The 72,089-nt window shown below is 34.7% G+C and overlaps 6 protein-coding genes across 7 annotated transcripts in view; 4 read left to right on the top strand and 2 right to left on the bottom strand.

Moving 5' to 3' along the window:
- The first annotated feature begins 20,753 nt into the window (after positions 1-20,753).
- LOC109164977 (protein MOTHER of FT and TFL1) lies at positions 20,754-22,423 on the top strand. Its single transcript, XM_019313549.1, has 4 exons — positions 20,754-21,057; positions 21,139-21,200; positions 21,311-21,354; positions 22,004-22,423. The coding sequence occupies exons 1-4, from the start codon at positions 20,857-20,859 to the stop codon at positions 22,231-22,233; spliced, it is 537 nt and encodes a 178-aa protein (XP_019169094.1). The 5' UTR covers positions 20,754-20,856; the 3' UTR covers positions 22,234-22,423.
- Positions 22,424-25,908: 3,485 nt separating this feature from the next.
- On the bottom strand, positions 25,909-32,305 carry LOC109164600 (flap endonuclease 1). 2 transcript variants are annotated; one of them, XM_019313117.1, is made up of 18 exons: positions 32,106-32,305; positions 31,907-32,023; positions 31,757-31,815; positions 31,420-31,479; positions 31,251-31,304; positions 31,115-31,163; positions 30,895-30,942; positions 29,901-29,966; positions 29,693-29,743; positions 29,299-29,418; positions 29,128-29,212; positions 28,521-28,602; positions 28,016-28,130; positions 27,860-27,916; positions 27,707-27,753; positions 27,575-27,629; positions 26,736-26,916; positions 25,909-26,233 (listed from the first exon to the last, which is right to left on the bottom strand). In XM_019313117.1, exons 1-17 carry the CDS (start codon positions 32,115-32,117, stop codon positions 26,740-26,742), a joined length of 1,254 nt encoding a protein of 417 aa, XP_019168662.1. In that variant the 5' UTR covers positions 32,118-32,305; the 3' UTR covers positions 25,909-26,233; positions 26,736-26,739. The 2 variants fall into 2 exon arrangements, with proteins under 2 accessions (XP_019168662.1, XP_019168663.1); XM_019313118.1 differs by lacking the exon at positions 26,736-26,916 and having other exon boundaries at positions 32,106-32,303.
- Positions 32,306-36,258: 3,953 nt separating this feature from the next.
- LOC109164729 lies at positions 36,259-36,996 on the top strand. The gene has a single exon (XM_019313276.1). It carries the CDS (start codon positions 36,259-36,261, stop codon positions 36,994-36,996), a length of 738 nt encoding a protein of 245 aa, XP_019168821.1.
- Positions 36,997-47,417: 10,421 nt separating this feature from the next.
- Positions 47,418-49,642, bottom strand: LOC109164610 (probable L-cysteine desulfhydrase, chloroplastic). Its single transcript, XM_019313128.1, has 2 exons — positions 48,185-49,642; positions 47,418-47,950 (listed from the first exon to the last, which is right to left on the bottom strand). Exon 1 carries the CDS (start codon positions 49,529-49,531, stop codon positions 48,188-48,190), a length of 1,344 nt encoding a protein of 447 aa, XP_019168673.1. The 5' UTR covers positions 49,532-49,642; the 3' UTR covers positions 47,418-47,950; positions 48,185-48,187.
- Positions 49,643-52,553: 2,911 nt separating this feature from the next.
- Positions 52,554-54,633, top strand: LOC109164575 (probable L-cysteine desulfhydrase, chloroplastic). Its single transcript, XM_019313078.1, has one exon. It carries the CDS (start codon positions 52,732-52,734, stop codon positions 54,073-54,075), a length of 1,344 nt encoding a protein of 447 aa, XP_019168623.1. The 5' UTR covers positions 52,554-52,731; the 3' UTR covers positions 54,076-54,633.
- A 13,923-nt stretch (positions 54,634-68,556) lies between these two features.
- The window catches only part of LOC109165703 (aspartic proteinase oryzasin-1-like), a 5,512-nt gene continuing 1,979 nt past the window's right edge, over positions 68,557-72,089 (top strand). The window contains exons 1-10 of the mRNA XM_019314585.1: positions 68,557-68,663; positions 69,907-70,261; positions 70,340-70,400; positions 70,537-70,631; positions 70,720-70,832; positions 70,935-71,103; positions 71,196-71,235; positions 71,615-71,679; positions 71,791-71,904; positions 71,997-72,055. Coding sequence (XP_019170130.1) covers positions 69,920-70,261; positions 70,340-70,400; positions 70,537-70,631; positions 70,720-70,832; positions 70,935-71,103; positions 71,196-71,235; positions 71,615-71,679; positions 71,791-71,904; positions 71,997-72,055 — 1,058 coding nt within the window. The 5' untranslated portion in view covers positions 68,557-68,663; positions 69,907-69,919. The remainder of the gene's footprint in view (positions 68,664-69,906; positions 70,262-70,339; positions 70,401-70,536; positions 70,632-70,719; positions 70,833-70,934; positions 71,104-71,195; positions 71,236-71,614; positions 71,680-71,790; positions 71,905-71,996; positions 72,056-72,089) is intronic.

Genomic DNA, 72,089 nt, shown 5'->3' with positions numbered 1-72,089 from the left:
CAAATGTGGTCGGAAACTAAATGCAAATTAAATGCAAGCTACCGACATTTTTTGCAAATTAAATGCAAGCTGCCAATATTTTCCGACCACCTTTGTAGATGGTCGGAAAATAATTGCAAAATAAATGCAAGCTGTTGAAATTTCCGACCACTCATGAGTATGGTCGGTATTTCCGACCACCTTGCGTTGGTGGTCGGAAGTTCCGACCGCTTTCCGACCATCTTTTGCGGTTACCGGAAAAATGATAATAAGTCGGTTTTTCCGACCAGTTTTTATGGTGGTCAAGTCGTCGGAAATTCATGTATTTCCAGCAGTGAGTAAATTGCATATAGTACTCCGTCTACGTTATTGTATATCATGACAGGTCCGTGATGATTCGAAATTGTACATTCCTTGTTGAAGAGAAAACAAAGAAAGGAAAACAGAAAGGAAAAGTGGTGATCAAGGATAATGATATATATAAATATATATATATATATATATATATATATATATATATATATATATATATATATATATATATATATATATGGAAGGGTTCAGGTGCGGGAGGGGACTTTTCGGTTGTGCGGTTGGACGCACATTAAACATTAATTGACCCACTTTAAGTACACAACACACGTACATTAAGCACCTAAACAAACAAAACACCTTCAAAACACAAACTCACGCACGTTAAGCACAAGCGTCACGTATGTTAAGCACAAGCCACACGCATGTTAAGCACAAGTTGCATGCATGTTAGGCACAGAACTCAGGCACCTTTTAAGTTCAACTACTCACGTTAAGCACAAAACTCACGCACGTTAAGCACAAGGTCACGCACGTTAAGCACAAGCCTCACGTATGTTAAGCACAAGCCACACGCATGTTAAGCACAAGTCGGACGCATGTTAAGCACAAGTTGCACGCATGTTAGGCACAGAACTCAGGCACCTTTTAAGTTCAACAACTACTCACATTAAGCACAAAACTCACGCACCGTAAGCACAAAAACTCACACACTTAAGCCAAAAACTCACGCATGTTAAGCACAAAACTCACGTACTGTAAGCACAAAACTCACGTTTTTATGGCCACAATTTCATATAAAGTTTTAATATGTTTTAGGAACATATAGTTCAGTAATTATGAACATAGAATCGTGTCTACCTTGCAAGGTGGACACTGTTCCACAACATAACGATTGTCAACGGTGGGGTCTTTCTATGCGATTTATTTCTTTTATAGTTTGGCAATATACTAAAAGTAGAATTTTAATTATATAATGGTAGTATGTGTTATTTTTGTAAATGTATAAAGATAAAAATGAAAATAAAACTTTGTTTTAAGCTTATAATTCTAATAAAATAATCTCAAACAAAGCCTTAGTTAGTCAAATTATATTGATTTAATTAATGATTAATTTGGTTCAAATTTCAGTATTAACCATATTAATAATAAATATAAATATAAAATATATTATATAACAAAATTTCAGTTAACCAAATTATTCGAAATATAATTAGATTTAGTTTTTTTTTTGAAAGTTACTGGTCCTATTACATTGTAGTATCTGTTCATATACTTTCTCAACCTGCTGAAACACAAAGAACCAATAACGCCTCCACTGAAGCTCGAACTCATAATCTTCCAAATGGAAGTCCAACCCAGGTACCATTAGACCACATAGTCCTGGTAGATTTAGTTAATTTATTGTGTGTTTTGAAATATGAAAAATGATAAGTTTCTAATGTTTGGTAAAGAGTGAAAAATGTAAGTCAAATTGAAAATGACTTCCCTTCTTTTTTAGAGAAATCATTTTCAACTTCCACACCAATATCACTACCACCAGTCTATCACTACACCAAGTCACCCACATCACCACCATCACACCACAATCACCACCGGCACCGGCGCCACGTACCACCACCACCACCACATATATATTATTTTGAAAGAAAAATAAAATAAAATAAATATATACCAAGACAGTTTTTTTGAATGCAATCAAGTACTGAAAATGAAAATGTTTAAATAACTCATTTTTCACAAATATTTTTCAGAAGTCATTTTTCTGGTTTTCAAACACATCCTTAGTGAATTGTACTGTATTTCAGTTTGGTGAAACAAATATACTAAAATGAAAATTATGTCAATGCATACAATATATTGGAAATTTAATTTAAACATAATGTTTTATTGGTTGTGTGATTTGTATTATAGTTTTTTTTTTTTTTTTTTTTTTTAGTTGGTTCGTTTTTTAATGGTGTTTAGATAACTGTTTTATATTTGTTGTAGGTTTGAGAGTTGATTTGTTTTTTTTTTTTTTTTTGTTTTTTTTTTTTTTTAAATCTTGATTGGATAGGTTTAGATAAGGGATAAGGGTCAAATAGGTCTTTTAACTATAGGCTAAAATACAATAAAATAATCCTTAAACTAATAAAAACTTTAATTAAACACTTTAATTCAAAATTTTAATGCAATTTAACCAATAACTTCTTAAACTTTTATTTTTGGCCCAGTCTGAAATCTAATCGGACCGGCCCAAGCCCGCCACTTTGACACCTCTAATAAAAAGTGATGACTAATTTGATCCATCTATGTAAATCACAATCGTTATGCTGTGAGCACGTGCTCACCTTGCATGGTGCGCACAAATCTATATCCATAATTTCTATACTGTAGATCCATAATTTCTATATTGTATATCCATAATTTTGAGACTCTCGGTAAGCTAAAATTTATACTTTAGATTCACAATTTCTAACCACGAATCTATATACATAATTTCTATACTGTAGATCCATAATTTGAGACTCTCGATGAGCTAAAATTTATACTTTAGATTCATAATTTAGCTCACCGAAAGTCTAGAAATTTATGGATATACAGTATAAAAATTATAGATATAGATTTGTGTGCACTATGTGCATGGTGAGCACGTACTCACAGCATAATTTGCCTGTAAATCAACATCTAAGAGTAGTTGAAAAATAAAGAAAAATGAGACTATCATTTTTATAAATATTACAAAATTGAAAATTTACAATATATAATTATAAAATTAACCTTATGGTATTTTTTACTAAAAATTAACGCTTATGGACGACTTAGACCAATCCTTACTTTTTAAAGGAGGAGATTTAATCACACATATTTTTTACTATATTTTTCCCATGCTTTTACTTATTTTGTGCAAAAAAATGATGTGCTGAATAGGGAAATTGGACTAATTAATGTGTTTTTGTGTATAATTACTCTTAAATACTCAATAATAGGAAGATGAAGGAATTTGGAGCAAAAGCAATCAAATCGGAGCTAAAATTGCATGAAAAAGGAGCATGCCGAAGGTCAATTGGAGGCCGGTCACAGCAACAAATTAATTAGTATGATTTTTGAAATACAATCTGTGTGTTAATACTTATAATTCTTTCCCATCTAATCATAGTAGATGTCAGCAGCGGTGGAAGCTAGAAATTTCATTAAGTGGGGCGAAAAATTAAAATAAATAAGAGATTTTAGAAAAAAATAATTAATCAAGTAAAAAGATTCAACCTCTTGACCTCTACTACAACACATACACATATATTTAATCATCTAAACACTTCATCTTTAATTTGAGTAATATATATCTATTTTATTTAGTTATATCTAAATATTTGCTATATATATATACAAGGGACTCCTATATATAATGGGTGAGTTGGGGTGGGGGAGGGGGCAACTGCCCCCATTACTAGCAGACATTAACCTAAGTGTTCAAATTTGATATTTTTCATCTCATCAATCAGACCTAGTTAGTAAATTGCATATACTACTTAGTCTACATTATTGTATCATGACAGGTCCGTACGTGATGATTCGGAATTGTACATTCCTTAAGAGAAAACAAAGCAAGGAAAAGGAAAAGTGGTGATCGAGGATGAATGGATGAGGATATATATAAAGATATTGCACAAGATCCCAATTTTTATTGGAACTATCCTGTCATCCTGACGATGAGAATATATATATATAGAGAGAGAGAGAGAGAGTGTGTCATATATAATTACATATACATACATGCACATATATATACGTATGACAGATCTACCCACTTATCGTATAATCCAAACTCAGTCACTTTGAAAAAAGTCTTGCAAAAAAGTTAAACACTAGTTTATTTTGTGTGAAGTCAAAAACTAATTTATTTTTTGTGTGGTTGAAAAGTAATGTAAATGTTAAAAGGTCGTACATTGATTGGTTGACGTAAAAATTTCCCATAAATATAGAATTCTATTATAACTCAAGTACAAATTAATTGAAAAACCTAATGGTACGTACTAGGTTTCTAGAGCCATGATACTATGTTTGTGTGTAATATAAGATTAATTAATTAGCAAAATCAAATTAGTATAATGTTGGCATTCAAAAAAAAAATTAGTATAATGTTGGGAGTTATTTGTTAATTGTATAATTAAGGCAATAATAGGCTAAGTGAAAATACTATACACGTGGTATCTTGCTTTTTCCATTGCCCTCTGCATGTTCACTAGTTTTGTTTTTTTTTTTTTTTTTTTTTTTTTTTTTTGAGAATAGTTCACTAGGTTGTATACGGAACTCCATTTCATAATTTAATTATTTTAATTGAATTAATTTCACTTTTGGTCCCACGACTTTGGATGTTCTATCACTTTTGGTGCACAATTTTAAAATTTTTTAATTTTGGTGCCTAACTTTGTTATTTTTATCAGTTTTGGTCCTTTTGGCCAAATTGACAGCGAAATGTTGCTGGATTTTATATTTTTAGGGGTAAAATTGTCATCCCAAGGAAACATCTTCAATATCTAATCAAAATCACTGTAAAATCATATCTATAGCTGTTTGATCGATGAGAATAATGGGGAAGACGGGCAGGAACCAGACAGATCTATGGGATTTATAGTTTCGACCATTGGCAAACTCTTCTTTTCCTCTTAATATGATTTTTTTTTTTTGTTTAAATATTGAAGATCTTTTCATAGTATGACGATTTTGCCCCTAAAATATAAAATTCGGAAATATTTTACCTTCAATTTGGCTGGAAGGACCAAAACTGATAAAAATAACGAAGTTAGGCACCAAAATTAAAAAAATTTAAAGTTGTGTACCAAAAGTGATACGAACTCAAAAGTCGTGGGACCAAAAGTGAAATTAATTCTATTTTAATTAATTTCCAGCTAGCTAATCCCTTTCCTTTCCTCTATATAAACCTCGTTTTCCTCGAACAACAATTATATTACTCTGATCTTCAAACATCATCATAAGCTAAAGCTACTTTGGTTCCTCGTTGCTCATATTCTACTAACACCATATAGAGTTCTACTACATACTCCAAAATTCTACTCCCTCATTTATACTCCCTAAGATGACAAATCAGACAGGATTGGTTATTTTTATCATGTAGATCCGATCCACAGAAAAATGTCTACATCAAAAGTATATGAAAAGGAGTACAAGTTAAGAGTTTAAAATGAAAGTACACCAAGTATTTTATCTACATATATACACTACAACACTATATATATAAAATGAGAGTTTAATTGTTTAGTTATTATTTCTTAATCAATTACCATTGCATGCAATAATAATTCTCCATCTAACTAGCTAAGTCCAAATCTTGTGGTGGATCTGGATTGTGACTGACATTTCGGGAAACATTCATGATATTATTCATGACGGATTGTGACCGACATTTCGGAAATTGTTTTGCTACTGGTATATGTTGATGATCTCATTATTACAAGATTAACTCTCAATTAATTTCTCAGCTTCAACAGTGCCTTCAAAACTCTTTTCATCTAAACCTTGAAGTGCACTGTACTCTACAACGAGTATCTTTTCTTAAATTAGTATAAATACATTCATGAGATAATTACATTGGCTAATCTTCACGATGGTCATTTCAGGAGAAGAAGCAAGATAAGCTGGATCAGTGACACTTGTCACCATCTCAAGCCTTCATGACAGTTAGCAGTTGATGAATTCTGTTTCTTTTAGCCAACTGCCTTTCCCTCTCTTTCTGGTTCATATAAAAGTCTTGTATTGAACTCTCTGGTTTTTTAATCAATGAAATCAGTTCTTTTTCTTCTTCTTGTTCTCTGCTATTCCTCCACTTAGCTCCATGAAATGGTATCAGAGCAGAACGATTAGGAGCTTCATTCAGAAGAACAATGACGACTTGGCCTTCTCTCAACAATCGCTCAGTCCCTGCTGATAATGCGACGGGAGGGACATTTGCTCCGGTGATCGGCAACACCAACACAGCGAACATAAATCTTCCTCCTACCATTCCTGCTACTGGATCGAACAACAACGAGGTAACCTTCGATCCACAATCGCAATCCAACCCCTATTTTCTTCATATCAGTGAGAATCCTGCCCTAGAATTGGTTTCCACCCCCCCTTGATGGTGCGAACTACCATTCCTGGGCTAGGGCAATGACTATGGCCTTGTCTTGTAAGAACAAGGTTCCATTCATTAATGGAAGCATTCAGAAACCTTCCACAGAGAATCTGGACAGATATCTCACCTGGGAAAGATGCAATAATATAGTGTCTACCTGGATTGTTGGCACTCTTTCACCAACAATAGCACGCAGTGTGCTATGGATTGATACTGCATATGGTATCTGGAATGACTTGAGAAGAAGGTTTAGTCAACAAGATTTATTTCGGATTGCTGAAATCAAATGTGAGATTTATCAAACCAAGCAGAATGATGACTCTTTAAATGAGTATTTTACTAGACAGAAGTTGCTGTGGGATGAGCTGGGAATCCTTAGACCTCAGCTAAGCTGTCTTTGCAGCACAAAATGTGAATGTGGGAGAAGAATTGATGAGCTAAATGAACAAGCAGAGAAAGACAAGTTTTCAATCTTTCTAATCGGATTGCATGAGAAGTATACAGGGGCCAGGAATCAGATTATGTTGATGAGACCTTTACCTGATGTTAATGAAGCATATTCTATGATTGCTCAACAAGAAAGACAATTTCATATGGCCAGCAGTGGTTTTGGAAGCCAACTGTACCAGGCAGGAGAAAACAGTGCTGCTGGAAGTGCCCTCTTGGCCAGATCAGAAGGGAATTATCAACAAGGATTCAAGAAAGTTAACCACAAGAAGCCTGTGTGTACATATTGCGGCTACACAGGCCATACTCATGATAAGTGCTACAAAAAACATGGGTATCCACCAGGGTGGAAAGCAAGGCCTAGAAACCAGTCTGTTAATCAAACTCAAGGACCTAGCTCAGCACAACAGCACAACTCTGAAGATAATAAGTCTTTTACCCAAGATGATTTCAAGAGATTCATGGAATTCATGCATGCTAAGAAATCAGATGTGGATGGCATGAATTCACCCCTTGATTATCAGCAGCCTCCTCAGGCCCTGGCCAACACTATGGCAGTGGACTTCCAAAAGGAAGGTATGTCTCCTATAATCAATGTTGTTAATCAAATAGGACAGATTGGATCATTGATAGTGGTGCCACACACCACATTGTGTGTGATTTAGAGATGTTGAAAAATCAGAAAAGGGCTTATAACATGTTTGTTAACTTGCCAAATGGCCAACAGGCTGCCATTCATTTCACAGGGACAGTATACTTGTCTGAGGATCTGGTGTTGCATAATGTTCTCTACATTCCTGAGTTTCATTATAACCTCATTTCAGTAGGGTCATTCATTAAAGATTCCAACTACATTGTGAAGATGTATTCTGACCAGTGTGTTATACAGGATGTTTCTCATGGGAAAATGATTGGAAGGGCTAAGCTGATGAATGGACTCTATTACTTAGTTTTTCCCTATTTTACACATTCTGTATGTAGTTCCATTTTTCTTGGAAATAAATGTATTCTTTGGCATGCCAGGTTGGGGCATGCCTCACATTCAAAATTACAGTTCTTGAAAGAACTAGAACCAATGATTCATCTTAATAAGAACTTGATTTGTGATAGTTGTCATCTTGCCAAGCAAAAGAGAATTCCCTTCCAGATTAGTGCATCTTTATCATCTAATTGCTTTGATTTATTACACTTGGATGTATGGGGCCCTTACAAAGTCAACACAGTTCATGGCCACAAGTATTTCTTAACAGTCTTGGATGATCATAGCAGAGCTGTGTGGGTGTTCTTGATGAAAGCTAAGTCAGAAGTCAGAAATCTCATTATTGAGTTCTGCAATCTTGTTGAGAATCAATTTGGAACAAGTATAAAGTGTATAAGAACTGACAATGGCCCTGAATTCAATATGGTAGATCTATTCAGACAGAAAGGGATTATACACCAAACCTCTTGCACATATACACCTCAACAAAATGGGAGAGTGGAAAGGAAACATGGGCACTTGTTAGCCACTGCTAGGGCTTTGAAGTTCCAAGCCAATCTACCTAACAGGTTCTGGGGTGAATGTGTGTTACATGCTGCATATTTGATCAACAGGCTTCCATCAGCTGCTATCAATAATCAAATTCCCTATCAAGTTCTACTCAAAAAGACTCCTCTATATCAACATCTAAGAGTTTTTGGTTGTCTAGCATATGCTACTACTGTTGGACCTAAGTCAAAACTGGATGCTAGGGCCAAGAAGTGTATATTCTTAGGGTATGCAAGTGCCACCAAAGGATATAAAGTTTTTGATCTTACCTCTGAGGAGCTGTTCATATCTAGGGATGTGGTGTTCCATGAGCTAGTGTTTCCCTTTCAATCCAAGTTACCCAAGGTTAGTCATGAGATCATATTGCCATCCATGACTCCCACACTCACTGAGGACCTTGGTGATCCTCAAACTCAGCAGCAAGTCCATTACCATCAAGATGATAATGAAGAAAATGAGTATGTTTTCTCTCAACAGATTGGGATATCTGAACAGCCACAAAATGGTTCAGATTACTCAGCTGGTAATAGTAGTGAGCAGTCCTGGCAACCTGGCAGAATGGAGCACTCCCAAGGAGCAACTCCTGACCAGTAACCTAATGTTGTCCCTGGTGCTGTCCAACAAGATGCCAGAAGATCCACCAGGACTAGACAGGTCCCTAGCTACCTACATGACTATGTATGCCAAAACTCTAAGCTGCAGACTTCCCCTCATCCAATGTGTAAAGTAGTGGACTACAATGGATTGACTCCATCCTTCCAGTCTTTTGTCATGAACATCTCATGCCAATCTGAGCCCAAAAACTACCATGAAGCTGCTCAGTATGATAGTTGGAGGTCTGCAATGAAAGAAGAGATAACAGCCCTAGAAAACAACAATACCTGGCAAATGGTGGACCTACCACCCTCCAAGAAGGCTATTGGTTGTAAATGGGTGTATAAAATTAAATACAAAGCTGATGGGAACATAGAAAGGTACAAAGCTAGACTAGTTGCAAAAGGGTACAATCAAACTCTTGGCATTGATTACCTAGACACTTTCAGCCCTGTTGTTAAGATGACTACTATCAGAACCCTCCTAGCAGTAGCAGCAGCAAAGAATTGGCATTTACATCAGATGGATGTAAATAATGCCTTCTTAAATGGAGATTTGGAGGAGGAAGTTTACATGCAGCCACCCCTTGGTTTCTCTGGAGGTAGGAAAGGGCAAGTATGCAAGTTGATCAAGTCCCTATATGGCTTGAAGCAAGCTAGTAGGAAGTGGAATACAAAGTTAACCATTGCATTGCAACACATGGGGTTCAAACAGGCAGTCCCTGACAGCTCTCTATTCATCAGAGGGAAGAATAGGTCCTTGGTGGCCTTATTAATCTATGTGGATGATATTGTCATTGCATGTGAAAGTCTGGAAATCATACAAGATGTCAAGAAGCAGCTAAGCTCAGTGTTTCTACTCAAAGACCTAGGTCCTTTGAGATACTTTCTTGGGCTTGAAGTGGCTAGACACAAAAAGGGTATTGCAGTATGCCAAAGGAAATATGTAGTTGAACTGCTTAAAGACACAGGTTTCACAAATGCAAAGCCTGTATTCAGTCCCACAGTTCCTTCTCATAAACTGAGCAAGAATGAAGGAGTGTCTCTTCAAGATAACAGTCAATACAGGAGGATTGTTGGTAAACTTCTCTACTTAACAATAACTAGACCTGATATTAGTTTTGCTACTCAGCAGTTGTCCCAGTTTCTTGACAAGCCCACAGACTTACACTTACAAGCAGCTCACAGAGTCCTAAGGTATATCAAAGCTGCTCCTGGACAAGGCTTATTCTTTCCATCCACATCTGATCTACAACTTAAAGCCTACTCAGACTCAGACTGGGGAGCCTGTATAGATACAAGGAGGTCTGTGACTGGCTTCTGCATTTTCCTTGGGGATGCTCTAATCTCTTGGAAGTCCAAGAAGCAACCTACTGTCTCTAAATCTTCCTCAGAAGCAGAATATAGGGCACTAGCAGCTACAAGTTGTGAAGTACAATGGTTGACATACTTGCTGGCAGAATTTGGAGTGAATCACAGTGAAGCAGTAGCTATATATTGTGATAGCAAATCTGCTGTGGCAATTGCGGAGAATCCTGTGTTCCATGAGAGAACCAAACATATAGAGCTGGATTGTCATTTTGTTAGAGAAAAGCTACACAAAAGGCTCATCAAGTTGTTCCACATATCCTCTGAAAAACAGCTAGCAGACTCCTTCACTAAAACACACTGCCCTACATCTTTTCAGCATTATATCTCCAAGCTTGGATTAGTAAATCTATATAATCCAGCTTGCGGGGGGATTTCAGGAGAAGAAGCAAGATAAGCTGGATCAGTGACACTTGTCACCATCTCAAGCCTTCATGACAGTTAGCAGTTGATGAATTCTGTTTCTTTTAGCCAACTGCCTTTCCCTCTCTTTCTGGTTCATATAAAAGTCTTGTATTGAACTCTCTGGTTTTTTAATCAATGAAATCAGTTCTTTTTCTTCTTCTTGTTCTCTGCTATTCCTCCACTTAGCTCCATGAAAGGTCAATCTGTTGCGTTACTACTCCCCTACAAGTGAATGTTAAATATCGTTGTGATGAGGTTGATTTATTATTATTATTATTATTTTTTGCTTAATCCCTCCTTATATAGACGTTTAGTGGGGAGCTTGAATTATCTAACTATTACTTAGCCTGACATTTCTTTTGCTATCCAACAAGTTAGCCAATTTATGCACACTCCTTGCCACTTTCACTTGGTTGTTGTCCGTCACATACATTGTTAGCTATTTGCAAGGCATTTCTACTCGGGGTCTTTTTTTTCCTGTGAATTCTCCTATTCGCTTGGTTGCACATAGTACAGTGATGCTGATTGGGCGGGTTGTTATGATACTCGACATTCCATTACTAGTTGGTGCATATTCATTGGTAACTATTTTATCTCTTGGTAAAGCAAGAAGCAATATTGAAAGTAAACGATTAAATAAACACCACGGCATACACAAATCAGGGAAAGTAAACGATTCAAAGAAGTATTGAAAAAAGAACACAACAAAAAGAAAACATTATCTATATATTAACAAGCCGTAAGAAAAAGTTGTCCAAAATAAACAGATTAAATAAACAACCAAGCAACCAACAACATAAGACAAGAAACTACGAGTTCAGTAAATTACGACTATCGTGACGAGCAAGCTGGTTACAAGCTTTACACTAATGTTTGGGCCCCACAATTTTTGGTCTCAATATAGCAGTGAACACCAAATTGTACATTGATGCACACGTCCGAAAAGCATGCATCAGCACCATCCCTGTGCAAGTTTTTGTTCCCGTGGCTTACTCACATAATTAATGTAACATAGAATAACGATACCACATCCATTTGAACAAGAATAAGTTTAATTATGGTAAATAATTTCCCCAATTTAATCAACACTTCCTTTTTAACCAGAATAACACTACCACACTCAATTTTTTCCTTTTTAAACAGAAGTTGTGTGCACATGGATGGATTAAATTGCCCTTTAATTGAGAATTTCCCCTGACTTGTTGTAGGAAGCTCAGGCATACATAGTGGTGGAAGCATTCAATAGAAAAGGGAAGAGAGTGTTTATTGATGTTGATGGAAGGAGGAGATACATTCTATGTTACAACTTGCAAAAGAAGAAGAAGAAGTCTTTATATAAGAACTGCCAGTGGCAGTTATAACAGAAAAGAGAAGGGGAAAAGACAAGTGTGCCCCTTGCTGCTTCCTTCATCATTCATCCAAGTCTGTTTGCTTCATCACCCTCCCGTAAGCTGGAGCATGAATGTCATGAAGGCCCAGGTTAGAATGGAAAGCATCAAACATCAACCTTGGGAGTGCTTTAGTGAAGCCATCAGCAAGCTGCTTGTGTGAAGGTACTGATACTAGCTTAATGACTCCTTCAGAGACTTTTTGTTTAACAATATGGCAGTCTATTTCAATGTGTTTAGTCCTCTCATGAAACACATGATTCTCTCCTATTGCAATAGCAGATTTGTTATCACAAAATAGAGCAGTAGGAGTCTTAGGCTTCAACTTCAAGTCTGTTAGCAAGTATAGTAGCCATTGAATTTCACAAACTGTAGATGCTAGGGCCCTATACTCAGCTTCAGAAGATGACCTAGAGACAGTTGCTTGTTTCTTTGTCTTCCATGAGATTAAGGATTCTCCAAGATATATGCAATAGCCAGTAACAGATTTTCTAGACTCTGCACAAGTAGCCCAATCAGAATCAGAGAATCCTTGGAGTCTAATTTGAGATCTTGCTGGATAAAAAATCCCTTTTCCAGGGGAGCCTTTTAGATATCTCAACACCCTATGAGCTGCTATAAGGTGTGTGTCTCTAGGTTTGTCAACATACTGACTTAGCTGCTGCACTGCATAGGTGATTTCTGGCCTGGTGTTGGTTAGGTATAACAATTTCCCAACCAATCTTCTATAGACCTCTGGATTATCCAAAATTGTTCCTTCAAGGGAACCAAGTTTCTGTCCAACAGTGATAGGTGTCTGTGTAGGTTTTGCATCCAAGAAGCCATATTCTTTTAGGATTTCTAGGGTGTATTTTCTTTGGCATATGTTGAGACCATCAGGTGTTCTGCATGCTTCAATCCCTAGGAAATAATTAAGGTTCCCCAGGTCTTTTATTTTAAAGGACTCATTCAAGAACTGCTTCAAGCTATCAATCTGTCTAGTGTTTGTCCCTGCAATTAATATGTCATCAACATAAATGAGTAGAACCAAGAAGCAAGAATCTGAGGCTTTAATGAAAAGGGATGGATCAGCTGAGGACTGTTGAAAACCATTTTCTTGCAGGGCTTTTGTAAGCTTAGCATTCCATTGTCTGCTTGCATGCTTAAGGCCATATAAGGATCTCAGTAATCTGCAAATTTGCTTCTTATCATTCTGAAAACCAGGGGGGGAAACCATATATACTTCTTCATCTAAATCTCCATGTAAGAAGGCATTATTGATGTCTAGTTGTTGGATTGCCCATCCCTTTGCAATTGCCACAGCTAGGAATGTCCTAATTGTAGTCATTCTAGCCACAGGAGAAAAAGTTTCCACATAGTCCACACCTGACTGCTGAGTGTAACCCTTAGCAACCAGCCTAGCCTTGTGTCTTTCTATGGAACCATCAGCCTTATGCTTCACTTTGTATACCCATTTGCAGCCAATGGGTGTTTTTCCTTGTGGTAGGTCTGTCATTATCCATGTCTTATTCTCAGCCAAAGCATCAATCTCAGACTGCATGGCTTTCCTCCATACTTCTTCTTTAACAGCTTCATTGTATGATTGAGGTTCCTTTGATGCCAAAATAGAGGCTGCACAGACTCTATGAGTGGGAGGTAAGCAATCATAAGATATGACTTTATCTAATGTGTGTGGTGATGACCTTCCTGCCTTCATGGAATGACAATAATAGTCATGTAGTCTAGCAGGTATGCTTCTTACTCTTTCTGATCTCCTTGGTTCTATCTGAACATCTGCCTGATATGTTTCTGTTTCCATGGTGTCTCCAGTGTTTCTGTCATTATGTGTCTCATTGGACAATTCATTATCTTCATTAAGATCTGTGTCCATACTGTCAGTATGATAGGGCTGAGAACTGAGTCTAGGATCTCTTTCTGTTGCTTCTGTATTCTGAGATAAAGGACTAGGAGTGCTGATTTCAGGAGTGGTCATTTCTAACACCTGAGGTTGAGTGGCAGTATCTTCCAGGGGTGTGGTGTTGATGTCAGTGGATATAGGTATTAAGGGTAGCACAGGATTAAACATCATCTCTTCATCTTGTGCTCCTGATTTGTGTTCCTTAAGAGGGTAAACATGCTCATAGAACTGAACATCCCTGGATATGAAAACATGTTTGTTAGCAATGTCATATAACACATAGCCCTTCACATTTGCAGGGATCCCCAAGAATATACATCTCTTGGCTCTTGCCTCCATCTTATTTCTGCCATGAGAAATGGTGGAACCAAAACATAAACAACCAAAGGCTTTAAGATGATGGTAATCCACACTTCTACCAAACAGCAACTCAAAAGGGGATTTCTCACCAATCTTGGCAGGAGGTAATCTATTAATCAAGTAAGTGGCATGCATGACACAGTGACCCCAAAATTCCATAGACATTCCAGATTGAAATCTAAGAGCTCTGGCTACATTCAAAACATGTTGATGCTTTCTTTCTGCCACTCCATTTTGCTGAGGTGTGTACACACAAGACTTTTGGAGCACAATGCCCTTTTTGTTGCAGAAATCATTCATTATGAACTCAGTGCCATTATCTGTCCTTATGGCTTTAATCTTGGTGGAAAACTGAGTATGGACATAGGCATAGAAATTCTGGAATAGGCTTCTTACTTCTGACTTGTTTCTCATAAGGTGTAGCCAAGTGAACCTGCTGTGGTCATCCACAATAGTCAAAAAATAGTGTTCTTTGTTTATGGAAGCCACAGGGAATGGACCCCAGACATCCATATGCAGGAGATCAAAACAATTCTCAGATCTAGAGTTACTGATAGGAAAGACAGACCTTCTTTGTTTTGCAAAATGACATGCTTCACAGACAAAATCAAGAGATTTACTCAATTGATCATCTTTTATTCCATTCAAAAGGGGTATCTTATTAACAGGATAATGTCCTAATCTACAATGCCAAAGCTGTAAAGACAAACTATTACATTTCACCATATCATCAGTAATAGAATTCTTCCTTTTTGGAGGATCAGTGAGCAGATACAAGCCATTCCTTTGTTCAGCAAAACCATTCATCATTCCACAAAGACCCTGAATATCACATGAATCAGTTTTCACAATAATCTGACACTCCCCTTGTTTGGTTAACTTGCTAGCAGAAATAATGTTGAATGTGAAAGAGGGAATGAATAACACATTGCTTAGCAACAAGTTTAATTGCAGCCTGATTTCACCTATATGTGTTACACTGACTGTCTCCCCATTAGGCAATTTAACAAAAATTCCATAAACTTTGTGATAGCTTTCAAAATAGTCTAATGAGCATGTGATATGGTCAGTAGCACCAGAATCTAGAATCCATATAGCAGAAGATGATATAACATTATTGATATGAGGATTAGGAATAGACCTGCCTTCATTAGATTCTGATTTCTTTCCAGAGTTGCTCATAGTTATGGCAGCACTTGAGGTGGCTGATTTCTCTTGATTCTGACCATGTAATAAGCTCAAAAGTCTTTGAAATTGCTCAGCAGATAGTCCAATGTCTCCAACCTGATTAACAGCACCTTGCATGTCCTGATTCTGTCTACTTCTAGATTTATATCCCGGTATCCAACCAGGGGGATAGCCATGCTTTTTAAAGCATTTCTCAGCAGTATGGACACTCATGTTACAATGTGTGCACTTAGGAACATTCCTTCCACCATTGTTGTTGAATTTTTTCTTATTTCCAGAGCTAGAAAATGCCACAGTTCCCAGCTCTTCTGTAGACTGGCCTTGGTTATTTTGAACAGCACTGGATTGGATCACTTCAATGTTCTTTTGACTGTAAGAACCATTGATCTTTCTTTCTACTTTCAGAGCCATGTTGAGGACCTTCTCCATGGTTGGAATTGGATCCATAACAAGGACTCCTGATTTTATAGATTCAAATTCATCATTTAGTCCTTCTAAGAATCTAATGACTTGATCATCCTCTTTCTCCTTCTGTATCTTGCTTAAGAGTTTGCATGAGCATCTAGGGTTACATTCACACACTGGTAAAGGCCTCATAGCATTCATCTGTTCCCACAAGGCATTACACTTTGTGAAATACTCATTTATGGATTTGTTGCCTTGAGTATTCATGTATATTTCGTTCTGCAGCTCTGCTATTCTATGTGGATCAGCTTGTGAGTATCTGTCTCTGAGCTTGATCCATATATCTTCTGCCTTCTCATAGTAGAGAACAGTTTCAGCAATAGTAGAATTGACGGATCTAAGGATCCATGAACACACAATCTTATTGCATCTTGTCCAGGTAGCAAATCTGGAGTCGGATTGCTCTGGACATGGCACTGAACCATCAACTAGACCGAACTTGTTCTTCACTTGCAAGGCTATCTTCATGGATCTACTCCATGAAGCATAGTTGAGCTCCGATAATGGAGGAGAAACGAGAATCATATTTGGATTCTCGGTTACGTGAAGATAAAGTGGATCATCAAGTTCATCATTCCGCAAATTCGGTCCTTGACCTGCAGTGTTCTGATTCGGAGGTGTGTTCATAGTTCCGGCTGAATTAGCTCCGGTATTCATTGTCACGGCGGCGGCGTAGCTTCGGCGGAGCTCTGATACCATGTAGGAAGCTCAGGCATACATAGTGGTGGAAGCATTCAATAGAAAAGGGAAGAGAGTGTTTATTGATGTTGATGGAAGGAGGAGATACATTCTGTGTTACAACTTGCAAAAGAAGAAGAAGAAGTCTTTATATAAGAACTGCCAGTGGCAGTTATAACAGAAAAGAGAAGGGGAAAAGACAAGTGTGCCCCTTGCTGCTTCCTTCATCATTCATCCAAGTCTGTTTGCTTCATCACTTGTGCTGCTAATTATGTGGCAATGAATTGGATGGCTTGGTTAAATCAAGGGTGTTGATCTTTTCATTTCTATGGCTCCTATTTGTCCGCAGTTCTCATATGAGAGGGGTTCGATCTCATAGGAGAATGACCATATATATATATATATATATATATGGTAGAGTTCCAGTGAGAATATATGCTTAGGTGAGAACGTTAGAACACATCATGTGCATTAATATACTATTTTTTAATGGTCTAGATTAGATTAAGTGTGTGTGAACGCGCATTAAATGTGTGCAAACGCGATTTAGTGTTTTTAAATGTGTACACCGAGGTACGTAGTGATTTTATATGCAATGAATTGAAATAAGATTTGCACAATTTAATTAATATACTTGCTCACAAAAGACGAAATTCTCTTGCTTCTAGACTACTAAATTCGGACTAAGCTAGTGTCTAGTATCCACAAGAACTCCCACACTGCGACTGCCATGGCTCAATCTCGTGTCGTTGCCCATAATTTATCACTTAGGAACAAACTGAGTAGATATGGTGATACGCCACAAATATGTATATTATGAAATGAACCTATAGTAGAATTAAAAAGATATGTATATTGTCAATTAAATGAACATGTTTTGGAATTAAAATTCTAATATAATGTTACTAAAAAACCTATTGCTTGTACAAAATGAAACTGGATAGCAAATACATGAAGTATAATTAAAATGATATTTTAACATTATTATTATAATAAAACTAGTGTTAAAAAAAAAAAAAAAAAAAAAAAAAAAAAAAAAAAAAACTGAGCTCGGTTCATGCTACCCACAGTAAAATTTGCCTTGTGTTATTTGCTAAATGTGGTCACAGCAACAAATTTGTATGATTTCTGAAATACAATTTGTGTGTTAATACTTATAATTCTTTCCCATTTAATCATAGTAGCAGACATTAACCTAAGTGTTCGAATTTGGTATTTTCAATCTTATCATCAACTCATTTTGGTAAAATACTTTTTGAACCATCGAAGCTAGACCTTTACTTATTGCGCACAAGAGCTCCCCTCACTTTAAGAGGTTGCTCCTACATTGCCGCGGATGAGACTCGATCCCTGGTCATACTTTCCAAACTTCACCTCTATGACCAGTTGAGCTGCCCATGCGGGCCTCATTTTGGTAAAATATATAGTTAGCCTATCAGTTAATTTTGACTTATTTAACCACACATAGTTATGCTGTGCATCCGTATGCACCATGCATGGTGCATACGGATGCCAAAACGACGTCGTTTTATTAAAAAACGCGCGTCTCCCCTTTAAAAAAAATTCAGGTTCAATTCCCAGCAACAACATTATATTGTTCATTCATTCTAGAATTTTAGTTCATAGATTATGGAATTATAGTTCAATGATTATGGAATTATAGTTCATCGATTATGGAATTGTAGTTCATCGATTCTGAAATTTTAGTTTATAGATTATGGAATTTTAGTTCATTCATTCTGGAATTTTTAGTTCATAGATTAGATTATGGAATTATAGTTCATCGATTATGGAATTATAGTTCATCGATTATGAAATTATAGTTCATCGATTATGGAATCTTAGTTCATATGTTGTTGCTGGGAATCGACCTGATTTTTTTTTTTAAGGGGAGACGCGCGTTTTATTAAAACGACGTCATTTTTGCATCCGTATGCACCATGCATGGTGCATACGGATGCACAGCATAATTTGCCTTTAACCACTATTATCGGTTAGACTTTGTTAAACAATCAATATGAGTGATTAATTCTAACAACTTACTGTTCCAAAATGCTAAAATTCAAAAAGTTGTTCAAAGTAGCTTTTTCGATCAACTTTTTTAAAAAGTCATTTGTATGTAATCAGAATTTCCCAAACATTTTTCTAAAATCACCTAATTTAACAAACACTTTTTTACAATCAACTAATGTAATCAACTAGTCAAACTCACTAATTAACTCAATCAGCTACGGGCTATCAACTAACAAGCCATTTACCAAACACCCCAGTTAGTAAATTGCATATAGTACTCAGTCTATGTTATTGTATATCATGAGAGGTCCGTGATTATTCGGAATTGTACATTCCTTGTTGAAGAGAAAATAAAGAAAGGAAAAGTGGTGATCAAGGATAATGATATATATATATATATATATATATATATATATATATATATATATATATATATATGGAAGGGTTCAGATGCGAGAGGGGGATTCCCGTGCGGTTGGACGCACATTAAACATTAACTGACGCACTTTAAGTACACAACACAGGCACATTAAGCATACAAATAAACAAAACACCTTCAGAACACAAACTTACGCACGTTAAGCACAAGCCTCACGTATGTTAAGCACAAGTCACACGCATGTTAAGCACAAACCACACGCATGTTAAGCACAAGCCACACACATGTTAAGCACAGAACTCAGGCACCTTAAGTTTCAACCACTACTCACGTTAAACACAAAACTCACGCACCGTAAGCATAAAATTCACGCACTTAAAGTTCTCAACAACAACTCACATCAAGCACAAACACACGCACATTAAGCACAAACTTCACGTACTTGAAGTACAAAATTGACGCACGTTAAAACCGCACGAGAAACACTTAAATGCACGGGAACTTTTATATATATATATATATATATATATATATATATATATATATATATATATATATATAGGCATATATGCAGTGAAAGCTTGCGAATTTTGGGGGATAGCAAGCAGTTAAAGAGCAACAGAAAGCATGGAAAAGCTAAGGAATCATCGCCCAAAAAAAAGAAAAAAGAAAACGCATGCACTATATATATTGCATGTACGTAAAACATGGGAGGGAAATTAAAGCCTCGTACCGCATCAATATTATCATTAAAAACATACAATAAAACTTTGTCTGTGCTGTGCATGCAATTGTGTATATATTTATGAATTTTCCAGTTGTCTGATTCTGTTCTCATCTACAGCTCTTCTTCTCCATCTGTAACTGGCGCCAGGTTTTCCTGCGACGCTTTCCTACGCGTGTCCCAAACTCATAAGAACCCCTCTTCGCTTCTTATTTATTTCACAATATAATTACATGTATACATACACACACATATATATTCAACTACATACAATTTCTGGTGGCGCTGCACCCTGCGGGGTATATATGCAGCATTATATTTATTCTTTACCGCCATATATATAATGAGACTGGAAATCTTTTAACTACTATACGTACGACAGATCTACTCACTTATCGTATAATCCAGACTCAGTCACTCTGAAAAAATTCTTCAAAAAAGTCAAACATTAATTTATTTTTTGTGTGGTTGGAAGATAGTGTAAACGTTAAAAGGTCGTACTATACACTGATTGATTGACGTAAAAAATTTTCCCTGAATATAGAATTCAATTATAACTCAACTAGTTTGAAACCTAATGGTACTAGGTTTCTAGGGCCATGGTACTATGTTTGTGTACGTGTAATATATGATTAATTAATTATTAAGCAAGATCAAATTAATATAATGTTGGGAGTTAATTAGCTTAGTTTTATATATAATTAAGGCAATAATAAGCTAAGTGAAAATATATACTATACACGTGGTATCTTGCTTTTTCCATTGCCCTCTGCATGTTCACTAGGTTGTATACGGAACTCCATTTCATAATTTAATATAATTATTTTAATTTCCAGCTGAGCCCTTTCCTTTCCTCTATATAAACCTCGTTTTCCTCGAACAACAATATAATTATATTACTCTTCAAACATCAATCATAAGCTAAAGCTACTTTGGTTCCTCGTTGCTCATATAGCTAGTCATATTCTACTAACACTACATACACTACAACTCTCTCTCTATATATATATATCGAAGATGATGGTGAGGAGAAATGTCGATCCATTGGTGGTGGGTAGGGTGATCGGAGATGTGGTGGACATGTTTGTGCCCACCGTCGATATGGCGGTCTACTACGGCCCTAAGGCGATCACGAGTGGCAGTGACGTCAAGCCCTCCATGGTTGCTGACCGCCCTAGAGTCCATATCGGGGGTGATTCCACCCAGTTCTATACCTTGGTTCGTTCTCTAATTCCATATATAATTCTGATTGGTTAATTGTATATTTCCAATTGGTTAATTCATGTGTTGTATGTGTAGGTGATGACGGATCCAGATGCCCCGAGTCCCAGTGAGCCATGCATGAGGGAGCTGGTACACTGGTATAAGAATTATTATTGTTTTGTTTTGTTTATTTCTTAATTAATTACCATTGCATGCAATAATAATTCTCCATCTAACTAAATCCAAATTTTATGGTTACATTTATCAGGATTGTGACTGACATTCCGGGAAACACTCATGATATTACAAAAGGTAAATAATATAGAGCCATGCATCCATGCAGGGCAGCCATGGTGCATGTAGAGTATACCTACCCCACCCCCAAGACCCCACTCAAATTGGATAACACTTGGTTTAGCCTAGCATCTGCCAAGTATCACCTAAAATGGAGTGCCATGCATACCCGGGACAATTGGCAAAAGACTACACTCTTAGGTTTTCTTTAAAAAGTTATTCATGTCAAACTTTTTAAAAATAACTGAATTGATTAAAGTGTCGTAACAGTAGGAGGCACCTTTAAGTTTGTTTATATCATATGGTTAATTCACTGTTGAGAATTATGGAATTTTCGACCATCTGAAAGTAATCTTAAATCAAGTCGAAAGTAAAAAGTAGCCAGAAATAGCAACAAAAGTTTTTCCGAATACTAAAAGTGATAGGAACAAGTTTCAACATGATTTAAGATCACTTTCAGGTGGTCGGAAATTTCATAATTTCCCGCAGTGATTTCCATTAGTCCAATTAAAAAGACATAGTGTACGTACAAGAGAATCTTTAAACTATTTTCATCCAGACAAAATGTGAAGTGCACGGTCACTCACGTCAACTAAGCTGGCTGATTAAAGTAAAGTTCAATTAAGTGAATTAAAATAAAAGAGTTGTGTTTGGTGGGCACATGCAGGGAAGGAGGCGGTGCCCTACATGGGGCCAAAACCAACGGTGGGGATTCACCGTTACATATTGGTGCTCTTCCAGCAGAAGAAGGTGCTCGGGGAGCTGCAGCCGCCGGTGACCTCCCGGAACAACTTCTGTACTCGCGCCTTTGCGCACCACCTGGAGCTGGACAGCCCCGTCGCCACCGTCTACTTCAACGCCCACAAAGAGCCGGCCGCCAGTCGCCGCCGCAACTGAAATTAAACCACCATCACTGCATGCATCTATTTCTCTCTATACATGCGTGCGATGCGCGTGCGGGTAATAATGTATAATAAGGTGGAATACTTTGTGTGTGTTGTTAAGGAAAAATGTTGTATCTTGTGTTGTTGTTGTACAAAAAGAGTGAGATGATGAATAATATGGGAAATGTTTTGTTTTTACCTTATACCATAATCCTCTTTCATATTACTCAATTAAAGGGTCCATAAATAAATGAATGTTTGAATATTTAAAACATTTTTAATAGTGGCAAAAATAATAATACAATTCAATTCACTGAATTCAACCAATTAACTATTCTAACGCATGCTCTTATAAATAAATAAATAAATATATATATATATATATATATATATATATATATATATATATATATACACTTATGTATTTATTTTTTTTGAATATGGGACTCTTAACCAGTATTAATGGAATAATATTGGTGTTTGCTAAATATATATATGCCTATAATAATAATATTTGAGTTTGGTGTTGAATGGGGGGGGGGGGGGGGGGGGGGGGATTTTATGGAAAACGGCGTGACGAAGGGAATGCATGTGAAGGATTGCGATTTTTGGACCAATTATTTGTGGAAATTTGGAATGCAGCAGATGTCGCCCCCCGTGCATTTACGCATGTGCCCTTCTCATCATATCATATCATTCTTAATTTTATTTTTGGTTAATTATTATATTTACTACTACTACCATATATAGGCTTAGTTTTATTTCGAGTTAATACCCAAAATCGTCCTCGACTATAGTGGTTTTTCTCAATTTCGTTCTAAACGACTTTGGTGACTTAATATCGTTCCAGACTTTTGTGTTTCGCTCAATTTAGTCCCAGACTTTTGTGTTTTTGCTCAATTTAGTCCCTCATTTGTTATTCTGTCCATTTGGTGTTAAATAAATAGACAATTCAGTAATTTTAATATTGGCATCCCTTTACTCATAGACATGTGAACTGCAAAATCCTTTTTTTTTTACGAATTACTCCCAAAATTATTCCTAAAACTGCGAATATAAAATTTGATTTGCAGGTCCGGGAGTAATTCTGGGTGTAATTCATACAAGAAAGAGGAATTTCGCACTTCACAAGTTGAAAGTAAAGAGAGATCAATATTGACATTACTGAATTGTCCATTTATTTAACATCAATTTGACGAAATAACAAATGAAGGACTAAATTGAGCGAAACACAAAAGTCTGGAACGATATTAGGTCACCAAAGTCGTTTAGGACGAAATTGTGAAAAACCACTATAATCGAGGACGATTTTGGGTATTAACTCGTTTTATTTCTTTGTTCAATTCATGCCTACAGATAGAAGAGTATGTATGTGAGATCAGAGTGAGGAAGAGATCGATGAAACAATCTAATTAAGCTAGGATTTGATCGAGAGAGTAAGGTGAATGGAGTGGTAATAATTAATATGATTACAATTGAATTTCACCCTTTCTTGATTTTCTTTATATAAATTTTTCCATAATCTACTTTACAGGGCGTTTGGTTGGAAGAAATTTAAATTTCATTCCCACTTAATTCCCACCTAATTTCAAAGAACACTAAATTCCTTAGTTTGGTTGAAAGGAATTGCAATTCTCTCATTTTCATGAAATTAAAATTCCATGTTCCCTTAATTCCATGGGTTTCAAGAAGAAAAAAAAATAATAATAATAATAATAATGTGACAGAATTAACCCTCTTCTTTTTTAACCTAAAATTAATGTCAGACAACAACAATGCGCATTTTGAACTTTATACTACTTATTCCCTTTCAATTCTTATGTATATCAAACATTGAAATTGAAATTTCCAGTAATTTTATTTCTGTAAACCAAATACTGGAATTTAAATTCTCACTTTATTCCCACTAATTCATCTCCCATGAAATTGCAATTCTTTTCCTACATAATTTCCTCCCTCCAACCAAACGCCACATTATGACTCAAAAAAGAATCTCTATTTTCTCCAAAGTATTCCATAGCGATGGAAAACATTTGTATTTTCCGAAGAGCTTTGGAGTTCTTGCGCTAGACGTCGGCCCCCGTCCATCAAATCCAGCACGGCTAAGAACGCCTCCAGCGACGATTGCAAATATATATATATATATATAGAGAGTTAGGATCATATGAGAACATGTGTTTAGGTGAGAACGTGAGAACACATCATATTCATCCATCTAATATTTTTTAATGGTCTAGATTAGATTAAGTGTGTGCGAACGCGCATTAAATGTGTGCAAACACACTAAATCGCGTTTGCACACATTTAATGTGCGTTTGCACACACTTAATCTAATTTAGACCATTAAAAAATATTAGATGGATGCACATGATGTGTTCTTACGTTCTCACCTAAGCACATGTTCTCACTGGAACTCTACCCTATATATATATATATATATATATATATATATATATATATATATATGGTGCGGGTGGACTCACATTAAGCATTACACTGACTCACTTTAAATACACAACAGACGCACATTAAACACACAAACAAAATACATTCATAACTTAAGCACAAAACTCAGGCATCTTAAGCACAACCCTCATGCACCTTAAACACAAAACTCACGCACTTTAAGCACAAACACACACGCACCTTAAGGTTTAACAACTCACATTAAGTATACACTCACGCACATTAAGTACAAAACTCATGCACCTTAAGCACAAGACTCACGCACATTAAGCACAAAACTCACGCACATTAAGTACAAAACTCATGCACTTTAAAGTTTCAACAACTCACATTAAGCACACAACGCACGCACATTAAGCACACAACGCACGCACCTTAAGTACAAAACTCACGCACATTAAGTACTACACACGCACATTAAGCACAACTCTCATACACATTAAGTACAAAACTCATCCACATTAATCACCTGCACAACCGCACGGGAAGCATTCACCCGCACTGGAACTTAAACATATATATATATATATATATATATATATATATATATATATATATATATATTGAAAACTGTAAAAAGATACTTACGCTTTCATGGGTACAACACCAATCTATTGTATTTACTGAGGCAAATTATTGCGTAAACCGTGGTCCACATAGCTTTGTAGACCATAGTCCAAAACATTGTCGTAAATATTATGAATAAAAATAATATACATTATGTGTTAGAATAATGTACATTATTTGTTAGAATAATGTATATTATGCTTTAAAAAAATATACATTATGAGTTATAAAAATGTATATTGCAATTGGGCGTACGAAAATATAAAATTAAACAAAACGTCGTCGTTTGAGTCGTGGTCCATGCAATAACTATTGATTTATTGAGCAGTGAAAGAAGGGATGACAAAGTCACCAAGATAGATTTACAGAGAACGGGGAGGAGAGGGGACAGTGCAAAATGAATAATAATTTCCAAAGTCACTAATATATTGTATTTATAGGTAGAAAAGGTGAGAATTATAAATTATAAATTTGTATAATTTCTCAAAAGGAAAGTGTAATTAATTTTTTAAATATTAATTCTAAATGACATTTTTATCCAATGATGTTGATATTAATAAAATGTCCCTAAGTTAGGATACGAAAACTTGGACAATCACTTCTGTCATTATATATATAGAATATAGATATAGATAGATTAGTTTAGGAGAAGAGATTGGAAAACCCTACAAACAAACTTGTTAACCATAAAGGAAACAGTGAGAACATGAAACTCCAAATTACCACATAAATTATAAATCTACTAGTTGTACAAACTACAAACTTGATTCACGGAAAACAGGAGAAAACTCCATAAATCCATTTTCGAGTATGATTTATCATATCACTCAAGCCGTTGGCTTTCGCAAAGAAAACAATCTTACCTTCTAAGGAGCACACCCATCAACACTGTACCTTAAGAACATTTACTTCTTCTTTCTCCCACCCCCAGCTTTTGATTTCTTGTTTGCCGTTCCTTTTTCAGCATTTCCAGTTGTTTCCTGCCATTAAACAGGGCAGAGCATATGAATCAGATCAAATGTTCCACCATGGACATATTTCCAGTATATGTAAGCAAGATAAATAAACGATTCAGAACATTAACTATCATGACGATTGAACTTTCAAAAAAAAAAAAAAAAAACTCAATAGGTTTTGGTGTAAGATGATTGCAATTCAAAATTTAATAGTCTATTATCCCCCTCTACTACTTGCTATTTGGCAATTTGTCTCATAAAGGTAGTTCCATGATGAGTCCAATATGGTTGGAGTACTGCAAACCTTAAGAAGTTACTGTTCACAAGTCTTCGACAATTCAGTATATTTGCATTTAGCAAACTTTGACAACTTTTGCAAATGGAATTAGTAAATTACCAGTATGTGTAACCTAATGGGCTCACCAAAGTTTTGAGAGATTCTACGTTATTAACAGTGGCCAAAGAAAATGTACCAAAAAGCAGTGGGCAAAGATATAATTAAGATGGGGGTTCATCAGTGGTTTACAGTTTCATATGCTGAAGCAGACACCTCTGATAAATGGCATGGAGTAATTTGAACTCAAATCTAAAGATGGCGGGATTAGGCTGCAAAAGGCCCTTGGTTGGGTTCGCATAAAGGAAGCTTGTACGGAGAACATTCTAAAATTTGTTACTGGAATCGGAGATACAAGAACACATTTGGTTCCCTGTGAGCCAGTATGGTAGAAGTTAAGACAACATACATATAGAATCTAAGACACAGTAGAACTATCCAAAGCTGGATCCTCTATGCCAATCATGTTTGGAATGAAAAAGATACCCTACGGATTAGATATGTTACAAATTTGAGTTTTTTCTTCTGAATCTGCAAAAACATGTGACTTGATGACCCTCGAAAACTAGATTTTGTCCCTAAGACAGTTCCACCATCCAAACACATAACTCAATGTTTACAGAAACTATAGTAACTATGGAACAAATAAAGAGAAGCTTAGCAGTTTGTAAGACATCAATCAGAAAGATGCAAATGGCGCAAACTGAAGAGAAAAGATAATACTATGATGAAAAAGTAGATAGCATAAGATTACTTCTTCCAATCCCAGGAGAGGCAGATGAAGCATAAATCATAGAGGACAAAATGAAGCCCTCAAACATCAATATAGACATAGGTGCTCAAACTTCTCATGATTATAGGAGTGTATTCTAAGGCATGATTATGAAGATTCCATAAGACTTTAAACAACCACAATTGTCAAAGATGCATAATAATCCAAATAATTGACTAATTTCCCCTTTTCAAACATTGTAGTTATTCATTTTCCATTAGTAAATAAAGAAACAGCTTTTTTAACACTAAAATGGTACCTTCCGTTTAGCTGGTACTGATGTGTTAGCAACTGGTTTGAAGAATGATTCTAACCTGGTCAAGAGGAAGAAAAAAATTTTAAGGATAAAACAAAAGTTAAGAACTTGGTCCTATATATATGAAAACCATACCGCCCCTGAGAAGACTTATTCTTGGCTGCCTTGATCTTTTCTATCGCCTGAATAAACCAGATCAAGATTGAGTTGAGGTCTTCCAAAAACAACCAGAATAGTTTGTTTTTTTAAGGTACATACAAAAACATGAACAATAGATATCATTCATACCTTTGTAACTCTGTCCTTGTTGAAGCCATTTTGGTCCACCAAGAATTCTATCAAAGCCTAAAAGAAAATAAAGTGTAAACAATTATACATTTATACGAAATTATTAATAGAAGAAAAAATATAAAATAATTTGAGTACCAACAGAGAGAAAGCTACCTCTTCATCTGGGGCAACCCATTTGATTTCAGGTTGATCATCACCAGTTAAGACTAATGGTTCCTTAAAGAGACGTCTGGCCTCTTGATATGGCCACTCATCAGGTATCTGATATCTACAGAAAGATTTCCAAATGTTGAATCAAAGTTAGTGTTAAAATGCATGTAATATTCACGCTTTTCACATAAATGGAAAAACATCAAGGAGTAGAGAACAAAGAAACTTCTCTAGCAGTTTTAAGTTTTATATAAGCTAATGGATTGCCTAAATTACATACAAGGCATCTCTGAAACAATTAATTTCGTATTTCTAACATTAAGATAGTTGGTAACCTCTGTCGTATGTTCCCAAGTCCAAGGGGAACCCACCAAAAAGAAACAATATGAAACAAATATACTTATATACTGCTTGCTCTCGTATAACTTGCATGTTTGAAAGAGCTTTCCAGTTTATCCCAAATTGTACTTTTCGGTAGAAAATTTCCAAATTAAAAGATGAGAAGCACCTTTCTTTGTTTATATTCTCCAGTATGCTTTCTAATGAGCCATGTTGGCGAACAAGCTTCAGAGCAGTTTGTGGCCCAATACCTGTTATAGAGATATATTTTGTATTAGTACAACATTAAACTTGATGACATCTGAATGCAGTGAGCAGAAAGGACACATACACAAAACCAACAACAATAATGTATCTTATTTAAGGCTGTGCACAGGTTGAGCTCCGCATTTCACAGATATTATGGCACTAACAGATCGTGTTGGTTTTTTAGAAAGCAGAAAGCTAAAACCAAAACCACCCTCTTTATTTGCAGATGAAAATATTTCATAAAGCACTCAGTTGTTGAAATTAGCACAGAAAAGAGAGTAAGAAAAAGAAGAAAGGAGTAGTCCAATCAATATGGATACGTAACACGAAATTTCCTAATATTAAGAATACAATTATTGATTATCACCACAAACACAAATCTCTAGCCATAGATCAAAGTCAACAAACAAATAAAAAGAAACAGATATCACTCATATCAGCAGCTTTACATATCTAGGTAATATCCAACTTCAAACATAAAAATGTTTAAGATTTGTGAATATAGTTATACTAAAGTGGTTAGGTACCTCGAATGCTGTCACAATAATCACACCCACACAGAATGCACAGGTCAATGAATTGATCCATTGTGAGTTCCAAGTCCTCTAGTACCTGAAAAAAAAAAAGTTTGTTAATAAATAATAAAAGTGAAATTCATAATAGTACACCAAGTATATTTTTTCAAGTGTCATTAGTACCTTTCCAACTTCAATTTCCATTACAGGGATCTTTTTGGAGCTAGGATCCATTAAATGGCGAAGAAATTTTGGAGCTCCAAAGGTTAAGGAATCCATATCTTCTGAGGCCACACCATAAACCTGGCATGCATTAGATCGATTCATTCTCCTTAGCTGATTGAGTAGGATGATTGAAATCTACCAATGAAATATTCAAATGTTTTTTTTTTAAATTACATTATATGTACAGTAAATAAACTACTGAATTCTTTTTATTGCCCAGAAGATCAAGAACCTTAGTAACACTTAATGTGAAACCCATGAATATTTCCTTAAGTAATATTGTCTACATTATTATCCTAGACTAGAAAAATAATGAAACAGGGCAATTTCTCATGTAAAGTAGGATGAATGCCTGATCGGACTTGCACAGTGCAGCACATTGTGCTTCTGCTTCAGAAGGAGCCTAAGAGAACAACACCAGAAAAATAATTAATAACAAAAGATGAGGTAATTGGAGCATATAAATTACTCTCAGAAAAGAACAGTTCAGTTAAGGAAAGTCATTTGAATAACACATGAACAATGAGACAGACAAACAGCTAAAAGTCATTTGTTGTCACCTCAACAACAGGCACGCCCATCAGTCTAAGAAGTTTTTTGCAGTCACTGTTGTGCTGCTGTGTGACCTGCAAAATCCAAGAGTAGAGTATCAATAGTATGTGCAAATTTATGTATATCTTGGTAATTGGTCAATAATTTATTGCATTCTTTTAACATTTAAGTTACAAATAAAAAATAAATAAATAAATAAATAAAAGGTCCTATTTACCACCTAAACTACACAACTATGCACCAAAAGCTCCTGATTTAAGTTGGAAGTCCAAATTCCCCACTTCTCTTAGAGCCAGGTCATAGGTCTCTAAAGTCTACACAGCAATTCAAAATGATTTTAAATACACTCTCTATCTCCCTTGAAGTAAGAGGACTGAGGACCTCTTCACAGCTCTCAGCCTGGGTGTCCCATTGTCCTGTATGATTTTCATCTAAAAGTTGCTAATGTAAAGTGAAAATAGAGTATGTAGTTTCACTTAGTAAAAAAAAATGTCCGAGACTCAAGACAGCATGCATAAACAATGGAAGTTTATTTATTTCTTCCCCATCCTTCTCCTACTATTTGCTACAACTTGACAAGTCATTTCAAAATATATAAGTCAAGACAAGGTTCAGGAACCACTTAGCCATAAAAGAGTTAAAGAGGTTTGTAAACATTAAATGCTTGTTTAGCCTAGCTTGAGCTTCTTGAAAACAAGGCTTAAAACAATATGTACAAATAAAAATCCACAACTTTGGAGATTCCTGAAAAGAGGGGGGGTGCTGGGGTGCAGTTTCATCTTATCCTCTTATATAAGCCTTAACAAGCCGTTTTCTTTTCTTTTAAAATTTCAAGTGTTTGGCTTAAACAGAACATAAGTTAGGCCAACCGAGCATCATGTGAAGCAATAAAGATAACAGAGGAATAAGATACACTAGTATTGTAATACAAACCGCCAGTTCAAAAAGTAAGATGTGAAAATAACCAGTGTTAATTAACAGACAGAGATACAATGAACCAACCTTTACAGTTCTTTTACTAAATTTCTCAATATCCTCCACATTGCCACTCTGCAAATAGAAAGTAAAAGCACTCTGTTAATGCAAATCTAAAGGGTACCAATTTCTTCCCCCTCCCTCAAAGGGCTCCCTTGGTTTTGGAAGGGACATGACAAATGGAACACAAAGTAATTATGAGCATAAAATTTCCATTGCCACAGCATAATGTTTACTACTATTCAACCTCTTCAGCCGCAGCTAAGCCAGCTGTAGCATCTTCCCTTCTAGAATAACTGCATAGAAAATATGGTGTCAAAACGTGATGATAACCAGAGCCATTTTCCAAACATAATGATTGTTAAAAGGGTAAGTAGCAGTACCGCTTTGCAAGCTCCTGTTTCTTCAAATCTGGAGGTTTCCCATCAAAAACATAGCTGGCATGCAAAGGCAAGAGAATTTAGAGTGAAGCAGTAATTTGGAAATAGCACATCATTAAGGAAATGTGAAAAATCTATTCCGCCATGCAACAAAGGGAATGTGACAACTCACACTGGCTTTATTCCGGCTTCCAAAAGCCTAATCGTCCGAGAGAACATCCCAACCAAGTGACTGAAATCAATTACAGGAACAAAGGTTTCTAATATTGAAGTCTAAGAATAATCGGCAAATACACATATCATAGAATATCAGTATCGGCTATTATACACTATCAAGAGCCACACATAAGGGTTTATATCTTTATCCAAGAATAAATTAACAACAATGCTGGTTATAGCAGCAAATACACCTCTCTGTTACAAGATTTTACTGTTTAGGAATTGTAAAAACAAAATAAAATGTAAAAGTCAATTTATTTATCCAACAAATAGATGTAGGGAAGCTGTACCTAGTAGTTTCGCCAGCCTCATTTGTGAGCATCTCTGTCCCACTTCTTCCCACTACAATCTACAGCATACAGTTCAAAAAACACATTTTTACAGTTAAAACCTGCATATCTACACAATATAATGTAGCGTGCGAGAATGATAATTCATACAAGAAACTGATAGATGCTCATGCTGGCGTCGATAGCAATTTTGCGGCCAAAATAGCTCTCGAATTTCTGCTCCTTCATGGCTCTTGGAGTATTGTCCGCCAACAGCTTCATTAAACCCTAAATTGTTCACAATTTCAAACGAGTATTTACTTTTTTACTATATTTTATCGATTTTGAATTGAAGTCAGATTACACGCACCTTGATTCCCATTGTGAGAGAGAAATTTGCAAGGAGAAGGCTGAAATTTCAGGAGAACAGAGATTGTAAAAATGTTAAGTGAGTGCGGACTGCGGAGAATTTCGTTTTTCTTCAGTTGCTGTCTTGCTGATAGGGTTTATATGCCCTTTCTTTCCCGCCTCTTTTATAGCGCCACTGGAGAACTCACCTGCAAGTCTTTGGTTTTAAGGATATCTTACGTTTTTCTTCGGTTGATGATATTCTTGGAAAAATTGTCAAATAGACCATTGAATTTTACTCAAAAATATAATTAAGATCTCGAATTTTAAAAAAGAGTAATTAAACAATTGAACTTGTTATTTGAGGCGTCTAAACCTAGACACCTAGTAGTCAATTATTCACCTAGAATAACTGGTCATTTAAAATTCCGACAATATTCTAACGAATAAAAAATTACAGCGACGATAAAAAAATTTTAAAAAATTAGGACCTTCTCCAGTGGGGAAGACGACCGGATGTCGTCTTTCTCCAGTGGAGACTCCTGGAGAAGATGACCGGAAATTGTCTTTCCAGTTGAAATTGTTTTTTTTTTTTTAGCAGTGGTGAACAGTGATTAGTGGCGGTCAATGGTGATCAACGTCAATAATTCATACCCACCACCGGAGTTCAATCCTGTGACCATCCCTCAAGATGAGCCACAGTGGTGTCATTCTCTTAAAAGTGACCATTATATCATATTATAATATTTATAGTTTTTTTTTTTTACATCTCTATATTATATTATTACCATGCTAAGGGTGCGTTTGGAAATCCGGAAAATGACTTCTGGAAAATGTTTTCCAGGTTTCCAATGTTTGGCAAGAGGGAGGAAAATGAGGTCAATGAAAAATGATGCATTAGTCAAAGTAAAATAAGTATGTTTTGGGATAAAATGACTTCCTCTTTTTTTTGGTAGTCATTTTCCAAGTAATGCACATGCAAAAAATTTCGGGTCTAATTTTTTACGGGCTTTTGTATGTCGGTCCAACAAGCCCGTGAGCTAGGATTCATGCAACCATAGCCTGCCCCATGCGGATTGACGGGCCCCGCGGCCCGGTCCGTAGACTTTTTATTTATTTTTTTTGAATTCAATTTTTTTTTTTTTAAAAAAGTAAAGTCTACAAATAATATTCATTTTTTTCGTATTTAAAAGTTACATTTTTAAAAATGTTTATATATATATATATATATATATATATATATATATATATATATATATATATATATATATATATAATTGCACTCAGGTGCGAATGAAGCGCCCAGGAAGGAATATGCGAATCAATCAGCGCGCGACACGTGTCCAGATCTAATGGATTAAAAAAAACGCGGTGGTATTTTCGTAAATAATTGAACATCGAAGTGCAAGTAAAATGTATTATAGGTGCAAGTAAAATTTACACTGAGCATCAATACAAAGTGCACCTATAGTTATAAGTAGTTGCATCTATAGTTATAAGTAGTTGCACCTATAGGTATAAGTAGTTGCACCTATAGTTATAAGTAGGTACACTCAGGTGAATGAATGGTTGCGGGAAGTGAATGTTAACAAGACAAAATTACATGCACCTATAGTTATAAGTAGTTGCACCTATAGTTATAAGTAGGTGCACCCAGGTAAATGAATGGGTGCGGGAAGTGAATGTTAACAAGACAAAATTACATGCACTTATAGGTGAGAGTATGTGCACCTATAGTTATAAGTAGTTGCATCTATAGTTATAAGTAGGTGAATGAATGGTTGCGGGAAATGAATGTTAATAAGGCAAAATTACATGCACTTATAGGCAGGGCCGTTCCAATAAAAATGGAGGTCCTGTACAACATCATAATTTGGGCCCCTTTTCAAGTATTTCATATATATAAATAATAGTTGTTCAATTGTATAAATACGTTGCACTACTCTAAAGGAATCCCTTGTTTCGCCACAACTATTTGCAATATCATGCACACAAAGTCAAGTTAAGACTGTGACTACCACTACAAGTATAAAATGCTCTAGAATTTACATCTAAGAGTCTTTTTTTGTACACTTTGAACCACTCCTCCAGACCCTAATTAAACTACTTAATGAAGAACTTCAATCTTCGAAATTCAGAACTTGACCTCCCCCCCCCCCCCGCCCCCCCCCCCCCCCCCCCCCCCACTTAGACCACTTTTAGAAAATCAAAGAATCAAAGTCCCCACCACCGGGGTTCAAACCTATGAACATCCATTTGGAATGGTAACCGGGTTGACAATCCTCATATAATATATGTATATAAGTATATTTGGTAAATTAGTAAACATTGATAACATTTGATTGTAGAAAAATATTTGGTAAATTAGTTGTTAGCTGTTTGGTATAATTTATTTTCTCAAAAAGCTAATTGAAAAAATTGCTTTGAGTATCTTTTTAAATTTTAACTTTTGAAGTTACAAAAAACTGATTAACCAAACACTTATATTAATTTTTTAACCATGTTAAATAGTTAAAAATAATCAAATAAGTTAAAATTAATAGATAAGTTAACTATCTTACCAAACATGACCAATATATTTAACTCATATAATACATATAAGTATATAATTCTTTTTTTTTTTAACAATTGGCCCCCAAATTTGGGGGCCAATTGTTTAAAAAAGAAAATAAAATTAATATATACACATACTATTCACGGACATCTCTCTCTAGGGTTTTGCTAGGGTTTCCTCTCTCTTATTGACTCTCAAGAATTTTCCGGCGATCACTATTGTTTCCTACGGTTTCTGCACCGGCGTTACGCGACAGGAGGTATGGAACAGGCGACAGTGACGCAGGCGGTCGCTGCTTTGGGCCGGCGATGGGCGGACGTCACCTTAGACGATGAGGAAGACGACGTCTTCGTGCCGACGGGGGAGGAGGACGACGAGCAGCCTGCCGAAACAGTACCAACATGGCGCCTGGTGGATAGGTTCTTGACTACTAAGCTTGTGAAGGCGGAGTTTATGAGCCAGGTCATGGCTTCGGTATGGCAGCCGGTGAAGGGAATACGAGTCACGGAGTTGCAACCGGGGCTTTTTCTCTTTGTGTTCTTTCATGAAACGGATATTCAGTTGGTTCTTGATGGTGGTCCATGGTCCTTTGAGAATCACACATTCGTTTGCAAGCAAATTCAAGATAGGGAGATACCGGTCTCGGTGCCTTTGAACACGGTTGATATGTGGATACAAGTGCATGACTTGCCGTTGGGCTATACTTCTGATCTTATTTTGGAGCAGGTAGGAAACTTTTTGGGAGTTTTTATTAAGATTGATGATAGATTTGCTAATGCACCCTGGAAGACGTTTTACCGGATTAGGGTTTCAATCTCTGTTTTGAAGCCGCTAAAACGGCGTATGAAACTAATGAAGAGGGATAAAACGACTTGTTGGGTTAATTTCAAGTATGAAAGGCTACACAACTTTTGCTACTTCTGTGGTATGATGGGGCATCTACATAAGTATTGCTTAAAGGCACGAGATGCGAGAGTGCCGATTGAACAATATCCATACGATGAAAGTTTACGTGCTGGATTTAGGAAGGGGCCGCGGAAAGTGGGTGCTTCATGGCTTCTTGATATGAATGGTAATCCTATGGCGGGGACACGGTCGGATATTGTGCCTAGGGCACGGGTTGACAGGCAGGAGAGTGGGGCATCTGAGCCTTCACGTGAACAAGGGGAAAGTGATGTAGTCACGGCTGCGATTAAGAGGAGAAGGGCCGAGCTGAATGATGGGGGCGATGTGAATGTTGGTGGGGATGTGGTTATGACAGAGATCCAAAAAAACTTGTCCATGGCGGGTTCTGGTTCCCAGACCCGCCCGTCATTATGAGTACCATCAGCTGGAACTGTCGTGGCTTGGGCAATCCACGAACAGTTCGAGAATTAACGGACCTTGCGTCCCAGAAGAAGCCTGATTTTATTTTTCTTATGGAAACCATGGTGCAACGAATACATGCTGAAAGAATTCGTGTCACTCTTGGTTTTGATGGTCTTTTTTATGTTGATCCGACACCGCAGGGTGGTGGTGGTTTAGCACTGCTGTGGCGGAAGAAAATACGGCAAGTCTATTGAGCTACTCCAAAAACCATATTGATATTGAGGTAAATATGTCCAATTTTCCGAGGTGGAGAATGACATGTTATTATGGCTACTCACAGCGCCATAGGAGGGCAGAAGCGTGGGATTTGATTAAATCCTTTGCACTCCGGTCCACCTTACCATGGGTTATGATTGGAGATTTTAATGATCTCCTGTTTCAACACGAGAAGAGAGGAGGTAATCCTCATCCTAATAATCTCCTATGCGGCTTTGGGGAGACTATTGATCACTGTGGTTTGACTCAGTTGCCTATGGAGGGTTACCGTTTTACTTGGGAAAAAGGAAAAGGTACGCCAGTTTGCATTGAAGAACGATTGGATAAAGTATTAGCATCTAATGGTTGGCGTGAGATTGTGCCTGGGGCCAGAGTTATTAATAATCTGATGAGGAAATCTGATCATTCTGCACTGTTTTTGAATGTCTATGGAACATTCCAAAACGGAGGGGGAGGAAGGAGAGGGTTTCGGTTTGAAATGGCCTGGATATATGATGATGGATGCAGGAATGTGGTGGAAAAGTCATGGGAGGAAGGGAGGAGTGAAGGGATCCAAGACTGTATAGCACACTGTGGGAACCGACTGTCGAGATGGGACGGAGACCGGTATCATAAGTTTGGTGAAAAGATCAGGCACCTACGAAAACAGCAATTACATCTTAGGGGTCGGACTGATCTGGCATCCTTGGATGAATTCCAACGCCTGGAAGGAATTCTGAGCAATATCGAGATCCAGGAGGATGCTTACTGGAGGCAAAGAGCCAAGCAACACTAGCTAAAGAATGCAGATGCTAATACAAAATTCTACCACATGTACGCCTCTCATCGTAAGAAGAAAAATACTATTTATAAACTTATGAATGATAATGGGGATTGGGTGGAAGGAGGTGCTATGAGTACGATTATCTTGGATTATTTTAGCCAAATCTTTTCCTCTTGTAATCCTGTGAATGGTGACAATTTGTTTTCTGGAGTATCCCCCGTGTAACCCAGAATCAGAATGAATCATTATTACGTCCTTTTGAGGTATTTGAAGTTAAAGACGCCCTATTTGCAATGGCCCCTGACAAAGCTCCTGGACCGGATGGTATGAACCCAGGTTTTTACCAACATTTCTGGGATGTAGTTGGTAACGATATTTCGGCATTTATAGTAAATTGCCTTAATAATCGAGTCTTCCCCTCTGACCTGAATAATACGGATGTGGTACTCATCCCGAAAAAGAAAACCCCTGAGGTGGTAGCAGATTTTCGCCCAATAGCATTGAGCAATGTGATCTACAGGATAATGGCTAAGATGATTACGCAGAGAATGAAGCCATTAATGGAGAGTATAATATCTGGCTCACAGAGTGCATTTATCCCAGACAGGCTGATTACTGATAATATTCTTGTAGCTGTGGAAGTGGGGCACTACTTGAATATGAAACAGTGCGGGGCTGTAGGTTGGAGTGCACTCAAACTTGATATGGCCAAAGCCTATGATCGCATGGAATGGCCCTTCCTCCGTGGGATGTTATTAGCTCTGGGATTCGATAATAGATGGATTGAGTTGCTTATGTTGTGTGTGACTACTGTGTCGTATAACTTTATGATAAATGGCTCTCGCAGTTCCTCCATTACGCCCACGCGTGGCCTCCGCCAAGGGGACCCGTTATCTCCATATTTGTTTATTATCTGTGCAGAGGGGCTTCCAGTGCTATTGCAGCAGGCGCAGAATAGAGGTTTAATACATGGCTGCAGGGTTGCTAGGGGAGCACCGCCGATCTCTCATTTATTTTTTGCAGATGATAGCCTACTGTTTTTCAGAGTAAATAGGCAGGAAGCATCTGAGATAAAAAGTTGTTTACAGTTATATGAGAGTTTATCTGGTCAGAAAGTAAATTATCATAAGTCCAATATATGCTACAGCAGGAATACAGGACAGAATGATAAGGATATGGTGGCACAAATACTAGGTGTTGCTCAAGCCCCCAACTTTGGGAAATACCTAGGGTTACCCTCATTTGTGGGTAGGAACAAGAAGGCTGCATTTGCATACATAGAAGTTAAAATCAAACAGAGGATTGGATCTTGGAACAAGAGGTTATTATCACAGGCCGGTAAGGAAATCTTGTTGAAAAGTGTGGCTCAGGCAATGCCAACATTTTCAATGAGTGTTTTTCTTTTACCCATATCTGTTTGTACAGCTATTGAACGTGTCATGAATCGGTACTGGTGGGGATCAGGTACGGATCGTGGCATTCACTGGAAAGCCTGGGATAAATTGTGTGTCCCAAAGAAACATGGTGGACTGGGATTTAAAGATTTAAGGGCATTTAATTTGGCAATGTTAGGAAAGCAGGCATGTGGACTGCTCACTAACACTGACTCATTGGTAGCCAAGATTTATAAGGCAAGATATTATCCAAAGGATACTTTCCTAGAGGCAACTATAGGAAATAATCCAAGCTTTTGTTGGCGCAGTATCATGGCGGCTAAGGACCTAGTATGTGGAGGTATAAGAAGGCGAATTGGGAATGGGAATTCTACCTTAATATGGGAGCATCCCTGGCTGCAGGATGAACTAGATCCTATGATTCATACGGAAATGCCGCAGTACCTGTCTAGGGCCAGAGTGGTAGGATTAATTGATCAAGATACGGGCACCTGGGATCTGCATATACTAGCTGATATTTTCCAACCAAGTGATATACCCAGAATTCAGAGTATACCAGTTGCCCCGGAGTATGATGATATATGGTATTGGTATGGTGATCCTAATGGGTGTTATTCAGTCAAGAGTGGTTACAGGCGTATAGTTGGTAATTATGAGAATAATTCTAATGAGATTTTTAGTGAATGGCTAGCCCTATGGAGATTAAAAATCCCACCAAAATGGAAGACATTCCTATGGAGAGCTATTTGTGATATCCTTCCAACTACCAACAACTTACTTATAAAGAGAGTGGATGTTAACCCGATGTGTGCCATGTGTGGGAGAGTGAATGAAGATACCATGCATGCATTAGTTTTGTGTGACTATGCACACTCCATTTGGGCTAAATCTAACCTTCCAATCCCCAATATTGTCACAAATATTTTTCATGAATGGTTTAGTGCAATCTTGAATGTTCTAGACTTTGATGGAATTGTTTATGCAGCTGCAATTTTATACCATCTATGGAGGGCCCGAAACGGAGCGGTATGGGATGTCTGTCTACCAAGGCCAATGAAGTTATTAACAATTGCAACAGCTACAATGAAAGCGTGGAAAGACCTCCACTCATCGTGCCTCGTCACAGCCCCGAGCTGCTGCCCACCATCCTACTGCCGAGCAGCCTCCACCGACGCTAGCTGCACCGAACGCTGAAGCTGCCCAAGCCGCACTGCCTCCGCAGCACACCAGCTTGCCGGAAATCACGAATGGCGAGGTGATGACGCCCGTCAAATGCTACATGGACGCAAGTTATCAGCGAGGAACCAATGCGGCAGCTGCTGGTGCGATACTCCTCGACGCCAATGGTCGCTACATATCCGCTTTCAGTGCCCCATTAATAGGTTGCCACTCCCCGCTCATGGCCGAGGCTTTTGCATGCAAGGAAGTATTATCATGGCTTAAAAGGAGGAATGAACTATCTATGCAGATTCATACGGATTGTCAACTACTGCAGTGCTATTTATCTGGACCACCAGCCACATCACGCTCATATCTAGGTTATGCTATCGATAGTTGCAGAACCTATATCTCTACTTTTACTTACTACTCAGTAATTTACATTCCTAGATTACAGAATTTATTAGCTCATACTTTAGCTACTACAGCATTTAATTTCGCTACTGCTATGTACTGGGACAATGTCCCACCAGACTCTATTTTAACTCTTCTATAAATACAACCGCCAGGTTGACTTTCAAAAAAATATACACATATTATCCAGCAGGCAGTGCGCTGCCTGCTGTATAATATATGTATATACATGTTCTCTAATTGGGCCCCCCAGTGCAAGTGCCCTGGGCAGTCATGCCCAGGGACGGCCCTGCTTATAGGTGAAAGTAGGTGCACTTGTAAGTGATTTTATTTGCACTCCGATGTTTGATTATTTACGAAAATATCACCGTATTTTTTTTAATCTATTAGATCTAGACACGTGTCGCGCGCTGATTTGTTCGCATATTCCTTCCTGAGCACTTATTCGCACCTGAGTGCATCCATATATATATATATATATATATATATATATATATATTTTAATTACAAAGGAATGGGGGTACCCATACAATCTACGCCTACAGTGAGGCTCGAAACCTAGACCTCCCACATATATATATATATATATATATATATATATATATATATATATATGTGGGAGGTCTAGGTTTCGAGCCTCACTGTAGGCGTAGATTGTATGGGTACCCCCCTTCCTTTGTAATTAAAATATATATATATATATATATATATATATATATATATATATATATATATATATATATATATATATATATAAAGAGTTCTATTCACAGAAGGATTTTATAAAGTATCAAATAATTAAAATTTTGAAATATTCAATTCTTTTCTTTTTCGTGCTCATTTTCTGAAAAATGAACCAAACACACAAAGACAGTTTCCCGTTGTATAGTCAAAGGAAAAGAAAATATTTTCTAAAAAATGACTCATTTTTCATAAAACATTTTTCAGAAATCATTTTCTTATTTTTCAAACGAAGCCTAAATTGCAAACCCATCGCTTTCATTGATGTGTTTACTTTAAGTACTCTCTCATTGTTAAAACTGGCACTCATGGGATTTTTTTTTTTTCAAAATAAAGATAAGCTTTAAATCTTATTGTTTTAGACTTATTTCTTAATTTTAAATTTATTTCTCAAATTGGGATACTTTTGTCTCGTCATTGCCTCTCACTCAAGGTATTTTTATCACATTTGCATTGTCACCATTGTCTTTATAGCGTCATTGACACGACATATATTTTACCATGTCATTCTCACTGCATCACCACCTAACTATAGGAAAATACTACATGCACTCTCATTTCTCATTTTCAACTTTTACTCCATCTCACAAATTTTTGAAGTAAACATATTTTCTGGAACTCTCACTACAAGAAATTTCATATTTAGTGACAACAGAAGTTGTCACCGAAACTATCAATTTTGGTCACTATTGAAATTAGTGACCATTTTTTGAAGTCGTCACCTGTCGTCACTATATCCTCCGTCACTATTGTAGTAGTGACGACTTTTGAAAGTTGTCACAATTACTCACTACTTTTGTGACAATATTTACTTACACTGAAAGTAGTATTTGAGTAATAACGACAGTTGTCACAATAAATGTATAATTTGTGACCAAATATGTTATTACAAAAAATTGTTCTAGTGGCAACTAAAATCGTGGCAATTAATTATTTTATTGTGACAACACTTTAGTCACAATAATTGTACTTATTTGTGAGAATTGTTGAATAAAAAAAATGGTTATCAGTGACCTAAAAATTAGTAATAGATAGTCACTTTGTTGTAACAATAATCATGATAACAAATGTTGTATTTATTTGTGACAAAAAAAGTTAACTCTGAAACAATATCAATATTAAATAAAGTCGTAACAATTCAAATTCTTATAACAATCATCTTCATCTCTAATATCTTTAAAAATCTTAAAAATTGTAGTAGCATATTTGTCACTAAAATACTGAAAATTAGTGGCAAAATTTTGTAACTTCTTTAAATTTTGCGACTTCGATCTTCTTCTAAATTCTTTTCACGTTTCTTTGAAGCTTCTATTTTTGCTTGAAGATGAATCTTCTCTTGGGTCTTTGAAGTTATCCCTTTAAGATCTAAATCACGTGCAAGCTTGACTTTCTTTTTAATACCAAATCAAAATTTTCAACAAGTGGTAGAGCCGTAGAGATGTAATTGAAATCTTTTCTTTATTCTTCTCTCCATCTTCTTGAAGTTTATTCTGCAATTAAGATAGATATTAATCCTATTAATAATTGAGTAAATTAATTTAAGAATGTCACAACATTTATATGATTATAATTTCATACCATGATTTCCTCTCTATTTGAAATGGACCTAGTTCCAAACTTCAAGACATCTGGTCATTCATTAGAATCTTTGTTTTTCTGTAGAATGGAGAATAAAGACAACAAAAAGTAATAATAATTAATTGAAAATTTTGTGGATAAAACAACATGAATTTAATTTTTAGTAAAGAAAATTTTACTTTACCATCTCATATGCAATTTGTACAAAAGACATTGTGCCACTATTTGATTTGATCTATTGATTTCCTCTATTATTTTTATTTCTTTCGCTTTGGTCCTGCATATAAATTAAAAAAAAATTATATTATTAATAAGAAATAAACTATAAGAGAATCAGGGACATGAAAAGACCACAAATTGGGATAACAAGATGTATCAAATTGACTTTCACCAAAGATGATTTCAGATTCATACATAAATAAAGAATTATCATATAACATTTTCCAAAAGAATATTAACATACAAAACCACATAAGAGTGAACAACATAAATAATTAAATATAGAATTCTAACTTGGGGTTGGAAATCTAAATCCAAAATCTCATAAATTAAATCATAGAGTTTGAATTTCGAGTTGAAAATCTAAAACCCTAGCTACTTATAATTTGAAAATTGACAGCAAAATAAATGAGGATTACAGAAATTGAATAGAAATTAAAAGAACCGATCAATACCAGAGATTTCAACCGTTGTGTCGTCCGCTCCTATCATTCTTCCGCTGCCGCCACCCTTCTTTTCTTCATCTCTGCCGCTGATATGCTTCCCTTAATTATTTTTTCTGCCGTATCCCCTCAGCCTTTATATTTTACCTCTTTTAATCTTTCTGCTAGCGCTATTCCCTTTCTTTCCTTATCCTCCTACCACACGTTTTCTTTTATTTCATTATTATTAATTCTTATTACCCTTTTCTTTACTTATCTTTTTATTTCTTTAATTTTTTTTTTTTTTTACGTTTTTCTTGATTTATTTCTTCTTTAATTCTTTTTATTCCCCTATTGTATCACAAAATAAATTTAATCAGGTTTAATATTAAATTAATTCATCAAGATTCTTATAAAAACATACTAGTATTTTATATACGCTATGTGAAAAAATATATGTCAAATATTAATGCTCCTGTTAAAATCTTAACTATATTAAAGTATTTTTTAAATCATAGTATATGATTTTTTGTTAATTCATAGTTGTAGAATTTATATTATATTAAAAGTATAGTTGATAATTTGAGTAATTAATAATTATGGTATGATTAATATTATTAAAGTCGGAATTTTAATATAATAAATTACTAAATTTAATTATGGAATCTTCAATAAAAAACTTATTTCATATATTAATTCAATATACAATCTCTACATACATTATTACCATTAAAAAAATATAATAAAAGATATTGTGCATGCATGTTATATGGTAACAAATAATAGACAAAACTTGAATTCATTACAACAAATAATTACTCGTCACAATTATCATAGCATTAGTGACAAAACATGATATCAACACAATTATTGTTACAATTTGGTACTATATGTTACTCAATTATAGAGCGCCACAAATATTTATAACAATTTCATCACAAAAATGACAATATGAGTGACAATAATATTTTTTGTCCCAATCGTATCTCATTTCTAATGGTAATGACTAATTGTATTTTTATTGACAAAAAAGGTTGTCACAAATATTATAAAAAAGAGTGACCAACAACTATTTGTCACAAAAAGTACAAAAATTTGTGTCAACATTATATTTCGTCACAATTACATTCGTTCCCGCCATAATTATAACGCCGCCAAAATATACATACCTTTAGTGACAACACATGTTACGACACTATTATTCTAGTAATAGTGACAACTTATTCGTAACAAATACTTACTCGTCACAATTACCATATTATCTGTGACAACAAAAAAAGTTATCACAATTACACTACATAATAGTGTCGAATTATTTTTTTGGTCACAAAATGGGTATTATTTGTGACTAAATTACGAATTGTCACAACTGATTCGTCACTAAAATGTCTTTATTCTTGTAGTGTCTCATAATGAAAATAGCAAATCTTTGTTTGTCATGTCATGTAGTAAAAGTGAGATAGTAAAATTTGGAAGTACATGTAGTAGAACTCCTAACTATATTAGAGTATCTCCGTTGTGGCCTAGTGGTTTTTCTCAAATTTTCATGCAAAAAATGCTAATGTGGAAGAGATGGGAGAAAAGAGAAAGAAAATCTTAGTCCATATGCTAGCTCTCGATTTTTGATTAGTTTTTTAAAAGAAAAGGAAAAAAATGGATATGTCTTGCCATTTGCCAACTGCTCGTTAGATGTGTTGGGATGATCGTTAACTAGCAACCCCTTAAGTTTTGAATTTTTTTTTTTCTTTTGCTTTTTGTTTGAGAATGTAAATTTCACTTGGAAAAAAATTAAACTTTTCATTAGATGCTCTATCATATAATTTACCGCATCATCATGCCACCTCATCGCGTGTTTTTATAAAAATAGAGAATCTAAAAATAGGAGAAACAGATTATAGAAGTTTGATGTCGAGCTTTAATCATTACTATACTACCAAAATTATCATTCACAAGTTTTTCTAATACAATACATTAAACAATGATGACTTGTGAAGCCAAAAATGCTTTCTACATCCTTGGGTGCTAGTAACTATCCACACAAGGGGAATTGTGGTAGTGCGATCAAGGTGGAGCCTTCATTCTCAATTCACGTAGTTGTGACAAGATTAGATCATTATAAGAAAAATATTTTTTCTTGATTGCAAGTTTTACCATCTTGTACTCTTAAAACGTTGGTGTTTTGTTTTTGTTCCAAAAAAAAAACAAAAACTGCTGGTGGCTAGCTAGTGGATTCATGTGAGTCTTGCATATAATCCTCACACGTTTGCATAAGCTCATGGGTCCATTTTAAATGTTTTTTTTTATGTATATTTGTGAGTTTAAATGCTTGGTTTACAAGTTTTAATAATTTATAATTCTCACACTTTAGGAATGAGAATCAAAATCATAATTATTGTTTGGTTGACAACTTTTTTAAAATACAATTATGGAATTTGATTACCCATTTAATTAAGAACCTCATTCTCATAATTAAAAATGAATATATCATTCCATCTTATATTGGTAATTTGAGTTTTATGTTTGGATTAGTACTTTTAAATTTTTGTTGATACTTTGGATGTTATTATGTTATGGTCAATTGCCTTGATTTTTTTTTATTTTTTATTTTTAAAAGTTGTATTCCCATTATATGTCATACATAACCAAACATCAATATTAATAATCATTCTAATTCCACATTACTGCCAAACATGCAAAATACTTATTCCCATTTCAATTTCGATTTTTATATGCGAATCAAACACACCCCAAGTCTCTAACGATGAAAGTTACGGTGGAATACTACGTAAGAACTAGGCATCAAATTTGCCTTTATGTTTTTATAAAATGTCTTTTACTCTCTCATAATTGTACCAATATGTAAAAGTCTATAGTTTATATTGATAACACTTATTAGAATTTGAGATATTCAAAATAAATATTGAGTTCAAAAATTTTAAAATCACTCAAAAAAAAGTGTAACCATCTAATTAGAGGTGTCAAATGAGTGGGCATGGACCTGTCCGGTCCTGCCTGCCTGCCATTAGCCTGTTAACCATCTAACTGGATTCGATTTTTTATTTTTTATTTAAAAAAAAAAAAACCAATAAGGTTTATATCCCTAAAAATAAATAAATAAATATATATATATATATATATATATATATATATATATATATATATTTAAGATTATATATCTGACTCATTTAAATTATGTTTTCTTTCTAAATTACATTTACAAGTTTACATATCTATTTTCAACTATTTAACTTAAAAATTATTACAAAAAATAAGAAATCAATAATGAAATGACATTAATAATAATAGTTTACAAACTAGTATTTGTCCCGTGCCATGCACGGAAAATATGTTATAAAAATATACACTATATGAAGTTTATTCATATATAAAATTTTTGTTATTTAATAATAATTATTATGTGTGAATTCCTATGATAAAATTATGAACATAAATATATTTACAATTAAAATAATATTTAAGGTGGGTGATTACTACAAATCTTAAACTATATTACAAATTTAGTGCATAGTATTTAATATTATAAATTTTTAAGAACTTAGTAAACTACAATAGTAATTGAATTACAATTTTAGAGTCACCACGGATCAAAATTTTTAGACATTTGAGATTTCTAACTCTAGATGTAGCAACATACAATTGACCTTTAAAGACCAAAATCACAATCTTAGTTAGAACATTGATTTTTTTCTTCCAAATACTATCAAATTAAGTGTGTAATCAATAAAAGATGAGAATTAATAATTCGAGAATATAATCTTAATGTTACTAAGCATATTTCACGTCAATTAAGTTGGAGAGTGTTGTTGGATAGTATCCGATGAATCCAAGAATAACGCATCTTTGTCTCCGTAATCCTCAATATGCACATCAACAATCTTAAGTATTAAGCCACATAGCTATGCTATATATTAATTTCAAACTTATGGACTTTGGGGTTGCATGCATGCTTCTTAAAGTCATATGGTCTTGTGAAAATTAAATGCAACATTTAATTTCACATCTTAAAGCCATATGGTCTTGTGAAAATTAAATGCAACATTTAATTTTCACATCTTAAAGTCATATGTTCTTGTGAAAATTAAATGCAACATTTAATTTTCACAGCTTAAAGTAATTTTCACATCTTAAAGCCCATTTAATTTTCACAAGACTTTCACATCTTAAAGCTATATGGTCTTGTGAAAATTAAATGCAACATTCAATTTTCACAAGACCATATAGCTTTATTATATATAGGATATAGGATAGGATAGGATATGATAGGATTGTAACTACTAACTAGTAGGAGTAATTTTTCCAATTTAAAACAAATAAAAATTTACAACTTTAAAATATTTTATGATGGTAATTACTAAAACCTCAATGAAAGAGGTCAAATTGCTACATCAACCAATTTCTCATCCCCTTTTACTGCCACAAATTTCAACATATAGCAAAAAGATTTTTCTCATCCCACCAACCAACAAAAATAGTACAAACAGCACTCTCCAAATTGCAAACTTTCCCTTCACAAACACTTCCCAAAATCACACCTTTTCAGCAAGTAAATTCTCGAAATGCCAGAAAAAACTTATTGCAACTCTCAGTGCATATGTTGCAGACTTTATATGTTTGGGCTTACAATTAACAAGAGCTTTACAAACAAAATACAAGAGAATTCCAATCCTTGCTGGGGTGATAGAGTTTAATGCATGAAACTTATTATTGTTTCACAAGTTAAATCTAATGGACATTTCTAATCTCATTATTGGGAAACAACATGCCTAGAATTACCAAAGAAATGTACCAGTAAATCTCTAATGGGGCTTTTACAGTAAAAAAAAGTCTAGTTGTCAGCCAAAAACTATAGCTAGTAGTGAAGGCACAACTTTATTTCCTTATAGACCACGGTGCTGGTCTTGGCCCTTCACCAACCTCCGCAACAATTCTCTAGCTACCAATTGATGGACTTGACCTTTTACCAACCTCCGCCCAACAGTAGCTCTTAACAATAAGAGAGAATGAGTATTTCTGATGGTTCTATATGAGAAAAAAGGAGAGGAGAGTGGAATTATTGGACAGAAGGAACAATTATGGAAACAATGACAATCTGATGACTCCATAATCCATAATTGACAAGTAAATTACTAGGCTTCACAACACAGATAGCAACATTTTGGACAGAAGGAACAACTATCCTAGCAACGTTGACAATCAACTGAAAGAAGTAAAATCTGTTTATTCTATGGCAAATTAAAGCTAGGGAGAACGTACATGTTAGTTGGGGAGAAGGGAGCAGGAGAAACCATCATTTACGAGCTTGTTAACAGCATCTCTGAAGCGATAGTAGTCTTCAACTTTATTATACACTTGGTGAGAGATCCTGGCATACCCTGTTATTGGATTAACAACCCCATCACCTTCCAATGGTGGCCTATAATATATAGGCACCTCAACAAAAAAACAATCTCTCAAGTGCTTTCTTAACCTCAAGGCATCTGAATCACTGGAAATCCCCAAGCAAGCCGGCATTCCCACCATGGCCATACTAGAGCACATCTCAGGGGGTGCACCCAAATTCGTTCCCCACGCCTTGGCCAACATCTCCGCCATCTCAACAACCTTCTCGTGATTTCTCCTCCTAATCCCTTCTATCCCACCCTCGAACTTACTTAGAAATGCCATTACCTCAGGAACCACCAATTGGGCGCTGTAATCCCTAGTCCCTATCCAAGTACTCTCGATAGGCAAACCGTTTCCATACTCGTGGGAAACCACGGGATGGTGTAAATCGGATAATCTATCAGAGTTCTTGCAGTACAAAAAAGCTACAGAAGGGGGGCAGAAGAACCATTTATGCAGATTACTGGTGTAAAAATCTGCCCCTATATCCTTCATATCTACTTCTATATTGCCTATGGCATGAGCCCCATCCACAAGAATCATGTCTACGCCTTCGTCTCTACACATCTGAACCAATTGTTTAACAGGGATAACTACACTAGGCATTGAAGTGATATGATCAATCACGGCTAATCTGATTTTGCCGCCATTCATTTTCCCCTTTTCTAGGGATTCACTGAACAAGGAAATAATTTCATCGTTTGATTTCACAGGGAAGGGTAAGGGGACCTCGATTACCTTCCCTCCGGCGCGGGCGACGTAGGCCTCGACGGACTTCTTGACGGCGCCGTAGGCATAGTGGAGAATGACGGCGGCGTCTCCGCGGCTGAAGTGGGAGGAGAAGAAGGACCAAGTCACGTGCTGGAGGACTATGGCCACGGCGGTGGTGGCATTGTCGACGATGGAGATCTCGGCGACGTCGTCGGCGTTGACTAGGGATTTGATCACGGAACGGGACTCCAAAATGGAGGGTTTGAGGACGTTGAGGATGAAATTATCAGGCTGTTCAAGGAAGCGGAGGCGCCAGCGTTCCTGGTCGGCGAGAATGGATGCCGGGCAGGAGCCGAAGCTGCCGTTATTGATGCGGAAGACGACGGGGTCATGGTGGGAGAATTCGGAGCGGAGCTCCTCCTCGGAGATGAAGGTGGACTGTTTTTCCGGGCGGGGCTCCGGCGGGCCGTTGAGATGGTTGGATAGGGCAAACGAGAAGGTTGTCATTCTAGTAAAGTTAGTCAAAACAGTGAGGTGAGGGAAGATTAAAGCAACTCACCATCTCATCGGGATAATCCATGGAGGAAGCCGGCAAAAGGAATTAAAAACTATTATTATTATTATTGCCAGATGATTAGGAGACCTTGTTTGTTGCTCCACAAACATTAAGCATTGTAGATGAAAACAAACACCATATATACTAAAGTGATGACTAATACACCAACACTCGCATTGAATGAGAATTTGCCTCCACTCGCCATATTCATTTCAATTTGAGTTCAAACACTCTAGGCGTTTGGTTCAGGTAATCTCCCGTGGTTATATTACCTCAAAACTACGTGACCCTAATGTTTTAAGGTAATGTGATTACTCTTATTTTCTTAGGTAATTTAAATTATCTTAAATTATTCCAAACTAGTATTTTTACCCGTGCGATACACGAAATGGAATTTATGTAATATATTAAGAATATTTAAATTGATATATAATTATTTAAGAGTTAATTTCACCAGAGGTCGTTTATCTTTCCTGACAATTACAAATTTAATCCTAGACTATAGTTTAATTAATTATTACAATTTATTTTATGTTACAACTCTTACGTTAATATTCTTACTATTATTATTAACACTTAATTACTTTTAGATATTATTATTATTATTGGGCGGGAAGTTAAAATTTCAGGATTTTGTTTTTATATATAGTATAGATTTGTTATTGTTAACTTATCTTTATATCCTTATATAATAATAATAATTAAAACAAATATATTTATATATTTAGTTTTTACTCTTCTATCACATTTTATTTGTCTTACCTACTATTCATTGGTCAAACAAACTCTTTCTTCATTGTTTATTTTCTTTAGTATTTCTTTTACTTAGTTTTAAATTTGATTTTTTATGTGTTTAATAGTACTTTTAGTGCAGTTTCTAAATATATAAATTTTGTATACTAATACTAAACATAATATTATGAAAAATTGAATTAAAAATAACTTCACTCATGCCTTGTTAACTGAACCAAACACATAAGCACAGACCACACGCACCTTAAGCACAAGACTCACGCACATGAAGTACAAAACTCACGCACATTAATCACCCTCACAACCGCACAGGAAGCATTCACCCGCACTGAAACTTAAACATATATATATATATATATATATATATATATATATATATATATATATATATATATATATATATATATATATATATATAGTTAGGTTCAAGTGCGGCGGACCCTTCTCGTGCGGCGCTGCGGCGTCACCAATAATTAAGCAAATATACATCATCAACGTTAGGAAATGTATCACAAAAACACACACAAATTAGGTACGCATCACAAAAAACACACCATTAGATGTGAGTAAAAGCACCATACAGTGTTCTGAAATACACCATTAGGGGTGGTGAGTTATATGGTGTATGCATATATAATTAGGTTCAAATGCGGTTGGGGCGCCTAGGTGCGGTTGTGCGGTAAAATCTGTGCCATTGATCTTGCATAAATCAACGTCCAGGATTATCAAAATTTAAAATAAAATAAAAAATGCAGTGGTAATTTGGTAATTTTTGCATCTAGGTCAAATTTAAGGTACATGATTTTCCTTCTTAAGGTGTGTGAGTTTTGTGCTTAAGGTGCGTGAGTTTTGTGCTTAATGTGAGTAGTTGTTGAAACTTAAGGTGTGTGAGTTTTCTTCTTAAGGTGCGTTGTTTTCCTTCTTAAGGTGCGTGATTTGTATGCTTAAGATGCGTCAATTGTGTGAAACTTAAGGTGAACCATTTTAAAAAAGGTGTATGATTTGGATTCTTAAGGTGCTTTGTTGTGTGCTTAAGGTGCGTGATTTGTATTCTTAAGGTGTTTTGTTTGTGTGCTTAAGGTGCCTGGTTTGTGTACTTAAAGTGCGTCATTTTAATGCTTAAGGTGCGTCTTTCGCACAATCGCACGAGAACCCGTCCCCGCACCTGAACCCTTCTATATATATATATATATATATATATATATATATATATATATATATATATATATATATATATATATATATATATATATATATATAGAGAGAGAGAGAGAGAGAGGAAAAAGTTCAAATGCGGCGGAGTCTTCCGTGTGGCGGAATTTTGCGGCGGAATTTCAGAATACACCAACAGTGTTAACAATATGCACCAACAGTGTAAGGAAAACACACCATAATGAAATGCAATAAAACATCAAAAAATACACAACAGACCCAAAAAAATACACAACAGACCCAAAAAAAATACACCATATAACTCACCACCCCGAATGGTGTATTTCCGAACACTATATGGTGTTTTTACTCACACCTAATGGTGTGTTGTTGGTGATGCGTACCTAATTTGTCTCTGTTTTTTGTGGTGTATTTTTCTAACGTTGATGGTGTATATTTGTTGAACTATTGGTGATGCCGCACCGCCGCACCTGAACTCGCATATATATATATATATATATATATATATATATATATATATATATATATATATATATATATATATGTATATATATATATATATATATACATATATATATATATATATATATATATATATATATATATACATATATATATATATATATATATATATATATATACATATATATATATATATATATATACTGAGAACACTTGATTAGGTGAGAACGTGAGAACAAATCGTGCGTATCCATCTACTATTTTTTTAATGATCTAGATTAGATTAAGTGTGTGCGAACGAGAATTAACATATATATAATTAACATATATGTAATTAATTACTTTGTTTTGTATTCACAAGTTTATTGCAAATATTATAATCACACAATATTGACAGATTAAGATTTAATGATCTTTATATTGTATTTACAAATTCCCTTCTACAATTATTATGTATTTTGACTTAGAAACACAATTTATATTCTAAAAATTTACAATTTCAATGCTAAAAATACATCATGTTTTACTCGTTTGGACCAGATCCACCTTACCTAGTCCATGGTATAACATCACCTGAGGCAGATGAGGTTAGTTCTGTCATTCAAGTTTTCTTCTGAGTTGCATCCTAATCATCTGGCAATCATAATCATAATAGTTTTTAATTCCTTTTGCCGGCTTCCTCCATGGATTATCAATACATTTATCCCGATGAGATGATGAGTTGCTTAAATCCTCCCTCACTGTTTTGACTAACTTTACTAGAATGGCAACCTTCTCGTTTGCCCTATCCAACCATCTCAACGGCCTGCCGGAGCCCCGCCCGGAAAAACAGTCCACCTTCATCTCCGAGGAGGAGCTCCGCTCCGAATTCTCCCACCATGACCCCGCCGTCGCCCGCATCAATAACGGCAGCTTCGGCTCCTGCCCGGCATCCATTCTCGCCGACCAGGAACGCTGGCGCCTCCGCTTCCTTGAGCAACCCGATAATTTCTGCCTCAACGTCCTCAAACCCTCCATTTTGGAGTCCCGTTCCCTGATCAAATCCCTAGTCAACGCCGACGACGTCGCCGAGATCTCCATCGTCGACAATGCCACCACCGCTGTGGCCATAGTCCTCCAGCACGTGACTTGGTCCTTCTTCTCCTCCCACTTCAGCCGCGGAGACGCCGCCGTCATTCTCCACTACGCCTACGGCGCCGTCAAGAAGTCCGTCGAGGCCTACGTCGCCCGCGCCGGAGGGAAGGTAATCGAGGTCCCCTTACCCTTCCCTGTGAAATCAAACGATGAAATTATTTCCCTGTTCAGTGAATCCCTAGAAAAGGGGAAAATGAATGGCGGCAAAATCAGATTAGCTGTGATTGATCATATTACTTCAATGCCTAGTGTAGTTATCCCTGTTAAACAATTGGTTCAGATGTGTAGAGACGAAGGCGTAGACATGATTCTTGTGGATGGGGCTCATGCTATAGGCAATATAGAAGTAGATATGAAGGATATAGGGGCAGATTTTTACACCAGTAATCTCCATAAATGGTTCTTCTGCCCCCCTTCTGTAGCTTTTTTGTACTGCAAGAACTCTGATAGATTATCTGATTTACACCATCCCGTGGTTTCCCTCGAGTATGGAAATGGTTTGCCTATCGAGAGTACTTGGATAGGGACTAGGGATTACAGCTCCCAATTGGTGGTTCCTCAGGTAGTGACATTTCTAAGTAAGGTCGAGGGTGGGATAGAAGGGATTAGGAGGAGAAATCACGAGAAGGTTGTTGAGATGGCGGAGATGTTGGCCAAGGCGTGGGGAACGAATTTGGGTGCACCCCCTGAGATGTGCTCTAGTATGGCCATGGTGGGAATGCCGGCCTGCTTGGGGATTTCCAGTGATTCAGATGCCTTGAGGTTAAGACACCACTTGAGAGATTGTTTTCGTGTTGAGGTGCCTATATATTATAGGCCACCATTGGAAGGTGATGGGGATGTTAATCCAATTACAGGGTATGCCAGGATCTCTCACCAAGTGTATAATAAAGTTGAGGACTACTATCACTTCAGAGATGCCGTTAACAAGCTCGTAAATGATGGTTTCTCCTGCTCCCTTCTCCCCAACTAACATGTACGTTCTCCCTAGCTTTAATTTTCCATAGAATAAACAGATTTTACCTCTTTCAGTTGATTGTCAACGTTGCTAGGATAGTTGTTCCTTCTATCCAAAATGTTGCTATCTGTGTTGTGAAGCCTAGTAATTTACTTGTCAATTATGGATTATGGAGTCATCAGATTGTCATTGTTTCCATAATTGTTCCTTCTGTCCAATAATTTTACTCTCCTCTCCTTTGTTCTCATACAGAACCATGGCTCTCGAAAATGTATGGCGGTTTGTAAGGAAATAAAGTTGTGCCTTCGCTACTAGCTATAGTTTTTAACGTAGTGGTAAACGCTTGATCCTAATAGCTACATAATGCCTTTTGCTGACAACTAGACTTTTTTACTCTAAAAGCCCCATTACAGATTTTCTGGTACATTTCTTTGGTAATTCTAGGCATGTTGTTTCCCAATAGTGAGATTAGAAATGCCCATTAGATTTAACTTGTGAAACAATAATAAGTTTCATGCATTAAACTCTATCACCCCAGCAAGGATTGGAATTTTCTTGTATTTTGTTTGTAAAGCTCTTGTTAATTGTAAGCCCAAACATATAAAGTCTGCAATATATGCACAGAGACTTGCAATAAGTTTTTCTGACATTTCGAGAATTTACTCGGTGAAAAGGTGTGATTTTGGGAAGTGTTTGTGAAGGGAAAGTTTGCAATTTGGAGAGTGCTGTTTTGTACTATTTTTGTTGGTTGGTGGGAAGAGAAAAATCTTTTTGCTATATGTTGAAATTTGTGGCAGTAAAAGGGGATGAGAAATTGGTTGCTGTAGCAATTTGGGCTCTTTCATTGAGGTTTTAGTTTAAAGAGTTAAAATAATTAAACCAGCATTTGTGGTTTGGCAAATTATATTGTGCACCACGGTGCATAATACCGCATCAAAATGACGTCGTTTTATTTAATAAAAAGAAACGGAATTTGTTTCGCGCAGTTCCACAAAAAATAACTCTTGTTCTTCAGTTTCATTTTGTATACACTGCAGTTTCAGTAAAACACAATTACAGTTTCATTTCGATATAACTACAGTTTCATTCAATATTTATACACTCAAATATGTGAAAATGTTATTTAATTTTATTTTATATACACTATAATTTCATTAAAACACAACTACATGATCATTTTGATATAATTACAGTTTTATTGCACAATATACACTCAAATATATTAAATGTTATTCAGTTTCATTTTATATATATTGCAGTATCATTTGACCACAACTACAGTATCATTTTGATATAACTGCAGTTTCATTTGATAATATAAAAATAATACGTGAGACAGTGTCGATTTAGATACATTGTAGTGTCACTCCGTTAACACTACAGCGCACCATTTTTGTACTTAAAAAAACGGCACCGTTTTGATGCGCGGTGCATAATCGATATATCGACTAGCTTGCCATCCACCCCTCTTTATTTTGATCATTCCCATCCGATGTTTGGTAAGGAAAAGGAGCCTTAAGGCTCCAAATACTGGTAGTTTTTTTTTTTCTTTTTTTTTTTTTGTTTAGGATATTTTGGGAAAAGAGTTTTATTATTATTTTTTTAATGTCAATCCAGTATTTGAGATTTCAATGATTTGGAGCAAAAAAACGCTATTTCAATCGTTGAATATGGTCAAATCCATCAGACTTTGGTAAATATGTCAATAACCAAACAAACCCATCAATATAAGCTCACAAATTTAAGAAATAAATTTTTTACACTTTTGATCTCATGAGTATTGTGGCACTAACAATTTTGATTAACAACATTCAAAACTTGCATAATTGATTTACGAGTATCAATTTTTTAGCGTTAATGATCTTTCCATTGAAATCTTCGTCAATTTTTTACCAGAAAATTTATTTTCCATTTATAGCAACTGCAAGGGTATAATGATATTTTCTTTTCGTCAATTTTTAATTTTTTTCGCACTTTTGGTCTCACAAGTATTATGGCACTAGCAATATTGATCCACAATTTTCAAAATTTATATAATTGATCCACAAGTATTAATTTCTTTGCACAAATGATCCTTCCGGTGAAATCTCTATCAATTTTTCACTAAAAATTTATTTCTCCTTTATAAATGAGTATAATGATCTTTTCATTTTGACCAACCATGCGATATACAGTAGAGAAGGGATGGAACAAGTGAACAACCTAATAAGACCGCTTGAGGAAGTTTTCCCTTCAAATCTTAAACAATATTTCTTTTCCCCACTCTCTTAAGAAAGCCTTTTGGTAATGCAAATATTATAACTGAAATTTTTTCCAATTTTTTAGAAAATTGGAGAATTGAAAAATAGAAAACATAAAACATGTTTACTAGCATATGTAATTTTTCATTTTGAAAATTGAAAACATTTTCCATTTTTTTTAGAAAATTTGGAAACTTTTAAAAACTGTTTTCTAAATCGAAAAGATAATCATCTACCATCTATTTGGGAGTTTTTTGCAATTTTAATCCCACGACTATGGTGTCACTAACAACTTTGATCCACGACTTTTAAAACTTGTAGAATTGGTCCGCGACTATGACTTTCTTAGCAAATTTGGTCATTCCGGTGCATTTTTCGTTCAATTTTCGTCGGAAAATTTTACTCGTCATTTTAACATGGGTAATATTGTCTTTTCCATCTCACAAACTAATGACAAAAATAATTAATTAATTAATTAAACACAGCCAGTTGTACAGTGATTGAAATTAAAAACCACCCAATTCCAATTCCACTTCCAGTTTCACCCTCCTCGCTAAACGCCAATTTTTTTTAGCTAAGCCTGCAATTTCTCAATAATTTTTAGCCTAAAATTTCACAATACTGCAATTAAGCTAAAATTCCACTTATTCACCCCGCCATGTCACTTATTTTGATACGATCCCACGTCGATTCTACAAGAAATTGTGAAGTGGTACTTGAACTGAGGCCAAACTTCTACTCATAGGCTAGTTTTTGTGGTGGAGTTAGAGTCTTGATTTGAGTGCTTGAGAGGCTAAAGTATGGTGGAAAAGGGCTACCCAGTACTTGATAAGGCTTCAAATATTTTTATGGTGAAGTTAGACGCTTGGCTTGAACTACACAAAACTGAATCACTATGGACTAGCAACAACTAAGACAAATTGAAATCAAAAATCATTTTTATTATTTTTGTGTGATGAATTAAAGTTATTAACTCATATCAGAAATTCAATGGTCTGAATCAATCATGATTATTAACCCATTGTATTCATGATTTATACAATTGAAATTGAAATTGAATACAATGGTCTGAATAAATCATGATTATTAACCCATTGTATTCATGATTTAACAATTATGCCCTTACATTTAACACTCATTTGATAGAAATCCTAACGGAGGACTATTAGTGATCAAAAATGAAAGTCAATGTATGTATTGTGATCGAATTGAAAATCGAGGACTAAATGGAATATTACCCCAATAGTTAGAGGACCATTTGTGGTATTAACTCTTTTTAGTATATTGAAGATTAATTTTGAATACATTGAATATTTGTGTAAAAAAATACCTAAAAATGAACCTCTCAATATATTAAAAATGAATATTTATTTATAATCCATATTACAATGTGAACCATTGTCTACAGTACAATTTGCTGTTTAATGGAATACAGATATTTTTTATGGACTAGTTAAATTGAGAAGGAAAAGTTTGGAGATCCAAGTGTAGCTTTTAAAATAGTAGAGGTCCAATCGTTAATTACCAAATTTTAGGAGGCCCAAGTGAAAAAAGTCCTTATTTATTTGCATAATGGAATGAACAATTGTTATTGCATGGACTATGGTCCACACACGATTAAAAAAAAAAAAAAAGTCATTTTACTTAATTTTATTTTTTCGCGAGTCCAGCTACAACATACATTTTTATAAATTATAATGTACATTATTTTAAAACATAATGTACATTATTCTAAACAGTGTTGCAAAAATTGGTCTAGGCGGGGCCTAGGCGCTAGGCGCCCCTAGACCGTGGCGATTTCCCCTCAAGGCGATTTCCTCCCTAAGCGCCCGCCTAGGTGACCGGCCGCCTAGCGCCTAATTCGACGGACTTGGCCGCCTAGCGTCTAACTTAACCGAGTTAACTCGTTCATTTCGGTCGAGTTAACTCGATCAACTCGGCCTTGCTAATTATTTACATTATATATATATATGTGTGTGTGTGTGTGTGTGTGTGTGTGTTCGCGCGCGCGCATACACACACACATATATATAATATGACATATATATACACGTAGACTAGTTTGATACTTTCAATCTTTGGATGATTGAGGTATTTGAGTATTTTTAATTTTTAATATTGTTTTGGTGTTATGACTTGTGAATTATCATTATTTCATTTATTTGGATGTGTTATTTGATTGAATGTTGAAAACAGCCTCATTAAAATTGTCAAACTGCAAGTCTGCCACTATTTTTTTGTTGCCCGCCTAGCGCCGCCTAGATTCCGCTTAGGCGCTGCACGGGCGCCCGACTAGCGCCTACCGCCTACTGCAACCATGATTCTAAAACATAATGTACATTATTTAAAGCATAATATATATTATTTTAAAATATAATGTACATTATATTACTCCAGATGTTTCATTATTATAACACGTAATGTATATTATTCAAACACATAATGTACATTATTATAAAACATAATGTATATTACTCTAAAACATAATATACATTATTCTAAAATACAATGTACATTATTTTTACTCATAACATTCACGATGTTATTTTGGACCGTAGTTCACACGGCTATATAGACCACAGTCCATACAATAATTTGTCTAGAACAAATAACTTATAAAGCAGACTAGCCAGTTAACACTAATTACATGATGATAAACAATGATTATGCTAAATCAACACAATTTATAATGTACGAGGATTAAATACCATCAGTGACATCTCTGTGACTCTTCAAAATGAGAAGTCACATATTCAAATTTTAGTGGGAGCATTGCTTTAATATGTTGAGAAAGTATGTATGGACAAATACATTGTAATAGAGTCAGTAGTACTAAAAAAAAAATCACCACTTTAATGAAATACTTTCAACCCAATGACTTTTAACGAGATTTACAAATTTGAGTGATAAGAAAAGTTTATAATTCTGACGATATTCATTAGGTAAACAATATTTTTGTGTTATAATCAACAAATTACACTTGAGATGTAAAATTTTAATTGTAAGTACTTATGTCTTTGAACTTTTATGCACGTACTGATCCATGTGATAAGACCTTATGGTATATTTAGTTTACCAAATAGGTAAATAATGGAAAGAGAAATTTAGAGAATATGTCAATTTTATTGTGTATTTTCTTTTTAATTCTAAATAATTATTTTCGTGCAAAGAAAATAAATATTAGTATTTTAAATTAGTCAAAAAGACTATTACTAATAGAAAAAATAGTTAAATAGATCATTGAACTACACAAAAAATTATAATTAGACCATTGAACCATAAAAAGTGCAATTAATCTTCTAAACAAGTAAAAATGAGTCAATTAAATCAAAATAATTGGTTGTGCAGATTAACTTCAATTCAAGTCACTTGCATAAGTATCGATATATTTATTTGTCTCTGTCGGGCTGGGGTGTGAGAGGCCTTTAGAGTTGAGATTCAACCTTTTGAAAGAATATATTTATTTGCAATTTTACTTTTTCAAATAAATAAATTTATTGTCAAAATCAACCTTTCTCACTAAAATTAAATGAATTATAATTTTTTAAGGAAAAAAAAAAAAAAGACTCAAAGACCTACTACCTTGGAGACGAAGCAATTCTCCAAGGATATGGAGAAGAAGGTTCAATGCAGGCAGTCACATGCAGTCATAGCTCGTTAGCTACCAAAATTTCCTTCAATTATTTTATTTTTTCTTTAAAAATTACAAATCATTTAATTTTGAAGAGAGATATTTTTTTAGTACTACTGACTCTGTTACAATGTAGCACACTTATAAAATTACACAAGTTTTGTCACTCTTTGATATGGGATGTTATTTTGTGTGGTTAATTTTTATTTTTATTTTCAAATCTCAACTTACTACAAAATTTCATATTATAGAGTGACAAAAAATGAGTGATTTTTTAAGGGACATATATAGCATTGTTCTTAGGTAATAATACACATTGAATCCCCAACTTCAAGGATCCCACACCTTGACCCGACAAAACATTTGGGAGTATATAAACCATGGTGACTTAATAGCTTAGCAATCATGACCAAATGTCGATGCGCACAAGGGATGTCGATGCACACAAGGAATCTGCCCGCTTTGAGCATAATCCCCATACTACCGTTGCCGAAGTTTAAACATTGGTCTCTTTTCTCAAATACGAGTTTTGAACCAGTGAGCTAAGCCCGTGTGGGCTCCACACATTTCATTATGTCATTTAAGTGTGGTGGTCATATTATTAATTTATTATGAAATCTTTTTTATATCCCCTAAAAAGGCCACTCTCCGGAATATTATTTGTAATGTAATTCTTATGAATATAACGATATGAATGCTATAATGTATTTATGAACAAAACGATAAAATAGCTTTCATTTTCTATTATTTCTATTAATTTGTATTCTGCAAACTAATCTGCTTTAACCTCATTCTTTTCAATTTGACTATTTTGTTGTTAATATTATTTCAGATGGGGTTTTAAATGTCTGCTAAATTTTCAGTAATGAAAAAATAAGTTTTAAATTTAGATATTTATGAAATAAATTAAATCTTAAGAAATTATATAAAATAATATAAAATCAATGAGTTTGAGTGGGAAAAAAATAATTCAAATTTCATGATTCATCGTATATCATTATAGTGTGCCATTGTGGTTAGTTCATTGTCGTTTTCTTCGAAGGAAATTTCGGGGAAGTTTCTGCATATGAAATTTAATGTTCAGTACCTCTTTAGTCTGATATAGTTGGTTAGCTGCTTTGGAAATTCCGCGCGTGAGGTTCGTGTTGAAGCCTAACAAGCAACAAATCGTGGATGAAATTAATCGGTAGGAATTAAATATGTAGATCAAAATTGTCATTTTGTTAATACTCGTAAGACTAAAATTGATATTTATTTTAATGTAATATGATAACGTCTTTTAAATGTTCACACAAGTTTAGCTCATTGGTTTAATATACAATGTAGATGTTTGGTAAATAGATATTAGTTAATAGTTATTAGCTGATTAGGTTAATGAATTTGACTAGGTAATAGCTAGAAAGATATTTGGTAAGTTAGTTGTTAACCGAAAACTTATTACATGCAAAATGACTATCGCAACTTTTTAAATTTTAACGTTTTGAAACAATAAGCTTTTACAAAAAGCTAATTAATCAAGCACTTATATTGCATGTTTAACCAAGTCAAATAACTAATCAAACAAGTCAAAATTGACTAATAGGCTAACTATGTTACCAAACACGGGCCAAAGGCCTTCTGGTCGAGCGACATAGTTGTGACCCCTCAAATGAGAGCTCATGTTCGAACCTGGGGGTATTGACTCTTTGTGTTTTAGTAGGTTGAAAAAGTATCTATGAACAGAGACTACATTGTAATAGAGTCAATAGCATTAAAAAAAAAATGTTACCAAAAATGACCAATATTTGTGAGAAGAGACTACATGACCAATATTTGTGAGAAAAGACTAAAATTCAAAATTCAACAATAATAATATAGGAATTATGTTCAAAATAAATAGATCTCTTATTCACATCAACATTTAACTTTGTTTGTGATTTATATTCTTCTATAAATGTTTTGTCGAGCAAGATAAAGGCCTTCTAAATGGAGAATTAACAAGTTCGTGTATCTCTCTCTGACTCTCGGTATAGAATATTTTGTGTGTGCGTCTCTCTCTCTATAGAATATTGTTAATTGTTAATTTGATGTTTTAATTAATTTCAAATTTTATTTAAATTCAAATAATGTTAGTACGGAGTAAATGAAAATAAAATAAAAGTTGGTTGAAATGATAGTGGGCCCACACCTATTACTTTGTTGTTATTGTAACTTGCTAGATAAGTAACTAATTGTTATATCATAGATAAGGTCCATCTTATATTATGGATTTTGATCTAAAATGATATTCAAATTATGTATTTGCAGTTAACATATTAAGTATATTCTTGTAATAGAATATGTACCTATTACAATTAATATATTATGTAAATGTAGTTAATAAATTATAATACTATATATTACAGTTATTGTATTATGTACCTTCAATTGACATATTATGTATTTTTATTTAATATATTATGTATATATTTTGTAATTAATATATTATGTGCATTCAGTTTATTTACATGCACATGCATAATCTATTAATGAAAGTTAAATAATCTAAATGTCTTTTTTTAGCCTAAAATCAAGTGGTGTAGCAAAAAAACATTATAATTTAGGACTTTAATTTTAGAGAAAATGTTTAATTTATTTTCAACAACTCTTGTTTTTCTCAAATATAAAATAATACTCCTTCAATTTTATTTTATGTGTTTAGTTTAATTAACGGGACATGGCTAAAATTATTTATAATTGAACTTTTTGTAATATTTAATTTAGTGTTAATATATAAAATTGATATATTTATAAGCTTCACCAAACATATTATATTGTTGAACACCGGCCAAAAGCTAAATCCTTAAATGTTATATGAAAATATTAAAGAAAATAATCAAAGAATGAGAAGTTGAATTGATTTATGAATAATAAATAGTACTGGAATAAGGTGAGACATGAATCAATTAAAAATAGGTGGTTAACCGACGACCTAAATAACCCCCACAATTATTAGATGAAATAAATAAAATTGGAGATTTGGAATTGCATATAATAATTCTATAATAATTAGTTAATTTCGTTCTATTACAAAAATGGTTTGTTCCCAACTGCTACTCTAGGTGTTGCCGTGTTGTTTATGACTTGCTACTGAACAAGAAAACAACTCTATAATACAATAATACATGTCATTTTACAAATTTTTTAAATAATAACCCTAAATAAGGAATTTTATTATTATTATTATTATTATTATTATTATTATTATTATTATTATTATTATTATTATTATTTTAAATTAAATGTGTCTTAACACACTATTAAAAAAAATTATTATGAGAGAGTAATTCACAACTAGATTTTATGAAAATTCTAAAAGTAGTTTACGGTTAGAGGTTGGCTCTCATGCACTATCATATTGTAGATGTTATCAAGGAGTTAATTGGCATGGTAGTGTTTATAGATGTTATGTGCATTGTATCTATTGTGAAGTTAATTTTTGTGCAGATTAAATGATATTTTTCTCGATTTCACTCCTTGCGAGTGACTTGAATTTAAAGGTTTAATTTCTTCTAGACGATGTTAACCTCTACATATAATTAATTATGTGCGTGTTGTATGACTTCATATATTTTATTTTATTTCTCCTAATTTGCTATCCCTTTGTATCTTTAAAAAAAATTTACGTAGAGATTTATCCTAATAATATTATACTCATATTGAAAAGGTTGCTAATTTTTTTTTTTTATTATTATTGATGATGATTAGCACAATTTATTCTTAACCAATAATTATAAAATAGTTGTTTAAAATTTTGAATTATAATTCGTGAAATAGATAATATATAATTTATATTTTCAAAAGTTTGTGTGTTAAAAGTTAAAATTTAGTCAAATAAATTATTACAACACTTCGTACGTAATATCATCGAGTGTTGCAGAAGCTAGAGGAAGAAACATCGGGACATTTCTTTCCATCATATCTATCATGAACAGAACATGGTGGCGGACATCCTGGCTAAGCAAACTCGTTGTTCAAACACCACGTTGGTGGAGTAGGAGGTGCCTCCCCCCTGTGTTAAGGATACGTTATTGGCTGATTTGAGCGCTTTGTTGGGTGTGAAAACCATTTCGAATGGGTGTTTATTTTAAGGCGCCGGACTTGGCCCTCCCTTTGATCCAATATATATATATATATATATATATATATATATATATATATATATATATATATATTAATTAGAACACTAAATTACCTACCAATTAGAGGTGGCCACGGGCCGGTTCAAGGTCGAACCAACCCTGAATCGGCCTGGAAAAAAGTGGGCCTGGGCTTCACTGGGCTTGAGCCGGGCTTAGCTCGAACCGGAACTGGCTTATTAAGGGGCGGTTCAGGTCTTTTTAAAAAAAATTTGAGGCCCAGCACGGAACCGGCCCATGGCCCAGGCCCGAGCACGGCCCAGGCCCCTAACCGGCCCAGGCACGACCTAGACACGGGCCCGGCCCAGGCCCGGACCTAGGCCCAGGCAAACACAACAATTTATCCCTATAAATGCCCTTACCCAATTTATTTTTATCACACAAAAATTCTTAATCCTACACTCTCTTACTTCTACTCACAACAATTCTCCATAAATTAAAAGCAAACCCAATTTAAAAGTCTTTTATAAATTTTTAATTTATCACTCTAACATAATTTAGTGAGTAAAAATCAAATGAACTTTATAAACTATACTACATTTTATAATATTTATAAGTTATCAAATAATATTAAGTCTTATATAAAGTTTTAATAGTACAAGACTACAAGTTTAAATGTATTTAACGTCATTTATAAATTTTAATTTAGTAGAAAATTATGTTAATTTTAGATTTTGAGATTAATAATTAAAATATTATTTTTAACAAAAATATTAATGTATATATATATATATATATATATATATATATATATATATATATATATATATATATATATATATATATATATATATTAATTAGTATTAATTTATCAAGAGGTTGTAATAGCTTAATTGGAAAGGATTTAAATTTATTACTATGAGGTTAAGGGTTCAAATCTTATTTCAAACAAAATATATTAATTTATAAAAAAAATTATATATTTAAAAACATATAACAAATTGCGGGCCTAGCCCGGGATCGGCCCACAAGAAGATATATATTAATTAATTAGTATTAATGTATCAAGAGGTTGTAATAGCTTAATTGGAAAGGATTTAAATTTATTATTATGAGGTCAAGGGTTTAAATCTTATTTCAAAAAAAATATATTAATTTATAAAAAAAATTATATATTTAAAAAAATATAACAAATTGCGGGCCTAGCCCGGGATCGGCCCACAAGAAGCCCGGAACCGGTCCGGACTAGGCCCGGCACGGGACCGGCCCTGTATACTATGGGCCGGTCCCGAACTGTGATGAACGAGGCCCAGGACCGGCCCGGAACCGGACCGGGCCCGGCCTAGGCTCGGAGTTTGGCCAGCTCTACTACCAATAATAATATATATTTTCCTGGTCCCATATGCTTGGTGTTCTTTGCTAAAGATGTGAGGGGTGGTTTTTTTTTTTTTTTTTTTTTTTTTTTTTAATCTTAAATTATTTAAAAAAAAATTTAAATAGGATGCCCGTCACGTCACTGATGGTCTGAGGAACAGGTCAAATTTAATCAAATTGCATAATTTTGGACAATTCAGAAATCTAATTGCACGTTTTTTTAGTTGAATTACCAATTTAGACTTTTATTTGTAGTTTAGTGACTAATTTGAATCTTTTTCCTTATTTCGATTGGATATATTTATCAAATTGAAATTGAACCAAACACATTGCTTTGGGTTTTAATTTGAGTTGGTATAAAAATGAAGTTATATAAATTATAAAAAATCATTAAAATTTTAAATCTTAATAAAATATTTTAAAAATTTTACATCCATCACTCAACTCACCTTATATTTTTTACATCCATCCCCACCCACAACCCGCATCAAGTGAGTATTTTCAAAACTCACTTCCACCCCACCAAGTGCGGGTGCCCACTACAGACACCCATCACTTATCATCTTATTTTTTTAAAAATAATATTTAAATTACTTACACATAATAAAGTAATCAAATTCATTAGTTATACTAAAACATAGAATAATAGAAATATTTAGATATAATAAATTAATAACTAAATTGTTAATTTTTAAAAATAAACTTAGTAGTTTAGATATAAAAATAGTAAAAGTTACACGAAGTTATAAAAACTTTTATAAATAACTACATACTAGTACTTATTTTACCATTTCACACACACACACACATGGTGGGTCGGGTGGGATTCTAGGTCGATTTTGTACATAGAACCCGAACCACCACGTGTTTACTTTTTAAAGACCCACCACCTACTATCAACCAAAAACCTGATCCATGCAGGGTAGATTCGGGTGGAATCTGCGTGGCGGATTAAAATTGTCATCCTTACTCTAGTATTACACTAAAAAGTAACTATTCAGAGGCTTAGAGAATCAGAGGTGTGTTGACATATACTTAACTCATTGGTTCAGTAAACAGTATTTAGAGGAATTGTTCAATGTTTAAAATTTAGCAGCGATAAATGCTCTATCAAGTCATAGGTGGGGTGAGTTACCGTAATTTACATCCCCTCAAATGTTCTATCGTACCTAAGTGTGAGGGCCATTAGGTTGGAGATTCAACAATCCTTATATCATGGACCAGAGTTCACATTGCACTATGGACCATGGTTCATGTGTATGTGTTTTGTGTTGTGACTTTTTGTGTCTTGCGTTATGAAATTATGTACCTGGAACAAATTAGTAATTGTTTCTTATGTTATGAATTTGTGTCATGTGTTATGAAATTCTGTACTTTACGGTTGCGATTTTGTACCTCGTATTTTTTATGCAGTTGGGTTCATAATGCTATGCTATGTGTCTTGTGTTGTGATTTTTTGTATTTTGTATTATGAAATTATATATCTTATGAGTATGAATTATGTATTTCGTTGTTTTAATTCATAATCCATAATACTATGTAGATCCTGGTCCATGATACCGTATAAATTGCTGAGATTCAATCTTTTAATGGAATGTTTGGTTGGATGTAGTTGTAATTCAACTACAACATAATTCTTTGACCAATCAAATTATAGTGTTTGGTTGGACGTAATTGCAATTCCCTCATTTTGTTGAATTGCAATTCATATACTCTCCCGTATGAATTGCAATTCAATTGGGAAGGGAAAGGGAAAAAGGAAGAAAAAATATTTTTTTACGATTAATTATTATTCGTATTATTATTATACAATGACATTTTAGTCTTTACATCACTTCTTCACTTCTCATTTCCAATAATTCTATTCATTCCTACCAAAGAATGTAAATAAATTCCTACTTTATTTCATCTCATTTTTTCTTCACTGAATTACAATTATTTCTCCCTCTTACGGAGCGTTTGGTTGGAGGAAGGGAATTACGTGGGAAAAGAATTGCAATTCCATAAGAGATGAATTGCTGGGAATAAAGTGAAATTTAAATTCTAGTGTTTGGTTTACAAGAATATAATTACTGAGAATTTCAATTCCAATATTTGATATATATGGAAATTGAACGAGAATAACTAGTTTAAAGTCTAAAATGCCTATTGTTGTTGTGGACATTAATTTTAATTTAAAAAAAAAGAGGAATAATTTTGTCTAATGCTTATCTTTTTTTCTTCCTAAAAACCATAGAATTAAAATGCCGGGGGACATAGATTTTAATTCTATGAAAATGCGAGAATTGTAATTCCGTGAAATTGCAATTCCTTCCAACCAAATTAAGAAATTTAGTGGCTTTTGAAATTATGTGAGAATTAAGTGGGAATGAAATTGTAATAAGGGTCAAATAGGCCATCGAACTGCACACAATAATTCAATTAGGCCATTGAACTCAAAAAAGCAACAATTAAGCCCCTAAACTAACTCATTTTAAACAATTTGTCCAATTTGCAAGTTTTCCCCTTTCTAACAGGTCACTTCCTTAAAAATATATTTAAAAAAATTAATTAAAATAAACTAAAAAAAAAAAAAAAAAAACTAACTTCGTCTCCGCCGGAGACGAAGAACGTATTTTCGTCTCCGGCCATGGAGACGGAGGGACCTGGACATTCGTCTCCATGGCCAGAGACGAAGAAGGGATCTTCGTCTCCATGGCCGGAGACAAAGTTAGTTAGTTTTTTTTTTTTTTTTTTTTTTTTTTTTTAAATATTTTTTATAATAAATTTAGTTTATTATATTTAATTTTTTTTAAAAAAATTATTTTTAAAAAATATTTTAAATTGGGTGACCTGTTAGAAAGGGAAAAACTTGTAAATTGGACAAATTGTTTGAAATGAGTTAGTTTAAGGACTTAATTGTTGTTTTTTTTTAGTTTAATGACCTAATTGCATTATTATGTGCGGTTCAATGACCTATTTGACCCTTATTCCAATGAAATTTAATTATCTCCAACCAAACGTCCGGTTAATTCTTTCCTTCCAACCAAACACACGCAGAGGAAGAGAATGATGGGTGCATTTGTTTGAATACACGCGCTGAGTAGCACGTTGCCCTCTAGTCAGTATCCCTCTTTTCTCGTGCATACAAAATACAGTATCAGAGAAGATGGGGGCAATACGCTATCGTGTACTCCCATAAATATCTCATTCTCACCTCTGTGGCCTTTTAGTCTACACACCCGCTCTCTCCCCTTCTCCAAGCATCTTCATCACTTCAAGGTTTGACCTTTTTTAAATCTTTCGATTTCTTATGTATTATTGTTCTCTGTTTCCTTGATTAGTGATGATTATCAGTTGCTTATGCTTTTCTCCATATGGATTTTTCATCTACTGTTATTATTGATACCTTTTTGCGGCGCTGACTGTTGTTCACCTCTTTTCTACGCTTCTAGCAGATTTACTTTTTGATTTTCTAGTACTGTTTTTTCATAGTATTCCTTTGTTTTAGAACGGAAATCTAATTCAACTTTGTCTATGTGGACTACCTTATTTCTTTTTAAACAATTTAAACTGAATTTTTGTATGTTCACATCCTTCTGCCCGCTATGTTATTGTGCTTGAAAATCAGCTCATTTTCTTAGTTTTGCCTTTTTTTATTTTTAATTTTGAAGTTTTATGATCAGTGATCAATTCAGCTTAGTAGATTGGATTTGGGTGCTTATGGTTAGGGTTATATTCTTCCTATATACAACTAATGTGTGCTCTGTAGTGTTTCTTGATTTATGTTTTTGGTGCGAGTCTGTTTATTGCTACTTATTTATTTATTTTGTTACACAAATTGTAACAAGACCACCCTTTTCTTTACCCGGATGAGTCCTGGAAATTGTCCGATTAGAAATTAGTAAATATGAAATAAAAAAAGAAAAAAGATGGTCACAGGCTAATTTTTGCAAGTGAAATTGAATCAGTTCTGCATGGCTTGAGGTAATTAAGTGATGGAAAGGTAAAGGTCTCTAGCAGTCTAGTTAGCTACATGATTTGTTACCTAAGAAAAATTGCATCCTGATAACAAGAAGCAGAACTGGAATGAGATAAGTTCTCTTTGCCCAAATGATTTACAGATTGTTGTGATGCTGAAGATGTGAATCATCTTCAGATGTATGTTCTTGTTTATGGCAAGTGTTTCCAGTTAACTATCCATATTGAACATTATTTCCATAATAATATTGTTTTGCCTGTTCATTATCAGTTATTGAGCTAGGACTTGCACGCTCAATCTCTAAAATGCATTCTAAATTGTTCTATCTGAAACCTATTTGTTTTTTTTTTTTTTTTTTTTCCCTCTTCTTGGGAGGGATGCTGGAGGTTTTGAGTTGTATATGATGTTTTTTGTCTGTTTGAGGTGCTTAATTTCAGCCTTCTAGCAACAAATGAGCTTTATTTCTTTTTCTTCAACTTTGATGATGGCTGGCTTTTTACTTATGGAAGAGCTAAAGATGTTTAACCTTTTATTCTTTTACAGGAAATCTTTGAACATGGCATGGAAATATCTATGTGCTTCTATTCTTTTGTGGGTCATTGCATGTTCTGTGCTTCCTGCTTCCTCTGATAAATTACTGAGAGTTGGATTGAAGAAGAATCCCTTGGATTTCAACAGTATTAAAGCAGCCAAACTAGCTAGAGTGCAAGGAAAATGTGGGAAGGGTGCTAACAACAAGTTGGGTGACTCAGATATAGACATTGTCTCTTTGAAGAATTACTTGGATGCACAATACTATGGAGAGATCAGTATTGGTTCACCCGCTCAGAAATTTACTGTTATATTTGACACTGGCAGTTCTAATCTCTGGGTTCCATCATCCAAATGCTACTTTTCTGTATGCCCTGCTCACTTTTAATGTTTTCCCTTTACAGATTTTTTTACTCTTCTTTGATAAACTTAATTTACTCCTCAGATTGCTTGCTATTTTCATTCAAAGTACAAGTCAAGCAAGTCCTCTACCTATACAAAGATAGGTAAAAATAATCTTGAGTATGACTGTTCAATTTGATGGTTGTGATAAGCTACAGTATGTGACAAACTGACAATAAGTAGTCCCTTCAAAGCCTTATTTTAAAAATCAAGTTATCTTATCCTTTGTTATCACCTCAGGAACATCTTGTTCAATCACATACGGATCTGGATCTATTTCTGGCTTTCTCAGTCAAGACAATGTTGGAGTTGGTGATCTTGTAGTCAAAGATCAGGTGAATTTTTGTTTATCTCGAGTTCAGTGCAATATATTTTTATATTCTTTTCTTGATTGACCTGTAACTGCCCCTCTACTTGCATCAGGTCTTTATTGAAACTACGAAGGAACCTAGTCTTTCATTTGTATTGGCCAAATTTGATGGGCTACTTGGGCTTGGGTTCCAGGAAATCTCTGTTGAAGATGTTGTTCCTGTCTGGTAATATTTTAAACACATCTGTTGAATGGGGTATAAACCTCAACAGGCTTTTCTACCTAACTTGACTTATTTGCACTAAAAGAATTGATTGTGGATGTGCAGGTACAACATGGTGGAACAAGGCCTTGTAGATGAGCCAGTATTCTCTTTTTGGCTTAACCGTGATACAAATGCTGAGGAGGGAGGTGAACTTGTTTTTGGTGGTGTTGATCCTAAACACTTCAAGGGGAAACACACCTATGTTCCTGTCACTCAGAAGGGTTACTGGCAGGTGCCTAAGTATTTTCCTTTATGTTTCCTGTTAAATTGTATCAAAAAGGTTTAGTAGTTACTTATGATGTCCATTATTCTTTTCTTTTCCAGTTTGAAATGGGAGATTTTCTCGTTGGAAACAGCTCAACTGGTGAGAAGCTATATTCTCCATTTCTTCCCTTAACTTTCACAGATATTGATTTGCTGTACTTACCACATTACTCGTATCAATATTATTCCTCAGAGAAATTGTACAAGTGTAATATATGTTATATTCTATGCTGTCATGCTTTTAATAAAGAAATCAGAATTTTAACTACTGGCTATAAAATTCTGAAAGGGCATAGCATGAGTTACAACGTTTTAAGTCTTGGTTGTTTCTATTTAGGCTTTTGTGGAGGTGTTTATTATGTCCTTTGTTCATTTAGTGTGAATAGAATATGGAATAACTTATTATTTTGTTTTAGAATTCATAAAAGAGTAATAAGTGTGACTTATGAATTTAAGTTCTGTTTGCTCTCTCTATTTAGGTTTTTGTGAAGGTGGCTGTGCTGCTATTGTGGATTCTGGTACATCTTTGCTTGCTGGTCCAACTGTAAGTGCAAAATTCTTGTTTTATACATATTTGGGGAAGCACAGAATGCTGGACATCTATTTCGTTTCTAGGTAATATCTATACTACTACTAAAATCACATCTCTCTTCAGACCATTGTGACAGAAATCAACCATGCCATTGGGGCAGAAGGAGTAGTGAGCACAGAATGCAAAGAGATTGTTTCTCAGTATGGAGAGATGATATGGGATCTTCTAGTATCTGGGGTTTGTTCCCTTTCCTGCGGTTTCTTTGGTTCACCCTCTTAACCTGCGTTAATATTTATGGTAGTAATAAATTCGTTTTTAATGGTCTGCAGGTGAAACCTGACGAAGTGTGTTCACAAGTAGGCTTATGTTTCTTTAATGGAGCTGCAGGGTTAGGATGCCTTTCTTCCTTCTCTTTCACAATT

Source organism: Ipomoea nil, unplaced genomic scaffold (genome assembly GCF_001879475.1).
Source record: "Ipomoea nil cultivar Tokyo-kokei standard unplaced genomic scaffold, Asagao_1.1 scaffold3069, whole genome shotgun sequence".
Lineage (NCBI taxonomy): Eukaryota > Viridiplantae > Streptophyta > Magnoliopsida > Solanales > Convolvulaceae > Ipomoea > Ipomoea nil.
Note: the sequence above shows the minus strand (reverse complement) of the source record. Positions and strands in the feature narration are given on the sequence as shown.

What these genes read in the sequence shown, in the direction of transcription:
- LOC109164600 (XM_019313117.1), bottom strand. An exon ending in GCTTAGCTGCGGCTGAAGAG is followed by an intron (nt 30,943 to 31,114) that starts GTTGAATAGTAG and finishes TTCTATTTGCAG; the next exon opens with AGTGGCAATGTGGAGGATAT. An exon ending in TGGAAATTGAAGTTGGAAAG is followed by an intron (nt 29,213 to 29,298) that starts GTACTAATGACA and finishes TTTTTTTTTCAG; the next exon opens with GTACTAGAGGACTTGGAACT.
- LOC109164977 (XM_019313549.1), top strand. Translation starts at nt 20,857, where the DNA reads ATGATGGTGAGGAGAAATGTCGATCCATTGGTGGTGGGTAGGGTGATC. An exon ending in ATGAGGGAGCTGGTACACTG is followed by an intron (nt 21,201 to 21,310) that starts GTATAAGAATTA and finishes TACATTTATCAG; the next exon opens with GATTGTGACTGACATTCCGG. An exon ending in CACTCATGATATTACAAAAG is followed by an intron (nt 21,355 to 22,003) that starts GTAAATAATATA and finishes GGGCACATGCAG; the next exon opens with GGAAGGAGGCGGTGCCCTAC.
- LOC109164575 (XM_019313078.1), top strand. Translation starts at nt 52,732, where the DNA reads ATGGCAACCTTCTCGTTTGCCCTATCCAACCATCTCAACGGCCTGCCG.
- LOC109164729 (XM_019313276.1), top strand. Translation starts at nt 36,259, where the DNA reads ATGACATGTTATTATGGCTACTCACAGCGCCATAGGAGGGCAGAAGCG.
- LOC109164610 (XM_019313128.1), bottom strand. Translation starts at nt 49,531, where the DNA reads ATGACAACCTTCTCGTTTGCCCTATCCAACCATCTCAACGGCCCGCCG.